At 46.3% G+C, this 61283-nt stretch overlaps 1 protein-coding gene across 1 annotated transcript; it reads left to right on the top strand.

Moving 5' to 3' along the window:
- The first annotated feature begins 2275 nt into the window (after nucleotides 1–2275).
- Nucleotides 2276–27705, top strand: LOC139397414 (protein Mis18-alpha-like). Its single transcript, XM_071144141.1, has 5 exons — nucleotides 2276–2542; nucleotides 15110–15179; nucleotides 23413–23535; nucleotides 24013–24115; nucleotides 26024–27705. Exons 1-5 carry the CDS (start codon nucleotides 2305–2307, stop codon nucleotides 26099–26101), a joined length of 612 nt encoding a protein of 203 aa, XP_071000242.1. The 5' UTR covers nucleotides 2276–2304; the 3' UTR covers nucleotides 26102–27705.
- Nucleotides 27706–61283: the final 33578 nt, after the last annotated feature.

The raw sequence follows: 61283 nt of genomic DNA, 5'->3' as shown, positions 1-61283 counted from the left end.
ACTGTGAATTCCTCATCAAGCAAAAATTTAGGTTTACGGAGGATCTGACCTCAGCAGACACAGCAGACAGCAGACACAGTGACAATAGACAAAGTGACAATAGACACAGCAGACACAGTGACAATAGACACAGCAGACACAGTGACAATAGACACAGCAGACACAGTGACAATAGACACAGCAGACACAGTGACAATAGACACAGCAGACACAGTGACAATAGACACAGCAGTCACAGTGACAATAGACAAACTGTGGCCGATGGTGGCTGAAAGACAGGGAAAACTGAATTTTTTTTTTCTGTGCAAGAGTGATCATCAATGGGAAAGAAATGCGGCCAAATCAGAACATTTGAGTGAGAGGCGGAGTCTATCTCGGACAGAACTATCAGGCCAAAAAAACTGATTACCAGGTCCAGGTATTATAAAATGTACACAAACACTTGAATGAGAAAAGGCTGACCTGAGAACTGGTAAACTCAACACTAACTATGGGTGAATAATGAGAAAAGGCTGACCTGAGAACTGGTAAACTCAACACTAACTATGGGTGAATAATGAGAAAAGGCTGACCTGAGAACTGGTAAACTCAACACTAACTATGGGTGAATAACTGCTTATTGTAAAGTCTACACAATGTCTCCCCCTTGTGGGAGTAACAATACTTTGGTAACTTTATGACCAATATTTTATTTATTTTTTGTTGGAGAGGATAATAATGGGATGGAAATCCTTTTGAGTTACATGTCCTTAGGAAAAGCTTATATTCGCATAACAAGGTTGTTGGTTGAAGTTTATGCCTTTATCTCATTGTTCAATCAATGTCGGGGGTATTCGTAATTTACTCAAACGTAAGGCTATTTTCCTATAATGCAGACTTTTACTTTCTACAAGAGACTCATGCTTGTCCTTCCGATCTATCTTTTTGGAAAAATCAATGGGGTAACGATATCTGGTTATCATATGGCAACAACCACTCTGCAGGTGTAGCAGTTTTAAGAGGTGCATTTAAAGGGAAGGTCATCAGTAGTAAGACTCCCCACTCTGCAGGTGTAGCAGTTTTAAGAGATGCATTTAAAGGGAAGGTCATCAGTAGTAAGACTCCCCACTCTGCAGGTGTAGCAGTTTTAAGAGATGCATTTAAAGGGAAGGTCATCAGTAGAATGAAATAAAAAAAATAAGGATAGTTTTATTTGTATTATTTCTCCTTTCTTATTTTTATTGGTCACACAAGTTATGGCACTTCATATAAATAAGGATAGTTTTAGGGGTATTCAGATACAAGACAAAGAGATAAAATGTTCACAATTGGCTGACGACACCACCATTTTATTGAAAGATCATGCCTTCTCACGTGTATCAGGTTTATCTCCGAATATTAGGTGCTGTTCTTCTCTTAGGAGAATATAACAATACTCCTGTGCAACTGTTGAGGATTTTGTAGCCTAAATACAATTAGAAGGAATTGACATTTTAAACTATAAATGTAATAACATGTATATAAGGAAACTATGTCAATATGTTACTATTCCCACTGCTAAAATGTACTGGAATGCAGCCCTAGGACAAGGTAACTGGAACAACGTTTCGTTGTTGTCTGGTAAATATTGTATATCTAATAAGGTGAAAGAAGTATCAAACTCATTAATAGAATCTACCCTGTAAAGACCTTTATCATACACACATTCTAATTAGCTGTTGATAACAAATGTGTTGTGATTGTGACCCAGAGACTCTTCACCATTTATTTAGGGACTGCTCTTATGTCAGAAGATTTTGGAGTTAGAAGATTATATTTTAAAAGAAACGACTATTAATGTTACTTTGAAAGACTGATATTATGTTTTATTTTGAACCAAATGATATGGACCCTGATTGAACTTTCATTGTTCATTTGTTTATTTTTCCTGGAAGATTCTTTGTCCATAAAATGAAGTGGGCAGAGAACAAACCCCTTTTCACATTATTTAAGCTTGATTTGAAAATAATATTTAAATTCTTCACTAAATGTAAAAACTAAAAAGCAAATGCACCATAAAAGTATTTGACAAATTGAAAATGAATCTCGATATGTAATACCCGTCTGTTATGTTTATGTACTCTTGTTTGTATATTTCTGAGGGGTTTTGTATTTGTTGTGTTCATAATAAAAAAATGTATAATTAAAACAAATAAATAATAATATATATTTTTTTTTATAAAAAAATGATGACATGAAACTTCCGCTTTTCTTTTTTATGACGTATTTCCTGTATTGTCTGCGACTGTCTGTCGCCGAACCCGCCCAAGTTCGAAAAAAAGAAACATGTCGGGGAGAAGAGCACTTTGCAAAGATTCAAACGTGACATATGAAGTCACCGTCAACGATGGAGTTTATGCTGACTCAACCATCATTAAGGACAACTCTAAACAAGGGAAGTTCGTAGAAGACGATGATAGCGACCCACCGGTCGTCTTTTTCTGCGGGAGTTGCAAGTTGCCTGTCGGTGACTCGCTGTCTTGGGCTGGGAGTGAGGACGAAAAAAATCAAATACTGCTGAAACGTAAGTGGATAGCGGACTACATTGTAGATTTGGTTAGTGTGATAGCCTTGGTTGTGTCAGCATACCATGCAATACTCATTGTCGTGTCTGTTTTGACACTGAACAATGGCATTGAAGTCCCCCGCTGCAGCGCCCGGCTTTCCCAGATGGCGAAACGAGGTTCAAATTGTATTTGTCATCTGCGCCGAATACAACAGATGTAGACTTGACGGTGAAGTATTTAACTTTACAGTGGGAGTCCTTTCCCAACAATGCAGAGTTAATTAAAGATGCAAAATGCAGACATCGCTCCGTCCGACATTTCCTGGTTACTACAATTTATAGAAGTTGGCCTAATTTCATTTCTGTGACAAAACGAACAAGAATAGTGTGTAGAGGAGAATCATTTGTACCTTCTTAACTACTGTGAAATATATTTTCCTTCGTCCAAAATAATGTATTTTCAGCTGTTTTGAAACGGGTGTACAAAACCAAAAAGTAAAAGATGCTAAAAACGGAAGCTAATCGCGGGAAGCATAGAAATAGTGCAGAACAGATCTACCGCTTCTTAGACTTGCTTTCAATGACACATCTGTAACTCACACTTTTATGTGCATTTGTTCTGGTCTCCATAAAGAAAAATGACTTTGCAGATTAGAAATAACATGATTCGTTAGAATCAGAGCGGTTTGTTTGTTCTACATAATACGTTTTTGGACCCCGAAGAAATGATGTCGGACGAGCCGGGCTGCGTTCAGAAGGGCTGTCTAACTTCCAGGTACAAATTTATTTATTAAGAATCCTCATTCGCTGCTGCCGCAGGAGGAACATTGTCCGATGTTGAGATGTGTCTGTTACTTGAACCCTGTGAAGCATTTATTTGGGTTGCAATTTCTGGGGCTGGTAACTCTAATGAACTGATCCTCTGCAGCAGAGGTAACTCTGGGTTTTCCTTTCCTGTGGCGGTCCTCACGAGAGACTGTTTCATCATAGAGCTTGATGGTTTTTTGTGACTGCACTTGTAGGATCTTTTCAAAGTTGTTTACATTTTCAGGATTGACTGACCGTGTCAAATTTGTCCTTCCTCCTGCTGAATGCAGCCCGGGTTGTCCGACGTCATCGGTCCCTACCCATATGAAAGTAGCCACAACAGTGGAATTTGCTGTTTCCTTCAAAATAAAAGTCCCTCCTCCACTTTGATTTGTCACATGTGCAGAATGCCACGGGTGTGGATTTAAGCATCAAATGCTTGCTTACGAGCCCATCCCAAGGATGCAACGTTAGAGAAATATTAACATAGAATACACTAGAATGGAGCTATGTACAGGGAGTACCAAATGAACTAGTGGAATTATGCCATATTTGGACTAAGTACGGCTAAACAAGGTTGCAATGTTGCATAATTTAAAATGACTATAATTCATTTGACAACAAACCAAACTGTTAATCCCACAGTGGATGTATTGGACTGTATTTGCATCGAGGGCGTACTTCGTGCCTTTTGAAAGTATTCAGACCCCTTCACTTTATTCCACATTTTGTTACTTTACAGCCTTAATTTAAAATAGATTTAAATTTAAAAAATACTCTGCAATCTACACACACTACCCCATAAGGACAAAGCGAAAACAAGTTTTTGGAAATGTTTGCAAATGTATTACAAATAAACAACAGATACCTTATTTATATACTCTAAATTGAGCTCAGGTGCATCCTGTTTCCATTGATCATCCTTGATGTTTCTATAACTTGGAGTCCACCTGTGGTAAATTCAATTGATTGGACATGATTTGGAAAGGCACACACCTGTCTATATAAGGTCCCACAGTTTGTAGCGGTATTTATTAGAGAGGGGTAAAGAAAGCTTTTGTTCGGGCGCCAGGCAGGTATTAACCATGCCGAAAGGAAAAGAGTAGAATAGAGAGAACCACTACCAGACCCACACACATCAGCAGAAGAGACTGCCTAGAGTGTAGCCTGTTTACCAGATAGCCAGTGGAGAGAAAAGAGAATACACACCATATAAAACCCACATCACAGCACCGGGGTAACCCAAACAAGAATACCTCATACAATAATACTAATACTAATAATGGCAGAGCAATTCAACAGCAACTTCATACAAGAACGAACCCAGTCATCAACATAGGATTTGCAATAATCTGTATTATTTTCTAGTAGATGAGTGCAGAGGGTATGAATGTGGGGGGTGTTCATCGACACAACAAAGGCCTTAAAAATGTCCGGTCTTCTCGGCCACATGTCATTAGTACACCTCAATACAGTTCACATAACAATACACAATTGGCAAGCAACCTCCCTTTTAACTAAAATGTCCAAATACTTCAGGCAGGGCAATAATAGTCCAGCTCTAATGCACTTCAATGGGAAGTGCATTGGAAAAATAGAGAGTCTGTTTCAGGGTAAAGCACTGGAACGATAGAGGGAAGAGAAAAAGAGAACGAGAACAAGAGAGATCTTAGCTGTGGTCTTCAGGCGTGCAGGTGTACTGTCTGACTGTCCGATGGTTTGTATGTTAAAGCTTCGCAACAATGTTGCTACTAATCCATGCGATCCATAACGGGCGTGGTCCCAAACGAAAACAACCACGACCTAGAGCAATTACACCGAGGATTGAGTTAAACACTCTATAAACTACACACGCTGAAACCAAACAAAACTACTGCAGCACAGCACACACAATCAAACTGTCGCGCCACCAAAGAGCCCCTCCCCAAAGAGCCCCTCCCCAAAGAGCCCCTCCCCAAAGAGCTCCTCCCCAAAGAGCCCCTCCCCAAAGAGCTCCTCCCCAAAGAGCCCCTCCCCAAAGAGCCCCTCCCCAAAGAGCCCCTCCCCAAAGAGCCCCTCCCCTAAGAGCTCCTCCCCAAAGAGCCCCTCCCCTAAGAGCCCCTCCCCTAAGAGCTCCTCCCCTAAGAGCTCCTCCCCAAAGAGCTCCTCCCCAAAGAGCTCCTCCCCAAAGAGCTCCTCCCCAAAGAGCTCCTCCCCAAAGAGCTCCTCCCCAAAGAGCTGAACGAGCTCTCTTTATTTTCTCCTTCCTTACTGCTCATGCGCTCTTAAAGTGGCAGTGCACGGTGAAGTCTGTGCAGATTTCGCCACAAGTTGACAGTACATGTCAGAGCAAAAACCTGGTTCCATCCTTACGGTGAAGCATGGTGGTGGCAGCATCATGCTGTGGGGATGTTTTTCAGCGACAGGGACTGGGAGACTAGTCGGGATGGAGACAACGATGAACGGAGCAAAGTACAGAGATAGCGTTGATGAAAACCTGCTCCAGAGTGCTCAGGACCTCAGACTGGGGTGAAGGTTCAACTTCCAACAAGACATCGACCCTAAGCACACAGCCAAGACAACACAGGAGTGGCTTCAGGACAAGTCTCTGAATGTCCTTGAGTGGCCCAGCAAGAGCCCGGACTTGAACCTGATCTAACATCTCTGGAGAGAACAGAAAATAGCTGTGCAGCGATGCTCCCCATCCAACCTGACAGAGCTTGAGAGGATCTGCAGAGAAGAACGGGAGAAACTCCCCAAATAAAGGTGTGCCAAGCTTGTAGCGTCGTACCCAAGAAGACTTCACGTAGTCGGTGTCAATACTTATGTACATGTGATATTTTAATAAATTAACACAATTCTAAACCTGTTTTTGCTTTGTCATTATTGGGTATTGTGTGTAGATTGAAGAGAAACCTATTTATTCACATTTTGGTACAAGGCTTTAACCTAAAACAAAATGTGGAAAAAGTCGAGAGGTCTGAGTCCTTTCCGAAGGCCGTGTTTATGAACCGTACAGCCTTAACCCATTTCATGGGTAAAATCCATAGGTATCAGCCTGCTCAGTAACACCCACAGTACACTACTATGTAGACTTCACACACATATTACTGTCTTAGTTCTATTGCAGGTCTCTGAAACTACTGTGACATTATCCTTATTAGCTCTGAATGATCAATACACGTAATAAATTGACTTGTGAGCTAATGCAGGGGGTTAGTTAATCTAGTTGGTGACCCCTGTCCTACTCGGGGGGGGGGGGGGGGGGTTAGTTAATCTAGTTGGTGATGCCTGCCCTACTCAGGGGGTTAGTTAATCTACTTGGTGACCCCTGTCCTACTCAGTGGGTTAGTTAATCTAGTTGGTGACCCCTGCCCTACTCAGTGGGTTAGTTAATCTAGTTGGTGATGCCTGCCCTACTCAGGGGGTTAGTTAATCTACTTGGTGACGCCTGCCCTACTCAGTGGGTTAGTTAATCTACTTGGTGACCCCTGTCCTACTCAGGGGGTTAGTTAATCTACTTGGTGACGTCTGCCCTACTCAGTGGGTTAGTTAATCTACTTGGTGACCCCTGTCCTACTCAGGGGGTTAGTTAATCTACTTGGTGACCCCTGCCCTACTCAGGGGGTTAGTTAATCTAGTTGGTGATGCCTGCCCTACTCAGGGGGTTAGTTAATCTACTTGGTGACGCCTGCCCTACTCAGGGGGTTAGTTAATCTACTTGGTGATGCCTGCCCTACTCAGGGGGTTAGTTAATCTAGTTGGTGACCCCTGCCCTACTCAGGGGGTTAGTTAATCTAGTTGGTGACGCCTGCCCTACTCAGTGGGTTAGTTAATCTACTTGGTGACGCCTGCCCTACTCAGTGGGTTAGTTAATCTAGTTGGTGACGCCTGTCCTACTCAGTGGGTTAGTTAATCTACTTGGTGACCCCTGTCCTACTCAGGGGGTTAGTTAATCTACTTGGTGACCCCTGTCCTACTCAGGGGGTTAGTTAATCTACTTGGTGACGCCTGCCCTACTCAGGGGGTTAGTTAATCTACTTGGTGATGCCTGCCCTACTCAGGGGGTTAGTTAATCTACTTGGTGACCCCTGCCCTACTCAGTGGGTTAGTTAATCTACTTGGTGACGCCTGCCCTACTCAGGGGGTTAGTTAATCTACTTGGTGACGCCTGCCCTACTCAGGGGGTTAGTTAATCTAGTTGGTGACCCCTGTCCTTCTCGGGGGGGGGGGGGGGGTTAGTTAATCTACTTGGTGACCCCTGTCCTACTCAGGGGGGGGGGGGGGGGGGTTAGTTAATCTACTTGGTGACGCCTGCCCTACTCAGTGGGTTAGTTAATCTACTTGGTGACGCCTGCCCTACTCAGGGGGTTAGTTAATCTACTTGGTGACCCCTGTCCTACTCAGGGGGTTAGTTAATCTACTTGGTGACGCCTGCCCTACTCAGGGGGTTAGTTAATCTACTTGGTGACGCCTGCCCTACTCAGTGGGTTAGTTAATCTACTTGGTGACGCCTGTCCTACTCAGGGGGTTAGTTAATCTACTTGGTGACCCCTGTCCTACTCAGTGGGTTAGTTAATCTAGTTGGTGACCCCTGTCCTTCTCGGGGGGGGGGGGGGGGTTAGTTAATCTACTTGGTGACCCCTGTCCTTCTCGGGGGGGGGGGGGGGGGGGGGTTAGTTAATCTACTTGGTGACCCCTGTCCTACTCAGTGGGTTAGTTAATCTAGTTGGTGACCCCTGCCCTACTCAGTGGGTTAGTTAATCTAGTTGGTGATGCCTGTCCTACTCAGGGGGTTAGTTAATCTACTTGGTGACCCCTGTCCTACTCAGTGGGTTAGTTAATCTACTTGGTGATGCCTGCCCTACTCAGGGGGTTAGTTAATCTACTTGGTGACGCCTGCCCTACTCAGGGGGTTAGTTAATCTACTTGGTGATGCCTGCCCTACTCAGGGGGTTAGTTAATCTAGTTGGTGACCCCTGCCCTACTCAGGGGGTTAGTTAATCTAGTTGGTGACGCCTGCCCTACTCAGTGGGTTAGTTAATCTACTTGGTGACGCCTGCCCTACTCAGTGGGTTAGTTAATCTAGTTGGTGACGCCTGTCCTACTCAGTGGGTTAGTTAATCTACTTGGTGACGCCTGCCCTACTCAGTGGGTTAGTTAATCTACTTGGTGACCCCTGTCCTACTCAGGGGGTTAGTTAATCTACTTGGTGACCCCTGCCCTACTCAGGGGGTTAGTTAATCTACTTGGTGACGCCTGCCCTACTCAGGGGGTTAGTTAATCTACTTGGTGATGCCTGCCCTACTCAGGGGGTTAGTTAATCTAGTTGGTGACCCCTGCCCTACTCAGGGGGTTAGTTAATCTAGTTGGTGACGCCTGCCCTACTCAGTGGGTTAGTTAATCTACTTGGTGACGCCTGCCCTACTCAGTGGGTTAGTTAATCTAGTTGGTGACGCCTGTCCTACTCAGTGGGTTAGTTAATCTACTTGGTGACCCCTGTCCTACTCAGGGGGTTAGTTAATCTACTTGGTGACCCCTGTCCTACTCAGGGGGTTAGTTAATCTACTTGGTGACGCCTGCCCTACTCAGGGGGTTAGTTAATCTAGTTGGTGATGCCTGCCCTACTCAGGGGGTTAGTTAATCTACTTGGTGACGCCTGCCCTACTCAGGGGGTTAGTTAATCTACTTGGTGATGCCTGCCCTACTCAGGGGGTTAGTTAATCTAGTTGGTGACCCCTGCCCTACTCAGTGGGTTAGTTAATCTAGTTGGTGACGCCTGCCCTACTCAGGGGGTTAGTTAATCTACTTGGTGACCCCTGTCCTACTCAGTGGGTTAGTTAATCTACTTGGTGACACCTGCCCTACTCAGGGGGTTAGTTAATCTACTTGGTGACGCCTGCCCTACTCAGTGGGTTAGTTAATCTACTTGGTGACGCCTGCCCTACTCAGTGGGTTAGTTAATCTAGTTGGTGACGCCTGTCCTACTCAGTGGGTTAGTTAATCTACTTGGTGACCCCTGTCCTACTCAGGGGGTTAGTTAATCTACTTGGTGACCCCTGTCCTACTCAGGGGGTTAGTTAATCTACTTGGTGACGCCTGCCCTACTCAGTGGGTTAGTTAATCTACTTGGTGACGCCTGCCCTACTCAGGGGGTTAGTTAATCTACTTGGTGACCCCTGTCCTACTCAGGGGGTTAGTTAATCTACTTGGTGACGCCTGCCCTACTCAGGGGGTTAGTTAATCTACTTGGTGACGCCTGCCCTACTCAGTGGGTTAGTTAATCTACTTGGTGACGCCTGTCCTACTCAGGGGGTTAGTTAATCTACTTGGTGACCCCTGTCCTACTCAGTGGGTTAGTTAATCTAGTTGGTGACCCCTGTCCTTCTCGGGGGGGGGGGGGGGGGGTTAGTTAATCTACTTGGTGACCCCTGTCCTACTCAGTGGGTTAGTTAATCTAGTTGGTGACCCCTGCCCTACTCAGTGGGTTAGTTAATCTAGTTGGTGATGCCTGTCCTACTCAGGGGGTTAGTTAATCTACTTGGTGACCCCTGTCCTACTCAGTGGGTTAGTTAATCTACTTGGTGATGCCTGCCCTACTCAGGGGGTTAGTTAATCTACTTGGTGACGCCTGCCCTACTCAGGGGGTTAGTTAATCTACTTGGTGATGCCTGCCCTACTCAGGGGGTTAGTTAATCTAGTTGGTGACCCCTGCCCTACTCAGGGGGTTAGTTAATCTAGTTGGTGACGCCTGCCCTACTCAGTGGGTTAGTTAATCTACTTGGTGACGCCTGCCCTACTCAGTGGGTTAGTTAATCTAGTTGGTGACGCCTGTCCTACTCAGTGGGTTAGTTAATCTACTTGGTGACGCCTGCCCTACTCAGTGGGTTAGTTAATCTACTTGGTGACCCCTGTCCTACTCAGGGGGTTAGTTAATCTACTTGGTGACCCCTGCCCTACTCAGGGGGTTAGTTAATCTAGTTGGTGATGCCTGCCCTACTCAGGGGGTTAGTTAATCTACTTGGTGACGCCTGCCCTACTCAGGGGGTTAGTTAATCTACTTGGTGATGCCTGCCCTACTCAGGGGGTTAGTTAATCTAGTTGGTGACCCCTGCCCTACTCAGGGGGTTAGTTAATCTAGTTGGTGACGCCTGCCCTACTCAGTGGGTTAGTTAATCTACTTGGTGACGCCTGCCCTACTCAGTGGGTTAGTTAATCTAGTTGGTGACGCCTGTCCTACTCAGTGGGTTAGTTAATCTACTTGGTGACCCCTGTCCTACTCAGGGGGTTAGTTAATCTACTTGGTGACCCCTGTCCTACTCAGGGGGTTAGTTAATCTACTTGGTGACGCCTGCCCTACTCAGGGGGTTAGTTAATCTAGTTGGTGATGCCTGCCCTACTCAGGGGGTTAGTTAATCTACTTGGTGACGCCTGCCCTACTCAGGGGGTTAGTTAATCTACTTGGTGATGCCTGCCCTACTCAGGGGGTTAGTTAATCTAGTTGGTGACCCCTGCCCTACTCAGTGGGTTAGTTAATCTAGTTGGTGACGCCTGCCCTACTCAGGGGGTTAGTTAATCTACTTGGTGACCCCTGTCCTACTCAGTGGGTTAGTTAATCTACTTGGTGACACCTGCCCTACTCAGGGGGTTAGTTAATCTACTTGGTGACGCCTGCCCTACTCAGGGGGTTAGTTAATCTAGTTGGTGACCCCTGTCCTTCTCGGGGGGGGGGGGGGGGGGGGTTAGTTAATCTACTTGGTGACCCCTGTCCTACTCAGGGGGTTAGTTAATCTACTTGGTGACCCCTGTCCTACTCAGTGGGTTAGTTAATCTAGTTGGTGACCCCTGTCCTTCTCGGGGGGGGGGGGTTAGTTAATCTACTTGGTGACGCCTGCCCTACTCAGTGGGTTAGTTAATCTACTTGGTGACGCCTGCCCTACTCAGGGGGTTAGTTAATCTAGTTGGTGACGCCTGCCCTACTCAGTGGGTTAGTTAATCTACTTGGTGACGCCTGCCCTACTCAGTGGGTTAGTTAATCTAGTTGGTGACGCCTGTCCTACTCAGTGGGTTAGTTAATCTAGTTGGTGACGCCTGTCCTACTCAGTGGGTTAGTTAATCTACTTGGTGACCCCTGTCCTACTCAGGGGGTTAGTTAATCTACTTGGTGACCCCTGTCCTACTCAGGGGGTTAGTTCATCTACTTGGTGACGCCTGCCCTACTCAGGGGGTTAGTTAATCTAGTTGGTGATGCCTGCCCTACTCAGGGGGTTAGTTAATCTACTTGGTGACGCCTGTCCTACTCAGTGGGTTAGTTAATCTAGTTGGTGACGCCTGTCCTACTCAGTGGGTTAGTTAATCTACTTGGTGACCCCTGTCCTACTCAGGGGGTTAGTTAATCTACTTGGTGACCCCTGTCCTACTCAGGGGGTTAGTTCATCTACTTGGTGACGCCTGCCCTACTCAGGGGGTTAGTTAATCTAGTTGGTGATGCCTGCCCTACTCAGGGGGTTAGTTAATCTACTTGGTGACGCCTGCCCTACTCAGGGGGTTAGTTAATCTACTTGGTGATGCCTGCCCTACTCAGGGGGTTAGTTAATCTAGTTGGTGACCCCTGCCCTACTCAGTGGGTTAGTTAATCTAGTTGGTGACGCCTGCCCTACTCAGGGGGTTAGTTAATCTACTTGGTGACCCCTGTCCTACTCAGTGGGTTAGTTAATCTACTTGGTGACGCCTGCCCTACTCAGGGGGTTAGTTAATCTACTTGGTGACGCCTGCCCTACTCAGGGGGTTAGTTAATCTAGTTGGTGACCCCTGTCCTTCTCGGGGGGGGGGGGGGGTTAGTTAATCTACTTGGTGACCCCTGTCCTACTCAGTGGGTTAGTTAATCTACTTGGTGACGCCTGCCCTACTCAGGGGGTTAGTTAATCTACTTGGTGATGCCTGCCCTACTCAGGGGGTTAGTTAATCTACTTGGTGACCCCTGTCCTACTCAGGGGGTTAGTTAATCTACTTGGTGACGCCTGCCCTACTCAGGGGGTTAGTTAATCTACTTGGTGACGCCTGCCCTACTCAGTGGGTTAGTTAATCTACTTGGTGACGCCTGTCCTACTCAGGGGGTTAGTTAATCTACTTGGTGACCCCTGTCCTACTCAGTGGGTTAGTTAATCTAGTTGGTGACCCCTGTCCTTCTCGGGGGGGGGGGGGGGGGGGTTAGTTAATCTACTTGGTGACGCCTGCCCTACTCAGTGGGTTAGTTAATCTACTTGGTGACGCCTGCCCTACTCAGGGGGTTATTTAATCTAGTTGGTGACGCCTGCCCTACTCAGTGGGTTAGTTAATCTACTTGGTGACGCCTGCCCTACTCAGTGGGTTAGTTAATCTAGTTGGTGACGCCTGTCCTACTCAGTGGGTTAGTTAATCTACTTGGTGACCCCTGTCCTACTCAGGGGGTTAGTTAATCTAGTTGGTGACGCCTGTCCTACTCAGTGGGTTAGTTAATCTACTTGGTGACCCCTGTCCTACTCAGGGGGTTAGTTAATCTACTTGGTGACCCCTGTCCTACTCAGGGGGTTAGTTAATCTACTTGGTGACGCCTGCCCTACTCAGGGGGTTAGTTAATCTAGTTGGTGATACCTGCCCTACTCAGGGGGTTAGTTAATCTACTTGGTGACGCCTGCCCTACTCAGGGGGTTAGTTAATCTACTTGGTGATGCCTGCCCTACTCAGGGGGTTAGTTAATCTAGTTGGTGACCCCTGCCCTACTCAGTGGGTTAGTTAATCTAGTTGGTGACGCCTGCCCTACTCAGGGGGTTAGTTAATCTACTTGGTGACCCCTGTCCTACTCAGTGGGTTAGTTAATCTACTTGGTGACGCCTGCCCTACTCAGGGGGTTAGTTAATCTAGTTGGTGACCCCTGTCCTTCTCGGGGGGGGGGGGGGGGGGGTTAGTTAATCTACTTGGTGACCCCTGTCCTACTCAGGGGGGGGGGGGGGGGTTAGTTAATCTACTTGGTGACGCCTGCCCTACTCAGTGGGTTAGTTAATCTACTTGGTGACGCCTGCCCTACTCAGGGGGTTAGTTAATCTACTTGGTGATGCCTGCCCTACTCAGGGGGTTAGTTAATCTACTTGGTGACCCCTGTCCTACTCAGGGGGTTAGTTAATCTACTTGGTGACGCCTGCCCTACTCAGGGGGTTAGTTAATCTACTTGGTGACGCCTGCCCTACTCAGTGGGTTAGTTAATCTACTTGGTGACGCCTGTCCTACTCAGGGGGTTAGTTAATCTACTTGGTGACCCCTGTCCTACTCAGTGGGTTAGTTAATCTAGTTGGTGACCCCTGTCCTTCTCGGGGGGGGGGGGGGGGGGTTAGTTAATCTACTTGGTGACGCCTGCCCTACTCAGTGGGTTAGTTAATCTACTTGGTGACGCCTGTCCTACTCAGGGGGTTAGTTAATCTACTTGGTGACGCCTGCCCTACTCAGTGGGTTAGTTAATCTACTTGGTGACGCCTGTCCTACTCAGGGGGTTAGTTAATCTACTTGGTGATGCCTGCCCTACTCAGGGGGTTAGTTAATCTACTTGGTGACCCCTGTCCTACTCGGGGTTAGTTAATCTACTTGGTGATGACTGCCCTACTCAGGGGGTTAGTTAATCTACTTGGTGACCCCTGTCCTACTCAGGGGGTTAGTTAATCTACTTGGTGACCCCTGTCCTACTCAGGGGGTTAGTTAATCTACTTGGTGACCCCTGTCCTACTCAGGGGGTTAGTTAATCTACTTGGTGATGCCTGCCCTACTCAGGGGGTTAGTTAATCTACTTGGTGACCCCTGTCCTACTCGGGGTTAGTTAATCTACTTGGTGATGACTGCCCTACTCAGGGGGTTAGTTAATCTACTTGGTGACGCCTGCCCTACTCAGTGGGTTAGTTAATCTACTTGGTGACGCCTGTCCTACTCGGGGTTAGTTAATCTACTTGGTGATGACTGCCCTACTCAGGGGGTTAGTTAATCTACTTGGTGACCCCTGTCCTACTCAGGGGGTTAGTTAATCTACTTGGTGACCCCTGTCCTTCTCGGGGGGGGGGGGGGGGGGGGTTAGTTAATCTACTTGGTGACGCCTGCCCTACTCAGGGGGTTAGTTAATCTAGTTGGTGACGCCTGCTCTACTCAGGGGGTTAGTTAATCTAGTTGGTGACCCCTGTCCTTCTCGGGGGGGGGGTTAGTTAGTCTACTTGGTGACGCCTGCCCTACTCAGGGGGTTAGTTAATCTACTTGGTGACCCCTGTCCTACTCAGGGGGTTAGTTAATCTACTTGGTGACGCCTGCCCTACTCAGGGGGTTAGTTAATCTAGTTGGTGACCCCTGCCCTACTCAGGGGGTTAGTTAATCTAGTTGGTGACCCCTGCCCTACTCAGGGGGTTAGTTAATCTACTTGGTGACGCCTGCCCTACTCAGCGTATGTGAATTGACACTAATCTCGCACGCAAAGTTCGACTCCCTTTTGGGATTTCAGTTTGAATCATTTATAGAAAAGATTTTACAGTGATACCCTGTTCCATGTGCCACCCGGTTCCATGTGCCACCCTGTTCCATGTGCCACCCGGTTCCATGTGCCACCCTGTTCCATGTGCCACCCGGTTCCATGTGCCACAGCGAGGGGTACATGATGGAATTGGCAAGACCACAAACACATCTTTGATCAGGCTTATGTCTAAGGACAAGACAGATTGATTTCCTAATTAGATATTGTTCTCCCAATTTCCCAAAGAGACTGAACAATTCCCTCTTTTTATATTGCAGGTGTCAGTGACAATGTTTTGGTTGGCAAAGAAACTCACTTCTCCGGTACCTGTAAGAAGGATCTAGGCTGGTAAGCGAGCGAATGTCTGTTAGCGTATGTTTGTTTGTCTAGCTAGCTGCTAATAACCTCTGTCAAATTCCTCACTGTTTACCTTCGTAAAGTACTAACTGTGTCACATTGTGATGGACTATAGGGTTAGAATTAGAGGTCGACCGATTAATCGGAATGGCCGATTTTCAAGTTTTCATAACAATCGGAAATCTGTATTTTTGGACACCGATTTGGCCGTAAAAAAAAAAAAGAAGCTCGGCAAGTCAGTTAAGAACACATTCTTATTTTCAATGACGGCCTAGGAACAGTGGGTTAACTGCCTCGTTCACGGGCAGAACGACAGATTGTCAGCTCGGGGATCCAATCTTGCAACCTTACAGTTAACTAGTCCAACGCTATAACCACCTGCCTCTCGTTGCACTCCACAAGGAGACTGACTGCCTGTTACGCGAATGCAGTAAGCCTAGGTAAGTTGCTATCTAGCATTAAACTTATCTTGTAAAAAACAATCAATCATAATCACTAGTTATTAACTACACATGGTTGATGATATTACTAGTTTATCTAGCGTGTCCTGCGTTGCATATAATCTGATTGAGCGGTGGTAGGCAGAAGCAGGCTCGTAAGCATTCATTCAAACAGCACTTTCGTGCGTTTTGCCAGCAGCTCTTCATTGTGCGTCAAGCATTGCGCTGTTTATGACTTCAAGCCTATCAACTCCCGTGATGAGGTTGGTGTAACCGATGTGAAATAGCTAGCTGTTAGCGGGGTGCGCGCTAATAGCGTTTCAAACGTCACTCCCTCTGAGACTAGGAGTGGTTGTTCCCCTTGCTCTGCATGGGTAACGCTGCTTCGAGGGTGGCTGTTGTCGATGTGTTCCTGGTTCGAGCCCAAGAAGGAGCGTGGAGAGGGACGGAAGCTATATTGTTACACAATACTAAAGTGTGTATATGTATATATGAACATCCAATAGTCAAAGGTTAATGAAATACAAATGGTATAGAGGGAAATAGTCCTATAATAACTACAACCTAAAACTTCCTACCTGGGAATATTGAAGATTCCTGTTAAAAGGAACCACCAGCTTTCATATGTTCTCATGTTCTGAGCAAGGAACTGAAACGTTAGCTTTCTTACATGGCACATATTGCACTTTTACTTTCTTCTCCAACACTTTGTTTTAGCATTATTTAAACCAAATTGAACATGTTTCATTATTTATTTGAGGCTAAATAGATTTTTATTGATGTATTATATTAAGTGTTCGTTCAGTATTGTTGTTAATTGTCATTATTACAAATGCATTTTAAAAATCGTCAGATCGGTATTGGCTTTTTTGGTCCTCCAATAATCGGTATCGGCGTTGAAAAATCATAATCGGTCGACCTCTAGTTAGAATGGTGGAACCCGGTCCTATAGGGTTAGAATGGTGGAACCCGGTCCCATAGGGTTAGAATGGTGGAACCCGGTCCTATAGGGTTAGAATGGTGGAACCCGGTCCCGCGGTGGTTAGAAGGGTGGAACCTGGTCCCGCGGTGGTTAGAATGGTGGAACCCGGTCCCGCGGTGGTTAGAAGGGTGGAACCTGGTCCCGCGGTGGTTAGAATGGTGGAACCCGGTCCCGCGGTGGTTAGAATAGTGGAACCCGGACCCGCGGGTGATAATCTGAAAACAAGACTCCCTAAATTCTATCAGCATATCGAATGTGCTACCAGGGCTGGTAAAACCCTGGATCATTGTTATTCTAACTTCTGCGACGCATATAAGGCCCTCCCCCGCCCTCCTTTTGGAAAAGCTGACTACGACTAAAACAGGAAGCTCCCGCGCCCAGGTCTGTTCAACGCTGCTCCGACCAATCTAATTCCGCGCTTCAAGATTGCTTCGATCATGTGGATTGGGATGTGTTCGGCATTGCGTCAAACAACAACATTGATGAATACGCTGATTCGGTGAGCGAGTTTATTAGCAAGTGCATCGGCGATGTCGTACCCACAGCAACTATTAAAACATTCCCAAACCAGAAACCGTGGGTTGATGGCAGCATTCGCGCAAAACTGAAAGCGCAAACCACTGCTTTTAACCAGGGCAAGGTGACCGGAAACATGACCGAATACAAACAGTGTAGCTATTCCATCCGCAAGGCAATCAAACAAGCTAAGCGTCAGTATAGAGACAAAGTAGTCGCAATTCAACGGCTTAGACACGAGGTATGTGCCAGGGTCGACAGTCAATCACGGATTACAAAAAGAAAACCAGCCCCGTTGCGGACCAGGATGTCTTGCTCCCAGACAGACTAAACAACTTCTTTGCTTGCTTTGAGGACAATACACTGCCACTGACACGGCCCGCAACCAAAACATGCGGGCTCTCCTTCACTGCAGCCGATGTGAGTAAAACTTTTAAACGTGTCAACCCTCGCAAGGCTGCCGGCCCAGACGGCATCCCCAGCCACGTCCTCAGAGCATGCGCAGACCAGCTGGCTGGTGTGTTTACGGACATATTCAATCAATCCTTATCCCAGTCTGCTGTTCCCACATGCTTCAAGAGGGCCACCATTGTTCCTGTTCCCAAGAAAGCTAAGGTAACTGAGCTAAACGAATACTGCCCCGTAGCACTCACTTCCGTCATCATGAAGTGCTTTGAGAGACTAGTCAAGGACCATATCACCTCCACCCTACCTGACACCCTAGACCCACTCCAATTTGCTTACCGCCCCAATAGGTCCACAGACGACGCAATCGCAACCACACTGCCCTAACCCATCTGGACAAGAGGAATACCTATGTGAGAATGCTGTTCATCGACTACAGGTCAGCATTTAACACCATCGTGCCCTCCAAACTCGTCATTAAGCTCGAGACCCACCCCGCCCTCTGCAACTGGATCCTGGACTTCCTGACATTCAAAACAACAGAAATCCCATAATTAAAATTCCTCAAACATACAAGTATTTTACACCATTTTAAAGATAAACTTCTCGTTAATCCAACCACAGTGTCCGATTTCAAAAAGGCTTTACTGCGAAAGCACACCAAACGATTGTTAGGTCAGAGCCAAGTCACAGAAAAACACAGCCATTTTTCCAGGCAAAGAGAGGAGTCACAAAAAGCAGAAATAGAGAAAATTAATCACTAACCTTTGATCTTCATCAGATAACACTCATAGGACTTCATGTTACACAATACATGTATGTTTTGTTCTGTAAAGTTCATATTTATATCCAAAAATCTGAGTATACATTAGCGCGTTATGTTCACTAGTTCCAAAAACATCCGGTGATTTTGCAGAGAGCCTCATCAATTTACAGAAATACTCATAATAAACATTGCTAAAAGATACAACTGTTATGCATGGAATTATAGATACACTTCTTCTTAATGCTCTGTGTCAGATTTCAAAAAAACTTTACGGAAAAAGCACACCATGCCTTTTCCGAGCTCAGAGACCAAAACAGCCAACAAGATATCCGCCATGTTGTGTAGTCAACAGAAGTCAGAAATGGCATTATAAATATTAACTTACCTTTGATCTTCATCAGAATGCACTCCCAGGAATCCCAGTTCCACAATAAATGTTTGATTTGTTCGATAAAATTCATCATTTATGTTCAAATATCTTCTTTTTGTTCGGCGTTTAGCCCAGTAATCCACATTCATGACTAGGTGCAGACAGTCAAAAGTTCCGTTACTGTCCGTAGAAACATGTCAAACGATGTATAGAATCAATCTTTTGGATGTTTTTATCATAAATCTTCAATAATGTTCCAACCGGAGAATTCCTTTTGTCTTTAGAATTGCAATGGAACGCAAGCTAACTCACGTGAACGTGCGTCACGAGCTTGTGGCTTTCTGGCAGTCCTCTGACTCATTCCCCTTTCATTCGCCCCTCCTTCACAGTAGAAGCATCAAACAAGGTTCTAAAGACTGTTGACATCTAGTGGAAGCCTTAGGAAGTGCAATATGACGCCATAGACACACTGTATTCGATAGGAAAAGAGTTGAAAAACTAACAACCTCAGATTTCCCACTTCCTGGTTGGATTTTTTTTCTCAGGCTTTTGCCTGCCATATGAGGTCTGTTATACTCAGACATCATTCAAACAAACTTCAGTGTTTTCTATCCAAATCTACTAATTATATGCATATCCTATGGGGAGGCAGGGTAGCCTAGTGGTTAGAGCGTTGGACTAGTAATCAAAAGCTTGCAAGTTCAAATCCCCGAGCTGACAAGGTAAAAATCTGTCGTTCTGCCCCTGAACAGGCAGTTAACCCACTGTTCCACTTGCCTCGTTAAATAAAGGTTAAAAAAATATATCCTATCTTCTGGGCCTTGAGTATCAGGCAGTTTAATTTGGGCACGCTTTTCATCCAAAATTCTCAATGCCCTCAATTCCCTACCCTAGAGAAGTTAAGCGCTCAACACATTTCTGTTCAATTGTATTCTTCACACTATAAAACGATGCCACGGAATTCTTACCAATTCTTACTTGTCAGCCAGATACATTTTCTACATATCATGTTTCTTTAGACCTGTCTAAAATAAAAAATGGATTTATTGTGAACATGGATTTATTATACTTTTTAAAATGTCGATGTTCAGGTCTGCATCAGTGGCTTGTGGGCTGTGTGGAAGAGGAGATGATAAATGTGTTTATTCACCGTCAATTTCCCGAGAGACAATGCTTGAAAATCACCGGCTGACAAAATTTGTGACGCCACAGCCCTACCCCGACCTACTGACCATTCTGTCATTCCCCTGTTACAGTCTGATATTCCCCCTGACCTGCCGTCTGATATTCCCCCTGACCTGCCGTCTGATATTCCCCCTGACCTGCCGTCTGATATTCCCCCTGACCTGCCGTGTGATATTCCCCCCCCCCCCTTGACCTGCCGTGTGATATTCCCCCCCTGACCTGCCGTGTGATATTCCCCCCCTGACCTGCCGTGTGATATTCCCCCCCTGATCTGTCGTGTGATATTCCCCCCCTGACCTGTCGTGTGATATTCCCCCTGACCTGCTGTGTGATATTCCCCCCCTGACCTGCCGTGTGATATTCCCCCCCTGACCTGCCGTGTGATATTCCCCCCCTGATCTGTCGTGTGATATTCCCCCCCTGACCTGCCGTGTGATATTCCCCCCCTGACCTGCCGTGTGATATTCCCCCCCTGATCTGTCGTGTGATATTCCCCCCCTGACTTGCCGTGTGATTTCCCCCCCCCCCCCTGACCTGCCGTGTGATATTCCCCCTGACCTGTCGTGTGATATTCCCCCCTGACCTGTCGTGTGATATTCCCCCCTGACCTGTCGTGTGATATTCCCCCCCTGACCTGTCGTGTGATATTCCCCCCTGACCTGTCGTGTGATATTCCCCCCTGACCTGTCGTGTGATATTCCCCCCCTGACCTGTCGTGTGATATTCCCCCCTGACCTGTCGTGTGATATTCCCCCCCTGACCTGCCGTGTGATATTCCCCCCCTGACCTGTCGTGTGATATTCCCCCCTGACCTGTCGTGTGATATTCCCCCCCTGACCTGTCGTGTGATATTCCCCCCCTTGACCTGCCGTGTGATATTCCCCCCCCCTGACCAGCCGTGTGATTTCCCCCCCCCTGACCTGCCGTGTGATATTCCCCCCCTGACTTGCCGTGTGATTCCCCCCCCCCCCCCCCCCTGACCTGCCGTGTGATATTCCCCCTGACCTGCCGTGTGATATTCCCCCCCTGACCTGCCGTGTGATATTCCCCCCCTGACCTGCCGTGTGATATTCCCCCCCTGATCTGTCGTGTGATATTCCCCCCCTGACCTGTCGTGTGATATTCCCCCTGACCTGCTGTGTGATATTCCCCCCCTGACCTGCCGTGTGATATTCCCCCCCTGACCTGCCGTGTGATATTCCCCCCCTGATCTGTCGTGTGATATTCCCCCCCTGACCTGCCGTGTGATATTCCCCCCTGACCTGCCGTGTGATATTCCCCCCCTGATCTGTCGTGTGATATTCCCCCCCTGACTTGCCGTGTGATTTCCCCCCCCCCCCCCCCCTGACCTGCCGTGTGATATTCCCCCTGACCTGTCGTGTGATATTCCCCCCTGACCTGTCGTGTGATATTCCCCCCCTGACCTGTCGTGTGATATTCCCCCCTGACCTGTCGTGTGATATTCCCCCCTGACCTGTCGTGTGATATTCCCCCCCTGACCTGTCGTGTGATATTCCCCCCTGACCTGTCGTGTGATATTCCCCCCCTGACCTGCCGTGTGATATTCCCCCCCTGACCTGTCGTGTGATATTCCCCCCTGACCTGTCGTGTGATATTCCCCCCCTGACCTGTCGTGTGATATTCCCCCCCTTGACCTGCCGTGTGATATTCCCCCCCCCTGACCAGCCGTGTGATTTCCCCCCCCCCTGACCTGCCGTGTGATATTCCCCCCCTGACTTGCCGTGTGATTCCCCCCCCCCCCCCCCCTGACCTGCCGTGTGATATTCCCCCTGACCTGTCGTGTGATATTCCCCCCCCTGACCTGTCGTGTGATATTCCCCCCCCTGACCTGTCGTGTGATATTCCCCCCCCTGACCTGTCGTGTGATATTCCCCCCCCTGACCTGTCGTGTGATATTCCCCCCCCTGACCTGTCGTGTGATATTCCTCCCCCCTGACCTGTCGTGTGATATTCCCCCTGACCTGCTGTGTGATATTCCCCCCCTGACTTGCCGTGTGATTCCCCCCCCCCCCCCCCCCTGACCTGCTGTGTGATATTCCCCCCCCTGACCTGTCGTGTGATATTCCTCCCCCCTGACCTGTCGTGTGATATTCCCCCCCCTGACCTGTCGTGTGATATTCCCCCCCCTGACCTGCCGTGTGATATTCCCCCCCCCTGACCTGTCGTGTGATATTCCCCCTGACCTGTCGTGTGATATTCCCCCCCCTGACCTGTCGTGTGATATTCCCCCCCCTGACCTGTCGTGTGATATTCCCCCCCCCTGACCTGTCGTGTGATATTCCTCCCCCTGACCTGTCGTGTGATATTCCCCCCCTGACCTGCCGTGTGATATTCCCCCTGACCTGCTGTGTGATATTCCCCCCCCCTGACCTGTTGCGTGATATACCCCCTGACCTGCCGTGTGATATTCCCCCCCCCTGACCTGTCGCGTGATATCCCCCCCCTGACCTGTCGTGTGATATTCCCCCCCCTGACCTGTCGTGTGATATTCCCCCCCCTGACCTGTCGTGTGATATTCCTCCCCCCTGACCTGTCGTGTGATATTCCCCCTGACCTGCTGTGTGATATTCCCCCCCTGACTTGCCGTGTGATTCCCCCCCCCCCCCCCCCCCTGACCTGCTGTGTGATATTCCCCCCCCTGACCTGTCGTGTGATATTCCTCCCCCCTGACCTGTCGTGTGATATTCCCCCCCCTGACCTGTCGTGTGATATTCCCCCCCCTGACCTGTCGTGTGATATTCCCCCCCCTGACCTGCCGTGTGATATTCCCCCCCCCTGACCTGTCGTGTGATATTCCCCCTGACCTGTCGTGTGATATTCCCCCCCCTGACCTGTCGTGTGATATTCCCCCCCCTGACCTGTCGTGTGATATTCCCCCCCCCTGACCTGTCGTGTGATATTCCTCCCCCTGACCTGTCGTGTGATATTCCCCCCCCTGACCTGCCGTGTGATATTCCCCCTGACCTGCTGTGTGATATTCCCCCCCCCCTGACCTGTTGCGTGATATACCCCCTGACCTGCCGTGTGATATTCCCCCCCCCCTGACCTGTCGCGTGATATCCCCCCCCTGACCTGTCGTGTGATATTCCCCCTGACCTGTCGTGTGATATTCCCCCCCCTGACCTGTCGTGTGATATTCCCCCCCCTGACCTGTCGTGTGATATTCCCCCCCCCCTGACCTGTCGTGTGATATTCCTCCCCCTGACCTGTCGTGTGATATTCCTCCCCCTGACCTGTCGTGTGATATTCCCCCCCCTGACCTGCTGTGTGATATTCCCCCCCCCCCTGACCTGTTGCGTGATATACCCCCTGACCTGCCGTGTGATATTTCCCCCCCCCTGACCTGTCGCGTGATATTCCCCCCCCCCGACCTGTCGCGTGATATCCCCCCCCTGACCTGCCGTGTGATATTCCCCCTGACCTGTCGCGTGATATTCCCCCCCCCCCTGACCTGTCGCGTGATATTCCCCCCCCCCCCTGACCTGTCGCGTGATATTCCCCCCCCCCTGACCTGTCGCGTGATATTCCCCCTGTTACAGCCTGAAAGTCCATCTGACCTGTCGTGGCTGCAGCTCTCTGCTTGGCATCGTCTACATCTCTACACCCAGGAAACTGGACCACATCAGGTCTCTGTTCTGCCTCAATGTGTCTGCCATAGAGAGGTGAGCCATGTAGCGATGTGGGGGGGGGGGGGGGAGTCTGAGCAGGACTTAAACCAGTGACTGATATAGTTGTAGTAAACATTGGCTGTTAAATATTGGTGATTTTCACACTGTTTATGCAGCACTGGTTGTCCTGTTTTCATGGCAACGGTCCGCAAATCTGGCTGCTGTGATTTGGTATTTCACCTAACAGAAATGGGAGTTTATCAATGTTTATTATTTTTATTTTTATTGTGCATATTCTTTGTAGATCTGTGTGGAAATATGTATCTCTTAGTGTGGTCTCTCTCACACCGGGACACCATCACACAGCATCTCTGACACTCAAGATGATAAATCATGTTGCCAGTAGTAACAGCCCCGCTATAATATTTTAGATGCATTTACGAGACAATAGTTTGTCTATTCTGTTGGCTTTAAAAAAAATAATTTAAAAGTAATTTGTATTGATGTAAAATCATTCTGTGGTCCGTGCAGCTATGTCCTGGGGTCTTCCAGTCAGCAGGTGGCAGCAGTGAGCCCCAAGCAGCAGCCGGTCACTCTGGAGTACAGACAGGCTGTAGAGCGACAACTGGATGAGGTAACCCTCTTTGAACTGTGATGCTTCCCATTAGTTCACTACTGTTGATCAGGGCTCTGTCATGTGTATTTGAAGAAGGTATTACTTGCAATGATCTCGTGGGAGTGGATTGGTTAAGACACACCCACATCAAACCACGCCTCCCTCACTACCCACCCACATTAAACCACGCCTCCCTCACTACCCACCCACATCAAACCACGCCTCCCTCACTACCCACCCACATCAAACCACGCCTCCCTCACTACCCACCCACATCAAACCACGCCTCCCTCACTACCCACCCACATCAAACCACGCCTCCCTCACTACCCACCCACATCAAACCACGCCTCCCTCACTACCCACCCACATTAAACTACCCCTCTTTACTAAAGTAATTTCATGCCATACATTTATATTGAAGTAAAAATTCAGAGTTGTGCCCATTGATGAGGACATGTTGTCCGGTGGACATCTGGTCTGGTGGAGAGACATGCCAAACTGGGTCTTCGTTAGCCAATAGAGAGAGACCCGGGACATTGGCCTTAATCTACGAACCAATCATCTCCCACAGCAACTTCCTCCTAACCGTCCCCGTGCCTCGCAGTCCCCGTGCCTCGCAGTCCCCATGCCTTGCAGTCGTGTGATTCGCCAAAAAATGAAATGACAAGTACTTTACTCAGTATGTCAGTCCTATAGAATTCTATGGTCACTGTGGAGATCCCAGGCTTATAGGCTGGAGACGAGGTTATTGACAAGCCAATCGTAGACACGAGGCATGAGGGCACACTGGTGGCACACTGGTACTCAGGCTTGTTCTTTGTCTGCTTAGTACCTGTGTTTGTCTTGGAGAGAAACACACACTAGATGGTGGTGTTGCTCAGGAACGGCATTCAGACACTCCTCGACACTGCACCAGCAGGAACAATAGAATGTCCTTCTCCATTTATTTGTGTGTGTGTGTGTGGGGGGGGGGGGGGGGGGTCTGACTTAAGGTGCCTCCCAGCTGAAACAGTTCGGCAGCGTTTGTGCATATATTATGATGACGTTTTGGACTCTGGCCGGGGCTACGGACTCTGGCCGGGGCTACGGACTCTGGCCGGGGCTACGGACTCTGGCCGGGGCTACGGACTCTGGCCGGGGCTACGGACTCTGGCCGGGGCTACGGACTCTGGCTGGGGCTACGGACTCGGGGCGGGGCTACGGACTCTGGCCGGGGCTACGGACTCTGGCCGGGGCTACGGACTCTGGCCGGGGCTACGGACTCTGGCCGGGGCTACGGACTCTGGCTGGGGCTACGGACTCGGGGCGGGGCTACGGACTCTGGCCGGGGCCACGGACTCTGGCTGGGGCTACGGACTCTGGGCGGGGCTACGGACTCTGGGCTAACTCTTTCATAGAAAAATACTTCACCAGTCGTCTTAGTTCGATGTCAAATTGTGTCGCCTAAGATCTCTTCAGCAAAAATGTCAATTAATGGCCGATTTTCTCGAGGTACAGGATCTTTGATTAATTCTATTTTGAAGAAGTGTATACCGACTACGCCGACTCAAAAATGGACAAACTACTATTGCCGCTTTTTCAAGCCAAGGTGTTTTAATGCGAACAAAGTCGTTAGACTCGACGCCAGCTGAACTGTGACATGCTCAGACACTTGTTTCTTAATGTATTCTGTCTGAGAGGCAGAGAGACCATGTTTGGGTTTCCTTTACTCAGACACTTGTTTCTTAATGTATTCTGTCTGAGAGGCAGAGACCATGTTTGGGTTTTCCACCTTGTAAATTTAATGACTTCTCATCCTCTCCTTCCCTCCCTCTCTCCCTCCGTTCTCTATCCCCATCTGTCTCTCCTCCCTCTCCTCTGTCCCTCCCTCCTTCCTTTCTTCCCCCTCCTCCCTTCCTTCTCTCATCTCCCTCCCCTCTCTAGATTAAGGCGGTGACTCTGTCTATGGGGCAGAGGTTGTTGGTGCTGGAGGGTGACCAGCAGAGTAAAAGTCAGATGTGATGATGCATCTTGACAGTGATGGACCACACTACGTCATGGGGGGGGGGCCCTGTGAGGTCTCACATACACACAGTACTAAGTAACTCAACCCTCCCTCCCCATTTCTACCTAAATCCCACTTTGCCCCCCCCCCCCCCCCCCCCCCCCCCGGCGCTTCACCCTCTACCCCCCCCTTTGTTAGTTCTGATGGGGAACAAACAGCCACAACCTGTTTGTTCCACAAGGTTTAAACACCTCAAGCACAATAAATGGCGCCCTATTCCCTATATAGTGCACTACTTTAGACCAGAGCCCTATGGCACCCTATTCCCTATATAGTGCACTACTATTGACCAGAGCCCTATGGAACCCTATTCCCTATATAGTGCACTACTATTGACCAGAGCCCTATGGAACCCTGTTCCCTACATAGTGCACTACTATTGACCAGAGCCCTATGGAACCCTATTCCCTACATAGTGCACTACTTTAGACCAGAGCCCTATAGAACCCTATTCCCTACATAGTGCACTACTTTAGACCAGAGCCCTATTGGGTTAATTATTGAAATAGGGTGCCATTTGTGATGAAGCCATTGTTCCCTCCAAGCGGTTTGTGGTTTATGTCAAGTTGAGACTGTTCTGTGTGTTAGAACTCATAGTTTGGATACTGTTAACTGCTCTCTGTGTGTTAGAACTCATAGTTTGGATACTGTTAACTGTTCTCTGTGTGTTAGAACTCATAGTTTGGATACTGTTAACTGCTCTCTGTGTGTTAGAACTCATAGTTTGGATACTGTTCTCTGTGTGTTAGAACTCATAGTTTGGATACTGTTAAGTGTTCTCTGTGTGTTAGAACTCATAGTTTGGATACTGTTAACTGTTCTCTGTGTGTTAGAACTCATAGTTTGGATACTGTTAAGTGTTCTCTGTGTGTTAGAACTCATAGTTTGGATACTGTTAACTGTTCTCTGTGTGTTAGAACTCATAGTTTGGATACTGTTAACTGTTCTCTGTGTGTTAGAACTCATAGTTTGGATACTGTTAAGTGTTCTCATAGATCAGGTGACTCTAAACAAACCATTCATAAATAGAAACATGTCCTGTTGTCTTAAAGATATGCTTCCATTCTCTTTGTCTATGATGGAATTGTATTCAACGTGGCAGTTTCCAGGACACAGATTTAACCTAGTCCTGGAATTAAAAGCATTTTCTGTTTAGTCTGTTTGAAAAACTGCCCCAAAATGTTGAACCTAATTCCATCATAAATAGCTGGCTAACTCCTTGATCCTGCTTTGTAGTTTCCCCTACTGGACTAGGCTTGTGTCTGGGGGAAACCAGGCCTTTATATCCCCTACTGGACTAGGCTTGTGTCTGTGGGGAACCAGGCCTTTATATCCCCTACTGGACTAGGCTTGTGTCTGGGGGAAACCAGGCCTTTATATCCCCTACTGGACTAGGCTTGTGTCTGGGGGAACCAGGCCTTTATATCCCCTACTGGACTAGGCTTGTGTCTGGGGGAAACCAGGCCTTCAATTCAGACATCATTCAAGCTATTATTTTTCACTTTTATCAGTTCTTTGTTGTTCAAAGTGATTTATATAAATAAAGTTATATAAAACATGATTCCTTTTTGTTTTTGGTATTTTTATTTGATTTTTATAGTTGACATTAGAAAGCAGTTTCTCAGGGACAGAAGCAAGGGGGAGGGGCCGGGGACGTCTGGTGTTTACATGTTTGCTGTCTATTTACCAACAACAGTCTAATGTGCCTCCCTACACAACAGCCCTTGGAGCTGACCTCCCCTCATGTTCCCTCCCCCACCACACGGTTTCAGTGTGCTGCCATAACAACCGCTAGGTTCTAGAGGATGACGTGGTGGTCCAACCAGCTGTATCCGCCCGTATCCAGGGGCAGGTTGCTATGGTAATAAAAAAGGAGCGCGTGCTGTGTTTTGCTGAGCGCCTGTTACCATCTCACCAGTGATTTCCAAGGTGAAAAAAAGCCAGCCAGCTTGCTGGCCTGCAAGATAACACACACTCAGGGTGTAGGGGAGGAGTCTGGTCCGTCTCACCAAGCCTGACGGGCCTAATCCCTGTGGGTGTGTGAGATGGTGTTTTTAACCCCTCCCTGACTCCCCTCTCCATTCCTCAGGCTCTCATCACTCTATCGGCGGGTAAAAACGCAACATTATCTGTCCGGACGCGTGGTCTTTGTTCCCAGCAGGAGATCTTTTTCTGCTCCCCCAGTAGAGGCTGAGCTGTCTGGGGAGAGGGCAGCCTGGGGAGAGGCCAGCCTGGGGAGAGGCCAGCCTGGGGAGAGGCCAGCCTGGGGAGAGGGCAGCCGGTGGAGAGGTGGTATTTTTTTACCTCCTGTTTCAGGAAGTGATGTCACTGAGTACTGCCCATATATACAGTGCCTTGCGAAAGTATTCAGCCCCCTTGGACTTTGCGACCTTTTGCCACATTTCAGGCTTCAAACATAAAGATATAAAACTGTATTTTTTTGTGAAGAATCAACAACAAGTGGGACACAATCATGAAGTGGAACGACATTTATTGAATATTTCAAACTTTTTTAACAAATCAAAAACTGAAAAATTGGGCGTGCAAAATTATTCAGCCCCTTTACTTTCAGTGCAGCAAACTCTCTCCAGAAGTTCAGTGAGGATCTCTGAATGATCCAATGTTGACCTAAATGACTAATGATGATAAATACAATCCACCTGTGTGTAATCAAGTCTCCGTATAAATGCACCTGCACTGTGATAGTCTCAGAGGTCCGTCAAAAGCGCAGAGAGCATCATGAAGAACAAGGAACACACCAGGCAGGTCCGAGATACAGTTGTGAAGAAGTTTAAAGCCGGATTTGGATACAAAAAGATTTCCCAAGCTTTAAACATCCCAAGGAGCACTGTGCAAGCGATAATATTGAAATGGAAGGAGTATCAGACCACTGCAAATCTACCAAGACCTGGCCGTCCCTCTAAACTTTCAGCTCATACAAGGAGAAGACTGATCAGAGATGCAGCCAAGAGGCCCATGATCACTCTGGATGAACTGCAGAGATCTACAGCTGAGGTGGGAGACTCTGTCCATAGGACAACAATCAGTCGTATATTGCACAAATCTGGCCTTTATGGAAGAGTGGCAAGAAGAAAGCCATTTCTTAAAGATATCCATAAAAAGTGTTGTTTAAAGTTTGCCACAAGCCACCTGGGAGACACACCAAACATGTGGAAGAAGGTGCTCTGGTCAGATGAAACCAAAATTGAACTTTTTGGCAACAATGCAAAACGTTATGTTTGGCGTAAAAGCAACACAGCTCATCACCCTGAACACACCATCCCCACTGTCAAACATGGTGGTGGCAGCATCATGGTTTGGGCCTGCTTTTCTTCAGCAGGGACAGGGAAGATGGTTAAAATTGATGGGAAGATGGATGGAGCCAAATACAGGACCATTCTGGAAGAAAACCTGATGGAGTCTGCAAAAGACCTGAGACTGGGACGGAGATTTGTCTTCCAACAAGACAATGATCCAAAACATAAAGCAAAATCTACAATGGAATGGTTCAAAAATAAACATATCCAGGTGTTAGAATGGCCAAGTCAAAGTCCAGACCTGAATCCAATCGAGAATCTGTGGAAAGAACTGAAAACTGCTGTTCACAAATGCTCTCCATCCAACCTCACTGAGCTCGAGCTGTTTTGCAAGGAGGAATGGGAAAAAATGTCAGTCTCTCGATATGAAAAACTGATAGAGACATACCCCAAGCGACTTACAGCTGTAATCGCAGCAAAAGGTGGCGCTACAAAGTATTAACTTAAGGGGGCTGAATAATTTTGCACGCCCAATTTTTCAGTTTTTGATTTGTTAAAAAAGTTTGAAATATCCAATAAATGTCGTTCCACTTCATGATTGTGTCCCACTTGTTGTTGATTCTTCACAAAAAAATACAGTTTTATATCTTTATGTTTGAAGCCTGAAATGTGGCAAAAGGTCGCAAAGTTCAAGGGGGCCGAATACTTTCGCAAGGCACTGTATATATGTGTGTATATATATATATATATATATATATATATATAGGCCCTTCCACGCCCACCTGGGATATGGATGCCTGGTGAAGACCATATATATACATACCCCCACCTGGGATATGGATGCCTGATGAAGACCATATATATACATACCCCCACCTGGGATATGGATGCCTGATGAAGACCATATATATACATACCCCCACCTGGGATATAGATGCCTGATGAAGACGTAAGGGTCAAAACATTGTTAATAAATATCACCTGGGAGCACGAACAGCAGTGTGGCGTTCTCCTTTCTGTTTTCCTGTTTTGTTTGTCATGATTTGAGGGCCCATTAATCTGTGTGTGAGAGAGATACGTCAACAGCAACCTAAAGGAAAATCCTCTGCATTATCATTAACAGCAGACTCATATATTTCCTCAGTGAAAACAATGTACTGAGCAAACATCAAATTGGGTTTTTACCAAACTGCTGTACGACAGACCACATATTCACCCTGCACACCCTAATTGAAAAACAAACCAAAACGAAGACAGTCTTCTCATGCTTGACTTCCAAAAAATATTTTGACTCAATTTGGAATGAGGGTTACCTATGCATCAATCTGTAATGTGGTGTTTGGGAGGAGAAACATGACATAAAATCCATGTACACAAACAAGTGCGGTTAAAATTGTCAAACACATTTCTTTCCAAGGGGTCGTGGGGTGAGACAGGGATGCAGCTTGAGTCCCACTCTCTTCAACATCGCTACACTCGCATTAACATCTGCTAACCATGTGTATGTGACAAATACATTTGATTTGATTTATATCAGTGAATTGGCGAGTCTCTCACTCACTCACTCAAAGTCTGCTGCACCCGGCCTCATCCTACTAGAATCTGAAGTCAAATGTCTACCTGTTAGGAATAAATGACTTAACAATATCCCCATTATAAATAGAACTGTAACTAAGTAAATGTATACTCTGCTTTATTATATCTGATTAATAAGGAAGGGATTGTGGAGCATGAGAAGGGGGGTAATTAAATGCAATTCCAGCCAGGTTAGAGAAGACTGGAATTGTGGGGTTTTAAGTAAGCAAAAGGGGTCGTTAACCTATGGTTGAACCGACTCAACTTAGCTCTGGGATGTTTAGATAGGGCAGAGTGTTTTCCTGGGTTTTCCATTATCTGGAACTGTCTTCTAAATAGTGATGGATGAAGGTGAAGATTCCAGAAGTTATGTGTCTGGAGTGAGCGAGCTAGTGGGTTGGAATGAACTTTTCAACTTGTTGGGTCTTGGTTGATAGGGGGAAAGACGTTTGTATATAAACTGTTGTTCGTGGTTACATGGCAGCGCGCTCCGAGAATAAATACTATTATCTAAATTTGATAAGACTGGTCTCTGTCTATTTTATGCAAATAAGAATCTTACAAATTCTCATAAAATAGACTAAGTGAATTAAATTAATGAAAACATATTGGAATTATGAAATTACATGAACACTACATTTTTCTGATGATCTGTTGTTTGTCACTAACCAAGGGGCCAACAGTAGCAACTAGTTCAACAACGGCTCAGCCGTGAAGTTAAAAAAATGTTTTTTTAATTGTCCTCGGTTGCAACTCACTACCGAGTTCCAAACTGCCTCTGGAAGCAACGTCAGCACAAGAACTGTTAGTCGGGAGGTTCATTAAATGGCCGAGCAGCCGCACACAAGCCTAAAATCACCATGCGCAATGCCAAGCGTCGGCTGGAGTGCTGTAAAGCTCGCCGCCATTGAACTCTGGAGCAGTGGAAACACGTTCTCTGGAGTGATGAATCACGCTTCACCATCTGGCTGTCCGACAGATGAATCTGGGTTTGGCAGATGCCAGGAGAACACTACCTGCCCCAATGCATAGTGCCAACTGTAAAGTTTGGTGGAGGAGGAATAATAGTCTGTGGCTGTTTTTCATGGTTCAGGCCCCTTTGTTCCAGTGAAGGGAAATCTTAATCCTGCAGCATACAATGACATTCTATATGATTCTGTACTTCCAACTTTGTGGCAAAAGTTTGGGGAAGGACCTTTCCTGTTTCAGCATGACAATGCCCCTATGCACAAAGCGAGGTCCATACAGAAGTGGTTTGTCGATCGGTGTGGAAGAACTTGACTGGTCTGCACAGAGCCCTAACCTCAACCCCATCGAACACCTTTGGATTTAATTGAAACCCTGACTGCGAGCCAGGACTAATCGCCCAACATCAGTGCCCAAAGTCACTAATGCTCTTATGGCTGAATGGAAGCAAGTCCCAGCAGCAATGTTCCAACATCTAGTGGAAAGCCTTCCCAGAAGAGTGGAGGCTGTTATAGCAGCAATGTTCCAACATCTAGTGGAGATCCTTCCCAGAAGAGTGGAGGCTGTTATAGCAGAAAAGGGGGGACCAACTCCATACTAAAGCCCGTGATTTTGGAATGAGATGTTCCATGAACAGGTGTCCACATACTCTAGGTAATGTGTATTTCCCTCAGATTACAAAAACCACACCATGTTGATAAACTCCCATATCTACTGGGTGAAATAACACAGTGTTCCATCACAGCAGCAAGATTTGTGACCTGTTGCCACAAGAAAAGGGCAACCAGTGAAGAACAAACACCATTGTAAATACAACTCATATTTATGCATATTTATTTTTGTAACTATTTGCACATCGTTACAACACTGTATATAGGACATAATATGACATTTTGAAATCTCTTTTATTTTGGAACTTCTGTGAGTGTAATGTTTACTGTTCATTTTTGTTTATTTCACTTTTTGTCTATCTACTTCACTTGCTTAGGCAATGTTAACACATGTTTCCCATGCCAACGAAGCCCTTTGAATTAGAAATGGAGAGAAAGAGCTGTTTGGCTGGTTGAATTGCACTGTGAGATGCAATTATTGCTGTTCCCTCACCCCAGCCTGCCAGTCAACACACTGACTCTCTCTCTCTCTCCAAGTCCTCAGGGACTCCGGTTGAATAATGCAGAGGTGGTGTCTGAGTGAAACGAGCAGCCTCTCTTTCCATCCATTCACCTTCTGAAGCTATGTTGCCATGGAGCTTCTGAAGCAACAGCTCCCAGGCAGCCAATCACAGCCTTTCCTGCCTGTAACACCTGGCCAATCACAACCAGGCCCGATGCTACAGTTACCACAGACGCTGAGCAGCCATTGGCTGAGAGAGCTGCCTTCTGATTGGTTTTCCTTCTGGCGTTCTTGAGGGATAGTGTCTGAGGGAGTGCCACCTGTGAGCTAACAGACCGGTTTGCTTCCCAAATGGCTCCCGTGTCACCATACGGCCCTGGTCAAAAGCAGGACTACATAGGGAATAGGGCTGTAGTCTAAAGTAGTGCCCTACATAGGGAATAGGGCTGTAGTATAAAGTAGTGCCCTACATAGGGAATAGGGCTGTAGTATAAAGTAGTGTGTTTTTAGGGAATAGGGCTGTAGTATAAAGTAGTGCCCTATATAGGGAATAGGGCTGTAGTATAAAGTAGTGCCCTATATAGGGAATAGGGCTGTAGTATAAAGTAGTGCCCTATATAGGGAATAGGGCTGTAGTATACAGTAGTATGTTTTTAGGGAATAGGGCTGTAGTATAAAGTAGTGCCCTATATAGGGAATAGGGCTGTAGTATACAGTAGTGTGTTTTTAGGGAATAGGGCTGTAGTATAAAGTAGTGCCCTATATAGGGAATAGGGCTGTAGTATAAAGTAATGCCCTATATAGGGCTGTAGTATAAAGTAGTGCCCTATATAGGGCTGTAGTATAAAGTAGTGCCCTATATAGGGAATAGGGCTGTAGTATAAAACCAAGTGCCATCTGGTTTTAACATTATCCACAACACTTATTATATACTGGATTCTTGACATATCTCACTATCTACTGCTGTACATATCGTTCTGCTATATCTACTGCTGAACATATCATTTTAGTATATCCACTGCTGAACATATCATTCTAGTATATCTACTGCTGAACATATCATTCTAGTATATCTACTGCTGAACATATCATTCTAGTATATCTACTGCTGAACATATCGTTCTGCTATATCTACTGCTGAACATATCATTCTAGTATATCTACTGCTGAACATATCGTTCTGCTATATCTACTGCTGAACATATCATTCTAGTATATCTACTGCTGAACATATCGTTCTGCTATATCTACTGCTGTACATTTCATTCTAGTATATCTACTCTGTACAGATCATTCCTAGTATATCTACTGCTGTACATATCATTCTAGTATATCTACTCTGTACATATCATTCCTAGTATATCTACTCTGCACATATCATTCTAGTATATCTACTCTGTACATATCATTCTAGTATATATACTCTGTACATATCATTCTAGTATATCTACTCTGTACATATCATTCTAGTATATCTACTGCTGAACATATCATTTTAGTATATCTACTGCTGAACATATCATTCTAGTATATCTACTGCTGAACATATCATTCTAGTATATCTACTGCTGAACATATCATTTTAGTATATCTACTGCTGAACATATCATTCTAGTATATCTACTGCTGAACATATCATTCTAGTATATCTACTGCTGTACATATCATTCTAGTATATCTACTGCTGAACATATCATTCTAGTATATCTACTGCTGTACATATCATTCCTAGTATATCTACTCTGTACATATCATTCCTAGTATATCTACTCTGTACATATCATTCTAGTATATATAATCTGTACATATCATTCTAGTATATATACTCTGTACATATTATTCTAGTATATCTACTCTGTACATATCATTCTAGTATATATATACTCTGTACATATCATTCTAGTATATCTACTGCTGAACATATCATTTTAGTATATCTACTGCTGAACATATCATTTTAGTATATCTACTGCTGAACATTAATTTTAGTATATCTACTGCTGAACATATCATTCTAGTATATCTACTGCTGTTCATATCATTCTAGTATATCTACTCTGTACAGATCATTCCTAGTATATCTACTGCTGTACATATCATTTTAGTATATCTACTGCTGAACATATCATTCTAGTATATCTACTCTGTACATATCATTCTAGTATATCTACTCTGTACAGATCATTCCTAGTATATCTACTGCTGTACATATCATGCTAGTATATCTACTCTGTACATATCATTCCTAGTATATCTACTCTGTACATATCATTCTAGTATATATACTCTGTACATATCATTCTAGTATATATATACTCTGTACATATCATTCTAGTATATCTACTCTGTACATATCATTCTAGTATATATACTCTGTACATATCATTCTAGTATATCTACTGCTGAACATATCATTCTAGTATATCTACTGCTGAACATATCGTTCTGCTATATCTACTGCTGTACATATAATTCTAGTATATCTACTGCTGTACATATCATTCTAGTATATCTACTGCTGAACATATCATTCTAGTATATCTACTGCTGTACATATCATTCTAGTATATCTACTCTGTACATATCATTCTAGTATATCTACTCTGTACATATCATTCTAGTATATCTACTCTGTACAGACCATTCCTAGTATATCTACTGCTGTACATATCATTCTAGTATATCTACTCTGTACATATCATTCCTAGTATATCTACTCTGTACATATCATTCTAGTATATATACTCTGTACATATCATTCTAGTATATATACTCTGTACATATCATTCTAGTATATCTACTCTGTACATATCATTCTAGTATATCTACTCTGTACATATCATTCTAGTATATCTACTGCTGTACATATCATTCCTAGTATATCTACTGCTGAACATATCATTTTAGTATATCTACTGCTGAACATATCATTCTAGTATATCTACTCTGTACATATCATTCTAGTATATCTACTCTGTACAGATCATTCCTAGTATATCTACTGCTGTACATATCATTTTAGTATATCTACTGCTGAACATATCATTTTAGTATATCTACTGCTGAACATATCATTCTAGTATATCTACTGCTGAACATATCATTCTAGTATATCTACTCTGTACAGATCATTCCTAGTATATCTACTGCTGTACATATCATTCTAGTATATCTACTCTGTACATATCATTCCTAGTATATCTACTCTGTACATATCATTCTAGTATATCTACTCTGTACATATCATTCTAGTATATATACTCTGTACATATCATTCTAGTATATCTACTCTGTACATATCATTCTAGTATATATACTCTGTACATATCATTCTAGTATATCTACTGCTGAACATATCATTCTAGTATATCTACTGCTGAACATATCGTTCTGCTATATCTACTGCTGTACATATCATTCTAGTATATCTACTGCTGTACATATCATTCTAGTATATCTACTCTGTACATATCATTCTAGTGTATATATACTGCTGTACATATCATTCCTGGTATATCTACTCTGTACATATCATTCTAGTATGTCTACTCTGTACATATCATTCTAGTGTATATATACTGCTGTACATATCATTCCTAGTATATCTACTCTGTACATATCATTCCTAGTATATCTACTCTGCACATATCATTCTAGTATATCTACTCTGTACATATCATTCCTAGTATATCTACTCTGTACATATCATTCCTGGTATATATACTCTGTACATATCATTCTAGTATATCTACTGCTGAACATATCATTCTAGTATATCTACTCTGTACAGATCATTCTAGTATATCTACTGCTGAACATATCATTCTAGTATATCTACTCTGTACATATCATTCCTGGTATTTCTAGTGTAAATTAATCTGGTGTAGATACTCGTAGATTGCATCTGTTTTGCTGTTTAGGTTGTTTATCGGTTTAATCATTTGTGTACTTTGTTTGACATTTTACTTGATTGTTACAGCTAGTAACAAACATTTTCGCTGCACTGTGTGTACGCTAAATGTTGATCATATTTTGATTTTATTGACTAGTTCATGAGTGTCTGCCCCTATCCTCTCTCTGCGTTTGCAAGAGTGTGCCAGCGTACAGTAGGTTGATCGTCTGTTTTTCTCAGACACAAAGGCAGTTCCAGACCCTATGCCACCACCCTGCGTTGTGTGTGTGTGTGTGTGTGTGTGTGAGAGAGAGAAAAACGGACGGAGAGGCAGACGGAGAGAGAGCAAGAGGCAGGCGGAAACATAGGGAGTGAGAGAAAGACCGAGCCAGGGAGGGGTAGAGGGAGAAGGAGACAGCCAAGGATGGGTAAAGGGAGAAGGAGACAGCCAGGGAGGGGTAGAGGGAGAAGGAGACAGCCAGGGAGGGGTAGAGGGAGAAGGAGACAGCCAGGGAGGGGTAAAGGGAGAAGGAGACAGCCAGGGAGGGGTAGAGGGAGAAGGAGACAGCCAGGGAGGGGTAGAGGGAGAAGGAGTAGGGGTAGAGGGAGAAAGAGACAGCCAGGGAGGTGTAGAGGGAGAAGGAGACAGCCAGGGAGGGTAGAGGGAGAAGGAGACAGCCAGGGAGGGTAGAGGGAGAAGGAGACAGCCAGGGAGGTGTAGAAGGAGAAAGAGACAGCCAGGGAGGTGGAGAAGGAGTAGGGGTAGAGGGAGAAAGAGACAGCCAGGGAGGTGTAGAGGGAGAAGGAGACAGCCAGGGAGGGGTATAGGGTGAAAGAGACAGCCAGGGAGGGGTAGAGGGAGAAGGAGACAGCCAGGGAGGGGTATAGGGTGAAAGAGACAGCCAGGGAGGGGTAGAGGGAGAAGGAGACAGCCAGGGAGGGGTAGGGGGAGAAGGAGACAGCCAGGGAGGGGTAGAGGGAGAAGGAGACAGCCAGGGAGGTGTAGAAGGAGACAGGGGGTAGAGAGAGAAGGAGACCGCCAGGGAGGGGTAGAGGGAGAAGGAGACAGCCAGGGAGGGGTAGAGGGAGAAGGAGACAGCCAGGGAGGGGTAGAGGGAGAAGGAGACAGCCAGGGAGGGGTTGAGGGAGAAAGAGACAGCCAGGGAGGTGTAGAAGGAGACAGGGGGTAGAGAGAGAAGGAGACCGCCAGGGAGGGGTAGAGGGAGAAGGAGACAGAGCCAGGGAGGGGTTGAGGGAGAAGGAGACAGCCAGGGAGGTGTAGAAGGAGAAAGAGACAGCGAGGGAGGTGTAGAAGGAGACAGCCAGGGAGGGGTAGAGGGAGAAGGAGACAGGGAGAGAAGGAGAAAGAGACAGCCAGGGAGGGGTAGAGGGAGAAAGAGACAGCCAGGGAGGGGTTTGAAGGAGAAAGAGACAGCCAGGGAGGGGTAGAGGGAGAAAGAGACAGGGGGTAGAAGGAGACAGCCAGGGAGGGGTAGAGGGAGATGGAGACATCCAGGGAGGGGTAGAAGGAGAAAGAGACAGCCAGGGAGGGGTAGAAGGAGAAAGAGACAGCCAGGGAGGGGTATAGGGAGAAAGAGACAGCCAGGGAGGGGTAGATAGAGAAAGAGACAGCCAGGGAGGGGTAGAGGGAGAAAGAGACAGCCAGGGAGTGGTAGAGGGGGGAGGAGACAGCCAGGGAGGGGTAGAGGGAGAAGGAGAGGCAGAGAGCAAGAGCGAGAGAAAGAGAGACCCGCAAAGGGAGCGAGGGAGAGACGGAGAGAGTGACAGAAATAGACGGGAGAGATGGAGGGAGAGACAGACAGACATAGAGATGGACAGATGACTGAAAACAGGATTAGTGTTTTCCGGGTCCGGTCTGGTACACAGTACGTTTGAAGTACGTGGTTAGTGACCAGTGTTTAACACTAATGATGACCGAAAGAAATTCTCCGTCCTTAGGAGGAGGCTTGAAGTGCTGGGCACCTTGCTATGACATCATTATCTGAATTGGACCAACGGAGGAGCGGCTTCTATGGAGGAACCTTGAATGTCCTTTGAGCTAGCTAGCTAACAAGCTATAGCTAGCTAACAAGCTTGTGTGTGCAGAGCGATACCAGGTTTAAAAACACGTCTTACCTTCTTGCAGTTAGTAAATCCAACTTGAATCGTGATATCTAGGCCTGATATCTAGTATCCTTAACTAGCATTGAAAAAGTTAATCCATTCTTCTCTAGCTAATTAAAAATCTCTCACTCTTCTGAATCACACATGTAACGTCAGTACAGTAGCCTATGGTAACATCAGTACAGTAGCCTATCGTAACGTCAGGTCAGTAGCCTATGGTAACATCAGTACAGTAGCCTATCGTAACGTCAGGTCAGTAGCCTATGGTAAGGTCAAGTCAGTACAGTAGCCTATCGTAACGTCAGGTCAGTACAGTAGCCTATAGTAACGTCAGGTCAGTACAGTAGCCTATGGTAACGTCAGGTCAGTACAGTAGCCTATGGTAACGTCAGGTCAGTACAGTAGCCTATCGTAACGTCAGGTCAGTACAGTAGCCTATGGTAACGTCAGTACAGTAGCCTATGGTAACGTCAGTACAGTAGCCTATCGTAACGTCAGTACAGTAGCCTATGGTAACGTCAGTACAGTAGCCTATCGTAACGTCAGGTCAGTACAGTAGCCTATGGTAACGTCAGGTCAGTAACCTATGGTAATGTCAGTACAGTAGTCTATCGTAACGTCAGTACAGTAGCTAATGGTAACGTCAGTACAGTAGCCTATCGTAACGTCAGTACAGTAGCTAATGGTGACGTCAGTACAGTAGCCTATGGTAACGTCAGTACAGTAGCCTATGGTAACGTCAGTACAGTAGCCTATGGTAACGTCAGTACAGTAGCCTATGGTAACGTCCGTACAGTAGCCTATGGTAACGTCCGTACAGTAGCCTATGGTAACGTCCGTACAGTAGCCTATGGTAACGTCAGTACAGTAGCCTATCGTAACGTCAGGTCAGTAACCTATGGTAACGTCAGGTCAGTAGCCTATCGTAACGTCAGTACAGTAGCTAATGGTGACGTCAGTACAGTAGCCTATCGTAACGTCAGTACAGTAGCCTATGGTAACGTCAGTACAGTAGCCTATGGTAACGTCCGTACAGTAGCCTATGGTAACGTCCGTACAGTAGCCTATGGTAACGTCAGTACAGTAGCCTATCGTAACGTCAGTACAGCAGCCTATGGTAACGTCAGTACAGTAGCCTATGGTAACGTCAGTACAGTAGCCTATCGTAACGTCAGTACAGCAGCCTATGGTAACGTCAGTACAGTAGCCTATCGTAACGTCAGTACAGCAGCCTATGGTAACGTCAGTACAGTAGCCTATGGTAACGTCAGGTCAGTAGCCTATGGTAACGTCAGGTCAGTAGCCTATGGTAACGTCAGGTCAGTAGCCTATCGTAACGTCAGTACAGTTGCTAATGGTAACGTCAGTACAGTAGCCTATGGTAACGTCAGTACAGTAGCCTATGGTAACGTCAGTACAGTAGCCTATGGTAACGTCAATACAGTAGCCTATGGTAACGTCAGTACAGTAGCCTATCGTAACATCAGGTCAGTAGCCTATCGTAACATCAGGTCAGTAACCTATCGTAACGTCAGGTCAGTAGCCTATCGTAACGTCAGGTCAGTAGCCTATCGTAACGTCAGGTCAGTAACCTATCGTAACGTCAGGTCAGTTGCCTATCGTAACGTCAGGTCAGTAAGCTATGGTAACATCAGGTCAGTAGCCTATCGTAACGTCAGGTCAGTAACCTATGGTAACGTCAGGTCAGTAACGTCAGGTCAGTAGCCTATGGTAACATCAGGTCAGTAGCCTATCGTAACGTCAGGTCAGTAACCTATCGTAACGTCAGGTCAGTAACCTATCGTAACGTCAGGTCAGTAACCTATCGTAACGTCAGGTCAGTACAGTAACCTATGGTAACGTCAGGTCAGTAACCTATCGTAACGTCAGGTCAGTAAGCTATGGTAACATCAGGTCAGTAGCCTATCGTAACGTCAGGTCAGTAACCTATGGTAACGTCAGGTCAGTAACGTCAGGTCAGTAGCCTATGGTAACGTCAGGTCAGTAGCCTATCGTAACGTCAGGTCAGTAACCTATCGTAACGTCAGGTCAGTAACCTATCGTAACGTCAGGTCAGTAACCTATCGTAACGTCAGGTCAGTACAGTAACCTATGGTAACGTCAGGTCAGTAACCTATGGTAACGTCAGGTCAGTAACCTATGGTAACGTCAGGTCAGTAACCTATGGTAACGTCAGGTCAGTAGTCTATCGTAACGTCTGGTCAGTAGCCTATCGTAACGTCAGTACAGTAGCTAATGGTAACGTCAGTACAGTAGCCTATGGTAACGTCAGTACAGTAGCCTATGGTAACGTCAGTACAGTAGCCTATCGTAACGTCAGGTCAGTAACCTATGGTAACGTCAGGTCAGTAGCCTATCGTAACGTCAGGTCAGTAGCCTATCGTAACGTCAGTACAGTAGCTAATGGTAACGTCAGTACAGTAGCCTATCGTAACGTCAGTACAGTAGCCTATGGTAACGTCAGTACAGTAGCCTATGGTAACGTCCGTACAGTAGCCTATGGTAACGTCAGTACAGTAGCCTATCGTAACGTCAGTACAGCAGCCTATGGTAACGTCAGTACAGCAGCCTATGGTAACGTCAGTACAGTAGCCTATGGTAACGTCAGTACAGTAGCCTATCGTAACGTCAGTACAGCAGCCTATGGTAACGTCAGTACAGTAGCCTATCGTAACGTCAGTACAGCAGCCTATGGTAACGTCAGTACAGTAGCCTATGGTAACGTCAGGTCAGTAGCCTATGGTAACGTCAGGTCAGTAGCCTATGGTAACGTCAGGTCAGTAGCCTATCGTAACGTCAGTACAGTTGCTAATGGTAACGTCAGTACAGTAGCCTATGGTAACGTCAGTACAGTAGCCTATGGTAACGTCAGTACAGTAGCCTATGGTAACGTCAGTACAGTAGCCTATGGTAACGTCAGTACAGTAGCCTATGGTAACGTCAGTACAGTAGCCTATCGTAACATCAGGTCAGTAACCTATGGTAACATCAGTACAGTAGCCTATCGTAACATAAGGTCAGTAACCTATCGTAACGTCAGGTCAGTAACCTATGGTAACGTCAGGTCAGTAGCTTATCGTAACGTCAGGTCAGTAACCTATCGTAACGTCAGGTCAGTAGCCTATCGTAACGTCAGGTCAGTAGCCTATCGTAACGTCAGGTCAGTAACCTATCGTAACGTCAGGTCAGTTGCCTATCGTAACGTCAGGTCAGTAAGCTATGGTAACATCAGGTCAGTAGCCTATCGTAACGTCAGGTCAGTAACCTATGGTAACGTCAGGTCAGTAACGTCAGGTCAGTAGCCTATGGTAACGTCAGGTCAGTAGCCTATCGTAACGTCAGGTCAGTAACCTATCGTAACGTCAGGTCAGTAACCTATCGTAACGTCAGGTCAGTAACCTATCGTAACGTCAGGTCAGTACAGTAACCTATGGTAACGTCAGGTCAGTAGCCTATGGTAACGTCAGGTCAGTAACCTATGGTAACGTCAGGTCAGTAACCTATGGTAACGTCAGGTCAGTAACCTATGGTAACGTCAGGTCAGTAGCCTATCGTAACGTCAGTACAGTAGCCTATCGTAACGTCAGTACAGTAGCCTATGGTAACGTCAGGTCAGTAGCCTATCGTAACGTCAGGTCAGTAACCTATCGTAACGTCAGTACAGTAGCTAATGGTAACGTCAGTACAGTAGCCTATCATAACGTCAGTACAGTAGCCTATGGTAACGTCCGTACAGTAGCCTATGGTAACGTCAGTACAGCAGCCTATGGTAACGTCAGTACAGTAGCCTATCGTAACGTCAGGTCAGTAGCCTATGGTAACGTCCGTACAGTAGCCTATGGTAACGTCCGTACAGTAGCCTATGGTAACGTCCGTACAGTAGCCTATGGTAACGTCAGTACAGTAGCCTATCGTAACGTCAGGTCAGTAACCTATGGTAACGTCAGGTCAGTAGCCTATCGTAACGTCAGTACAGTAGCTAATGGTGACGTCAGTACAGTAGCCTATCGTAACGTCAGTACAGTAGCCTATGGTAACGTCAGTACAGTAGCCTATGGTAACGTCCGTACAGTAGCCTATGGTAACGTCCGTACAGTAGCCTATGGTAACGTCAGTACAGTAGCCTATCGTAACGTCAGTACAGCAGCCTATGGTAACATCAGTACAGTAGCCTATGGTAACGTCAGTACAGTAGCCTATCGTAACGTCAGTACAGCAGCCTATGGTAACGTCAGTACAGTAGCCTATCGTAACGTCAGTACAGCAGCCTATGGTAACGTCAGTACAGTAGCCTATGGTAACGTCAGGTCAGTAGCCTATGGTAACGTCAGGTCAGTAGCCTATGGTAACGTCAGGTCAGTAGCCTATCGTAACGTCAGTACAGTTGCTAATGGTAACGTCAGTACAGTAGCCTATGGTAACGTCAGTACAGTAGCCTATGGTAACGTCAGTACAGTAGCCTATGGTAACGTCAATACAGTAGCCTATGGTAACGTCAGTACAGTAGCCTATCGTAACATCAGGTCAGTAGCCTATCGTAACATCAGGTCAGTAACCTATCGTAACGTCAGGTCAGTAGCCTATCGTAACGTCAGGTCAGTAGCCTATCGTAACGTCAGGTCAGTAACCTATCGTAACGTCAGGTCAGTTGCCTATCGTAACGTCAGTACAGTAGCTAATGGTAACGTCAGTACAGTAGCCTATCGTAACGTCAGTACAGTAGCTAATGGTGACGTCAGTACAGTAGCCTATGGTAACGTCAGTACAGTAGCCTATGGTAACGTCAGTACAGTAGCCTATGGTAACGTCAGTACAGTAGCCTATGGTAACGTCCGTACAGTAGCCTATGGTAACGTCCGTACAGTAGCCTATGGTAACGTCCGTACAGTAGCCTATGGTAACGTCAGTACAGTAGCCTATCGTAACGTCAGGTCAGTAACCTATGGTAACGTCAGGTCAGTAGCCTATCGTAACGTCAGTACAGTAGCTAATGGTGACGTCAGTACAGTAGCCTATCGTAACGTCAGTACAGTAGCCTATGGTAACGTCAGTACAGTAGCCTATGGTAACGTCCGTACAGTAGCCTATGGTAACGTCCGTACAGTAGCCTATGGTAACGTCAGTACAGTAGCCTATCGTAACGTCAGTACAGCAGCCTATGGTAACGTCAGTACAGTAGCCTATGGTAACGTCAGTACAGTAGCCTATCGTAACGTCAGTACAGCAGCCTATGGTAACGTCAGTACAGTAGCCTATCGTAACGTCAGTACAGTAGCCTATGGTAACGTCAGTACAGTAGCCTATGGTAACGTCAGGTCAGTAGCCTATGGTAACGTCAGGTCAGTAGCCTATGGTAACGTCAGGTCAGTAGCCTATCGTAACGTCAGTACAGTTGCTAATGGTAACGTCAGTACAGTAGCCTATGGTAACGTCAGTACAGTAGCCTATGGTAACGTCAGTACAGTAGCCTATGGTAACGTCAATACAGTAGCCTATGGTAACGTCAGTACAGTAGCCTATCGTAACATCAGGTCAGTAGCCTATCGTAACATCAGGTCAGTAACCTATCGTAACGTCAGGTCAGTAGCCTATCGTAACGTCAGGTCAGTAGCCTATCGTAACGTCAGGTCAGTAACCTATCGTAACGTCAGTACAGTAGCTAATGGTAACGTCAGTACAGTAGCCTATCATAACGTCAGTACAGTAGCCTATGGTAACGTCCGTACAGTAGCCTATGGTAACGTCAGTACAGCAGCCTATGGTAACGTCAGTACAGTAGCCTATCGTAACGTCAGGTCAGTAGCCTATGGTAACGTCCGTACAGTAGCCTATGGTAACGTCCGTACAGTAGCCTATGGTAACGTCCGTACAGTAGCCTATGGTAACGTCAGTACAGTAGCCTATGGTAACGTCAGTACAGTAGCCTATGGTAACGTCAATACAGTAGCCTATGGTAACGTCAGTTCAGTAGCCTATCGTAACATCAGGTCAGTAGCCTATCGTAACATCAGGTCAGTAACCTATCGTAACGTCAGGTCAGTAGCCTATCGTAACGTCAGGTCAGTAGCCTATCGTAACGTCAGGTCAGTAACCTATCGTAACGTCAGGTCAGTTGCCTATCGTAACGTCAGTACAGTAGCTAATGGTAACGTCAGTACAGTAGCCTATCGTAACGTCAGTACAGTAGCTAATGGTGACGTCAGTACAGTAGCCTATGGTAACGTCAGTACAGTAGCCTATGGTAACGTCAGTACAGTAGCCTATGGTAACGTCAGTACAGTAGCCTATGGTAACGTCCGTACAGTAGCCTATGGTAACGTCCGTACAGTAGCCTATGGTAACGTCCGTACAGTAGCCTATGGTAACGTCAGTACAGTAGCCTATCGTAACGTCAGGTCAGTAACCTATGGTAACGTCAGGTCAGTAGCCTATCGTAACGTCAGTACAGTAGCTAATGGTGACGTCAGTACAGTAGCCTATCGTAACGTCAGTACAGTAGCCTATGGTAACGTCAGTACAGTAGCCTATGGTAACGTCCGTACAGTAGCCTATGGTAACGTCCGTACAGTAGCCTATGGTAACGTCAGTACAGTAGCCTATCGTAACGTCAGTACAGCAGCCTATGGTAACGTCAGTACAGTAGCCTATGGTAACGTCAGTACAGTAGCCTATCGTAACGTCAGTACAGCAGCCTATGGTAACGTCAGTACAGTAGCCTATCGTAACGTCAGTACAGTAGCCTATGGTAACGTCAGTACAGTAGCCTATGGTAACGTCAGGTCAGTAGCCTATGGTAACGTCAGGTCAGTAGCCTATGGTAACGTCAGGTCAGTAGCCTATCGTAACGTCAGTACAGTTGCTAATGGTAACGTCAGTACAGTAGCCTATGGTAACGTCAGTACAGTAGCCTATGGTAACGTCAGTACAGTAGCCTATGGTAACGTCAATACAGTAGCCTATGGTAACGTCAGTACAGTAGCCTATCGTAACATCAGGTCAGTAGCCTATCGTAACATCAGGTCAGTAACCTATCGTAACGTCAGGTCAGTAGCCTATCGTAACGTCAGGTCAGTAGCCTATCGTAACGTCAGGTCAGTAACCTATCGTAACGTCAGTACAGTAGCTAATGGTAACGTCAGTACAGTAGCCTATCATAACGTCAGTACAGTAGCCTATGGTAACGTCCGTACAGTAGCCTATGGTAACGTCAGTACAGCAGCCTATGGTAACGTCAGTACAGTAGCCTATCGTAACGTCAGGTCAGTAGCCTATGGTAACGTCCGTACAGTAGCCTATGGTAACGTCCGTACAGTAGCCTATGGTAACGTCCGTACAGTAGCCTATGGTAACGTCAGTACAGTAGCCTATCGTAACGTCAGGTCAGTAACCTATGGTAACGTCAGGTCAGTAGCCTATCGTAACGTCAGTACAGTAGCTAATGGTGACGTCAGTACAGTAGCCTATCGTAACGTCAGTACAGTAGCCTATGGTAACGTCAGTACAGTAGCCTATGGTAACGTCAGTACAGTAGCCTATGGTAACGTCCGTACAGTAGCCTATGGTAACGTCAGTACAGTAGCCTATCGTAACGTCAGTACAGCAGCCTATGGTAACGTCAGTACAGTAGCCTATGGTAACGTCAGTACAGTAGCCTATCGTAACGTCAGTACAGCAGCCTATGGTAACGTCAGTACAGTAGCCTATCGTAACGTCAGTACAGCAGCCTATGGTAACGTCAGTACAGTAGCCTATGGTAACGTCAGGTCAGTAGCCTATGGTAACGTCAGGTCAGTAGCCTATGGTAACGTCAGGTCAGTAGCCTATCGTAACGTCAGTACAGTTGCTAATGGTAACGTCAGTACAGTAGCCTATGGTAACGTCAGTACAGTAGCCTATGGTAACGTCAGTACAGTAGCCTATGGTAACGTCAATACAGTAGCCTATGGTAACGTCAGTACAGTAGCCTATCGTAACATCAGGTCAGTAGCCTATCGTAACATCAGGTCAGTAACCTATCGTAACGTCAGGTCAGTAGCCTATCGTAACGTCAGGTCAGTAGCCTATCGTAACGTCAGGTCAGTAACCTATCGTAACGTCAGGTCAGTTGCCTATCGTAACGTCAGTACAGTAGCTAATGGTAACGTCAGTACAGTAGCCTATCGTAACGTCAGTACAGTAGCTAATGGTGACGTCAGTACAGTAGCCTATGGTAACGTCAGTACAGTAGCCTATGGTAACGTCAGTACAGTAGCCTATGGTAACGTCAGTACAGTAGCCTATGGTAACGTCCGTACAGTAGCCTATGGTAACGTCCGTACAGTAGCCTATGGTAACGTCCGTACAGTAGCCTATGGTAACGTCAGTACAGTAGCCTATCGTAACGTCAGGTCAGTAACCTATGGTAACGTCAGGTCAGTAGCCTATCGTAACGTCAGTACAGTAGCTAATGGTGACGTCAGTACAGTAGCCTATCGTAACGTCAGTACAGTAGCCTATGGTAACGTCAGTACAGTAGCCTATGGTAACGTCCGTACAGTAGCCTATGGTAACGTCCGTACAGTAGCCTATGGTAACGTCAGTACAGTAGCCTATCGTAACGTCAGTACAGCAGCCTATGGTAACGTCAGTACAGTAGCCTATGGTAACGTCAGTACAGTAGCCTATCGTAACGTCAGTACAGCAGCCTATGGTAACGTCAGTACAGTAGCCTATCGTAACGTCAGTACAGCAGCCTATGGTAACGTCAGTACAGTAGCCTATGGTAACGTCAGGTCAGTAGCCTATGGTAACGTCAGGTCAGTAGCCTATGGTAACGTCAGGTCAGTAGCCTATCGTAACGTCAGTACAGTTGCTAATGGTAACGTCAGTACAGTAGCCTATGGTAACGTCAGTACAGTAGCCTATGGTAACGTCAGTACAGTAGCCTATGGTAACGTCAATACAGTAGCCTATGGTAACGTCAGTACAGTAGCCTATCGTAACATCAGGTCAGTAGCCTATCGTAACATCAGGTCAGTAACCTATCGTAACGTCAGGTCAGTAGCCTATCGTAACGTCAGGTCAGTAGCCTATCGTAACGTCAGGTCAGTAACCTATCGTAACGTCAGGTCAGTTGCCTATCGTAACGTCAGGTCAGTAAGCTATGGTAACATCAGGTCAGTAGCCTATCGTAACGTCAGGTCAGTACAGTAACCTATGGTAACGTCAGGTCAGTAGCCTATGGTAACGTCAGGTCAGTAACCTATGGTAACGTCAGGTCAGTAACCTATGGTAACGTCAGGTCAGTAACCTATGGTAACGTCAGGTCAGTAGCCTATCGTAACGTCAGTACAGTAGCCTATCGTAACGTCAGTACAGTAGCCTATGGTAACGTCAGGTCAGTAGCCTATCGTAACGTCAGGTCAGTAACCTATCGTAACGTCAGTACAGTAGCTAATGGTAACGTCAGTACAGTAGCCTATCATAACGTCAGTACAGTAGCCTATGGTAACGTCCGTACAGTAGCCTATGGTAACGTCAGTACAGCAGCCTATGGTAACGTCAGTACAGTAGCCTATCGTAACGTCAGGTCAGTAGCCTATGGTAACGTCCGTACAGTAGCCTATGGTAACGTCCGTACAGTAGCCTATGGTAACGTCCGTACAGTAGCCTATGGTAACGTCAGTACAGTAGCCTATCGTAACGTCAGGTCAGTAACCTATGGTAACGTCAGGTCAGTAGCCTATCGTAACGTCAGTACAGTAGCTAATGGTGACGTCAGTACAGTAGCCTATCGTAACGTCAGTACAGTAGCCTATGGTAACGTCAGTACAGTAGCCTATGGTAACGTCCGTACAGTAGCCTATGGTAACGTCCGTACAGTAGCCTATGGTAACGTCAGTACAGTAGCCTATCGTAACGTCAGTACAGCAGCCTATGGTAACGTCAGTACAGTAGCCTATGGTAACGTCAGTACAGTAGCCTATCGTAACGTCAGTACAGCAGCCTATGGTAACGTCAGTACAGTAGCCTATCGTAACGTCAGTACAGCAGCCTATGGTAACGTCAGGTCAGTAGCCTATGGTAACGTCAGGTCAGTAGCCTATGGTAACGTCAGGTCAGTAGCCTATCGTAACGTCAGTACAGTTGCTAATGGTAACGTCAGTACAGTAGCCTATGGTAACGTCAGTACAGTAGCCTATGGTAACGTCAGTACAGTAGCCTATGGTAACGTCAATACAGTAGCCTATGGTAACGTCAGTACAGTAGCCTATCGTAACATCAGGTCAGTAGCCTATCGTAACATCAGGTCAGTAACCTATCGTAACGTCAGGTCAGTAGCCTATCGTAACGTCAGGTCAGTAGCCTATCGTAACGTCAGGTCAGTAACCTATCGTAACGTCAGGTCAGTTGCCTATCGTAACGTCAGTACAGTAGCTAATGGTAACGTCAGTACAGTAGCCTATCGTAACGTCAGTACAGTAGCTAATGGTGACGTCAGTACAGTAGCCTATGGTAACGTCAGTACAGTAGCCTATGGTAACGTCAGTACAGTAGCCTATGGTAACGTCAGTACAGTAGCCTATGGTAACGTCCGTACAGTAGCCTATGGTAACGTCCGTACAGTAGCCTATGGTAACGTCCGTACAGTAGCCTATGGTAACGTCAGTACAGTAGCCTATCGTAACGTCAGGTCAGTAACCTATGGTAACGTCAGGTCAGTAGCCTATCGTAACGTCAGTACAGTAGCTAATGGTGACGTCAGTACAGTAGCCTATCGTAACGTCAGTACAGTAGCCTATGGTAACGTCAGTACAGTAGCCTATGGTAACGTCCGTACAGTAGCCTATGGTAACGTCCGTACAGTAGCCTATGGTAACGTCAGTACAGTAGCCTATCGTAACGTCAGTACAGCAGCCTATGGTAACGTCAGTACAGTAGCCTATGGTAACGTCAGTACAGTAGCCTATCGTAACGTCAGTACAGCAGCCTATGGTAACGTCAGTACAGTAGCCTATCGTAACGTCAGTACAGCAGCCTATGGTAACGTCAGTACAGTAGCCTATGGTAACGTCAGGTCAGTAGCCTATGGTAACGTCAGGTCAGTAGCCTATGGTAACGTCAGGTCAGTAGCCTATCGTAACGTCAGTACAGTTGCTAATGGTAACGTCAGTACAGTAGCCTATGGTAACGTCAGTACAGTAGCCTATGGTAACGTCAGTACAGTAGCCTATGGTAACGTCAATACAGTAGCCTATGGTAACGTCAGTACAGTAGCCTATCGTAACATCAGGTCAGTAGCCTATCGTAACATCAGGTCAGTAACCTATCGTAACGTCAGGTCAGTAGCCTATCGTAACGTCAGGTCAGTAGCCTATCGTAACGTCAGGTCAGTAACCTATCGTAACGTCAGGTCAGTTGCCTATCGTAACGTCAGGTCAGTAAGCTATGGTAACATCAGGTCAGTAGCCTATCGTAACGTCAGGTCAGTAACCTATGGTAACGTCAGGTCAGTAACGTCAGGTCAGTAGCCTATGGTAACGTCAGGTCAGTAGCCTATCGTAACGTCAGGTCAGTAACCTATCGTAACGTCAGGTCAGTAACCTATCGTAACGTCAGGTCAGTAACCTATCGTAACGTCAGGTCAGTACAGTAACCTATGGTAACGTCAGGTCAGTAACCTATCGTAACGTCAGGTCAGTAAGCTATGGTAACATCAGGTCAGTAGCCTATCGTAACGTCAGGTCAGTAACCTATGGTAACGTCAGGTCAGTAACGTCAGGTCAGTAGCCTATGGTAACGTCAGGTCAGTAGCCTATCGTAACGTCAGGTCAGTAACCTATCGTAACGTCAGGTCAGTAACCTATCGTAACGTCAGGTCAGTAACCTATCGTAACGTCAGGTCAGTACAGTAACCTATGGTAACGTCAGGTCAGTAACCTATCGTAACGTCAGGTCAGTACAGTAACCTATGGTAACGTCAGGTCAGTAGCCTATGGTAACGTCAGGTCAGTAACCTATGGTAACGTCAGGTCAGTAACCTATGGTAACGTCAGGTCAGTAACCTATGGTAACGTCAGGTCAGTAACCTATGGTAACGTCAGGTCAGTAGCCTATCGTAACGTCTGGTCAGTAGCCTATCGTAACGTCAGTACAGTAGCTAATGGTAACGTCAGTACAGTAGCCTATGGTAACGTCAGTACAGTAGCCTATGGTAACGTCAGTACAGTAGCCTATTGTAACGTCAGGTCAGTAACCTATGGTAACGTCAGGTCAGTAGCCTATCGTAACGTCAGGTCAGTAGCCTATCGTAACGTCAGTACAGTAGCTAATGGTAACGTCAGTACAGTAGCCTATCGTAACGTCAGTACAGTAGCCTATGGTAACGTCAGTACAGTAGCCTATGGTAACGTCCGTACAGTAGCCTATGGTAACGTCAGTACAGTAGCCTATCGTAACGTCAGTACAGCAGCCTATGGTAACGTCAGTACAGCAGCCTATGGTAACGTCAGTACAGTAGCCTATGGTAACGTCAGTACAGTAGCCTATCGTAACGTCAGTACAGCAGCCTATGGTAACGTCAGTACAGTAGCCTATCGTAACGTCAGTACAGCAGCCTATGGTAACGTCAGTACAGTAGCCTATGGTAACGTCAGGTCAGTAGCCTATGGTAACGTCAGGTCAGTAGCCTATGGTAACGTCAGGTCAGTAGCCTATCGTAACGTCAGTACAGTTGCTAATGGTAACGTCAGTACAGTAGCCTATGGTAACGTCAGTACAGTAGCCTATGGTAACGTCAGTACAGTAGCCTATGGTAACGTCAGTACAGTAGCCTATGGTAACGTCAGTACAGTAGCCTATGGTAACGTCAGTACAGTAGCCTATCGTAACATCAGGTCAGTAACCTATGGTAACATCAGTACAGTAGCCTATCGTAACATAAGGTCAGTAACCTATCGTAACGTCAGGTCAGTAACCTATGGTAACGTCAGGTCAGTAGCTTATCGTAACGTCAGGTCAGTAACCTATCGTAACGTCAGGTCAGTAGCCTATCGTAACGTCAGGTCAGTTGCCTATCGTAACGTCAGGTCAGTAAGCTATGGTAACATCAGGTCAGTAGCCTATCGTAACGTCAGGTCAGTAACCTATGGTAACGTCAGGTCAGTAACGTCAGGTCAGTAGCCTATGGTAACGTCAGGTCAGTAGCCTATCGTAACGTCAGGTCAGTAACCTATCGTAACGTCAGGTCAGTAACCTATCGTAACGTCAGGTCAGTAACCTATCGTAACGTCAGGTCAGTACAGTAACCTATGGTAACGTCAGGTCAGTAGCCTATGGTAACGTCAGGTCAGTAACCTATGGTAACGTCAGGTCAGTAACCTATGGTAACGTCAGGTCAGTAACCTATGGTAACGTCAGGTCAGTAGCCTATCGTAACGTCAGTACAGTAGCCTATCGTAACGTCAGTACAGTAGCCTATGGTAACGTCAGGTCAGTAGCCTATCGTAACGTCAGGTCAGTAACCTATCGTAACGTCAGTACAGTAGCTAATGGTAACGTCAGTACAGTAGCCTATCATAACGTCAGTACAGTAGCCTATGGTAACGTCCGTACAGTAGCCTATGGTAACGTCAGTACAGCAGCCTATGGTAACGTCAGTACAGTAGCCTATCGTAACGTCAGGTCAGTAGCCTATGGTAACGTCAGGTCAGTAGCCTATGGTAACGTCAGGTCAGTAGCCTATCGTAACGTCAGTACAGTAGCTAATGGTAACGTCAGGTCAGTAGCCTATGGTAACGTCAGGTCAGTAGCCTATGGTAACGTCAGGTCAGTAGCCTATCGTAACGTCAGTACAGTAGCTAATGGTAACGTCAGTACAGTAGCTAATGGTAACGTCAGTACAGTAGCCTATGGTAACGTCAGTACAGTAGCCTATCGTAACGTCAGTACAGTAGCCTATGGTAACGTCAGTACAGTAGCCTATGGTAACGTCAGGTCAGTAGCCTATCGTAACGTCAGGTCAGTAACCTATCGTAACGTCAGGTCAGTAACCTATCGTAACGTCAGGTCAGTAACCTATCGTAACGTCAGGTCAGTACAGTAACCTATGGTAACGTCAGGTCAGTAGCCTATGGTAACGTCAGGTCAGTAACCTATGGTAACGTCAGGTCAGTAACCTATGGTAACGTCAGGTCAGTAACCTATGGTAACGTCAGGTCAGTAGCCTATCGTAACGTCAGTACAGTAGCCTATCGTAACGTCAGTACAGTAGCCTATGGTAACGTCAGGTCAGTAGCCTATCGTAACGTCAGGTCAGTAACCTATCGTAACGTCAGTACAGTAGCTAATGGTAACGTCAGTACAGTAGCCTATCATAACGTCAGTACAGTAGCCTATGGTAACGTCCGTACAGTAGCCTATGGTAACGTCAGTACAGCAGCCTATGGTAACGTCAGTACAGTAGCCTATCGTAACGTCAGGTCAGTAGCCTATGGTAACGTCCGTACAGTAGCCTATGGTAACGTCCGTACAGTAGCCTATGGTAACGTCCGTACAGTAGCCTATGGTAACGTCAGTACAGTAGCCTATCGTAACGTCAGGTCAGTAACCTATGGTAACGTCAGGTCAGTAGCCTATCGTAACGTCAGTACAGTAGCTAATGGTGACGTCAGTACAGTAGCCTATCGTAACGTCAGTACAGTAGCCTATGGTAACGTCAGTACAGTAGCCTATGGTAACGTCCGTACAGTAGCCTATGGTAACGTCCGTACAGTAGCCTATGGTAACGTCAGTACAGTAGCCTATCGTAACGTCAGTACAGCAGCCTATGGTAACGTCAGTACAGTAGCCTATGGTAACGTCAGTACAGTAGCCTATCGTAACGTCAGTACAGCAGCCTATGGTAACGTCAGTACAGTAGCCTATCGTAACGTCAGTACAGCAGCCTATGGTAACGTCAGTACAGTAGCCTATGGTAACGTCAGGTCAGTAGCCTATGGTAACGTCAGGTCAGTAGCCTATGGTAACGTCAGGTCAGTAGCCTATCGTAACGTCAGTACAGTTGCTAATGGTAACGTCAGTACAGTAGCCTATGGTAACGTCAGTACAGTAGCCTATGGTAACGTCAGTACAGTAGCCTATGGTAACGTCAATACAGTAGCCTATGGTAACGTCAGTACAGTAGCCTATCGTAACATCAGGTCAGTAGCCTATCGTAACATCAGGTCAGTAACCTATCGTAACGTCAGGTCAGTAGCCTATCGTAACGTCAGGTCAGTAGCCTATCGTAACGTCAGGTCAGTAACCTATCGTAACGTCAGGTCAGTTGCCTATCGTAACGTCAGGTCAGTAAGCTATGGTAACATCAGGTCAGTAGCCTATCGTAACGTCAGGTCAGTAACCTATGGTAACGTCAGGTCAGTAACGTCAGGTCAGTAGCCTATGGTAACGTCAGGTCAGTAGCCTATCGTAACGTCAGGTCAGTAACCTATCGTAACGTCAGGTCAGTAACCTATCGTAACGTCAGGTCAGTAACCTATCGTAACGTCAGGTCAGTACAGTAACCTATGGTAACGTCAGGTCAGTAACCTATCGTAACGTCAGGTCAGTAAGCTATGGTAACATCAGGTCAGTAGCCTATCGTAACGTCAGGTCAGTAACCTATGGTAACGTCAGGTCAGTAACGTCAGGTCAGTAGCCTATGGTAACGTCAGGTCAGTAGCCTATCGTAACGTCAGGTCAGTAACCTATCGTAACGTCAGGTCAGTAACCTATCGTAACGTCAGGTCAGTAACCTATCGTAACGTCAGGTCAGTACAGTAACCTATGGTAACGTCAGGTCAGTAACCTATCGTAACGTCAGGTCAGTACAGTAACCTATGGTAACGTCAGGTCAGTAGCCTATGGTAACGTCAGGTCAGTAACCTATGGTAACGTCAGGTCAGTAACCTATGGTAACGTCAGGTCAGTAACCTATGGTAACGTCAGGTCAGTAACCTATGGTAACGTCAGGTCAGTAGCCTATCGTAACGTCTGGTCAGTAGCCTATCGTAACGTCAGTACAGTAGCTAATGGTAACGTCAGTACAGTAGCCTATGGTAACGTCAGTACAGTAGCCTATGGTAACGTCAGTACAGTAGCCTATCGTAACGTCAGGTCAGTAACCTATGGTAACGTCAGGTCAGTAGCCTATCGTAACGTCAGGTCAGTAGCCTATCGTAACGTCAGTACAGTAGCTAATGGTAACGTCAGTACAGTAGCCTATCGTAACGTCAGTACAGTAGCCTATGGTAACGTCAGTACAGTAGCCTATGGTAACGTCCGTACAGTAGCCTATGGTAACGTCAGTACAGTAGCCTATCGTAACGTCAGTACAGCAGCCTATGGTAACGTCAGTACAGCAGCCTATGGTAACGTCAGTACAGTAGCCTATGGTAACGTCAGTACAGTAGCCTATCGTAACGTCAGTACAGCAGCCTATGGTAACGTCAGTACAGTAGCCTATCGTAACGTCAGTACAGCAGCCTATGGTAACGTCAGTACAGTAGCCTATGGTAACGTCAGGTCAGTAGCCTATGGTAACGTCAGGTCAGTAGCCTATGGTAACGTCAGGTCAGTAGCCTATCGTAACGTCAGTACAGTTGCTAATGGTAACGTCAGTACAGTAGCCTATGGTAACGTCAGTACAGTAGCCTATGGTAACGTCAGTACAGTAGCCTATGGTAACGTCAGTACAGTAGCCTATGGTAACGTCAGTACAGTAGCCTATGGTAACGTCAGTACAGTAGCCTATCGTAACATCAGGTCAGTAACCTATGGTAACATCAGTACAGTAGCCTATCGTAACATAAGGTCAGTAACCTATCGTAACGTCAGGTCAGTAACCTATGGTAACGTCAGGTCAGTAGCTTATCGTAACGTCAGGTCAGTAACCTATCGTAACGTCAGGTCAGTAGCCTATCGTAACGTCAGGTCAGTAGCCTATCGTAACGTCAGGTCAGTAACCTATCGTAACGTCAGGTCAGTTGCCTATCGTAACGTCAGGTCAGTAAGCTATGGTAACATCAGGTCAGTAGCCTATCGTAACGTCAGGTCAGTAACCTATGGTAACGTCAGGTCAGTAACGTCAGGTCAGTAGCCTATGGTAACGTCAGGTCAGTAGCCTATCGTAACGTCAGGTCAGTAACCTATCGTAACGTCAGGTCAGTAACCTATCGTAACGTCAGGTCAGTAACCTATCGTAACGTCAGGTCAGTACAGTAACCTATGGTAACGTCAGGTCAGTAGCCTATGGTAACGTCAGGTCAGTAACCTATGGTAACGTCAGGTCAGTAACCTATGGTAACGTCAGGTCAGTAACCTATGGTAACGTCAGGTCAGTAGCCTATCGTAACGTCAGTACAGTAGCCTATCGTAACGTCAGTACAGTAGCCTATGGTAACGTCAGGTCAGTAGCCTATCGTAACGTCAGGTCAGTAACCTATCGTAACGTCAGTACAGTAGCTAATGGTAACGTCAGTACAGTAGCCTATCATAACGTCAGTACAGTAGCCTATGGTAACGTCCGTACAGTAGCCTATGGTAACGTCAGTACAGCAGCCTATGGTAACGTCAGTACAGTAGCCTATCGTAACGTCAGGTCAGTAGCCTATGGTAACGTCAGGTCAGTAGCCTATGGTAACGTCAGGTCAGTAGCCTATCGTAACGTCAGTACAGTAGCTAATGGTAACGTCAGGTCAGTAGCCTATGGTAACGTCAGGTCAGTAGCCTATGGTAACGTCAGGTCAGTAGCCTATCGTAACGTCAGTACAGTAGCTAATGGTAACGTCAGTACAGTAGCTAATGGTAACGTCAGTACAGTAGCCTATGGTAACGTCAGTACAGTAGCCTATCGTAACGTCAGTACAGTAGCCTATGGTAACGTCAGTACAGTAGCCTATGGTAACGTCAGTACAGTAGCCTATGGTAACGTCAGTACAGTAGCCTATGGTAACGTCAGTACAGTAGCCTATGGTAACGTCAGTACAGTAGCCTATGGTAACGTCAGTACAGTAGCCTATCGTAACATCAGGTCAGTAACCTATGGTAACATCAGTACAGTAACCTATCGTAACGTCAGGTCAGTAGCCTGTCTTAACGTCAAGTCAGTAGCCTATCGTAACGTCAGGTCAGTAGCCTATCGTAACATCAGGTCAGTAGCCTATCGTAACGTCAGTACAGTAGCCTATCGTAACGTCAGGTCAGTAGCCTATCGTAACGTCAGGTCAGTAGCCTATCGTAACGTCAGGTCAGTACAGTAGCCTATCGTAACGTCAGGTCAGTAGCCTATGGTAATGTCAGTACAGTAGCCTCCTCAGAAGGAGGGGGAGGGGCAGGCAGACACTGGAGTACGTTTCTGAGTGACAGCATAGTCACTTTTTTGTGAGACTGGAAAAAAATGCCTGGATTGTGAAGTATTGTTATTAACCATTTCCCATGCTTTTAAAATAGAGGTTCTGTTCCGGAACATTATGGATCACTTTCCTTTCTGTTCCTTGAAAAATTCTGTTATTTTCCGGTTTTTGGTTCTGTTCCATGAACCAGTTCCAACCCCTGATTTACAATGGTGTTTGTTCTTCACTGGTTCCCCTTTTCACGTGGCAACAGGTCACACATCTTGCTGCTGCACACTGGTATTTCATGCAGTAGATATGGGAGTTTATCAAAATTGGATTTGTTTTCGAATTCTTTGTGGATCGGTGTAATCTGAGGGAAATATGTCTCTCTAATATGGTCATACATTGGGAAGGAGGTTAGGAAGTGCAGCTCAGTTTCCACCTCATTTTGTGGGCAGTGAGCACATAGCCTGTCTTCTCTTGAGAGCCATGTCTGCCTACGGCGGCCTTTCTCAATAGCAAGACTATGCTCACTGAGTCTGTACATAGTCAAAGCTTTCCTTAATTTTGGGTCATTCACAGTGGTCAGGTATTCTGCCGCTGTGTACTCTCTGTTTAGGGCCAAATAACTTTCTAGTTTGCTCTGTTTTTTTGTTAATTATTTTCAATGTGTCAAGTAATAATCTTTTTGTTTTCTCATGATTTGGTTGGGTCTAATTGTGCTGCTGTCCTGGGGCTCTGTGGGGTGTGTTTGTGTTTGTGAACAGAGCCCCAGGACCAGCTTGCTTAGGGGACTCTTCTCCAGGTTCATCTCTCTTTAGGTGATGGCTTTGTTATGGAAGGTTTGGGAATCGCTTCCTTTTAGGTGGTTGTAGAATTTAACGGCTCTTTTCTGGATTTTGATCATTAGCTGGTATCGGCCTAATTCTGCTCTGCATGCATTATTTGGTGTTCTACGTTGTACACAGAGAATATTTTTGCAGAATTCTGCATGCAGAGTCTCGATTTGGTGTTTGTCCCATTTAGTGAAGTCTTGGTTTGTGAGCGGACCCCAGACCTCACAACCATGAAGGGCAATGGGTTCTATAAATGATTCATGTATTTTTAGCCAGATCCTAATCGGTATGTTGAATTCGATGTTGTTTTTGATGGCATGGAAGTTAACCCAGAGTGTTTTCAGGCTCGTAGACTGTAGTTAACCCAGAGTGTTTTCAGGCTCGTAGACTGTAGTTAACCCAGAGTGTTTTCAGGCTCGAAGACTGTAGTTAACCCAGAGTGTTTTCAGGCTCGTAGACTGTAGTTAACCCAGAGTGTTTTCAGGCTCGTAGACTGTAGTTAGCCCAGAGTGTTTTCAGGCTCGTAGACTGTAGTTAACCCAGAGTGTTTTCAGGCTCGTAGACTGTAGTTAACCCAGAGTGTTTTCAGGCTAGTAGACTGTAGTTAACCCAGAGTGTTTTCAGGCTCGTAGACTGTAGTTAACCCAGAGTGTTTTCAGGCTCGTAGACTGTAGTTAACCCAGAGTGGTCCTGGTGTGTAGTGTGTTATCACCCTTTCTGGCCAGTCTGTGGCTAAGCTATAGGGGTCTGTGTCAGCGTCTGTTTCTGGTGCTACGGGGGTGATTTGGCTCTCACTGTCCCCTTTGGTAAACAAAGGGCTTAGACCCTAATACACCCCCCCCCCCCCACGGCTCTCAGCGGCTCAGCCACACCGATTTAACCAGGGAGTCCTGTTTTTTGCTGCGTGCATGTCTTACAGAGCTTTGGGGACCCCCCCCCCCCCCCCCCTTTTTGTCTGGTCGTGACAGAGAACGGTTTATGGACCGCGGCGCCGTACTTGAGTGGATTAACATGGGGGGGGGGGGGTTTGGTCAGTACCAAGAGGTCGTTCAGCTGTGGTGTTGGTTGGTTTCATGACCATGGGAAATGGATACAGCGTTGGGAGAAGCCACAGAAGGCTGTTTCCTCAGCACCCTACTGGGAGGAGTTCCACATTCTTCTTTACCAAGTCTGCCTGTCCAGAGGTGAGACACGGGGAGTTTCTAGGATTTCATACAAATTCAACTTAACATTTGATTTGACCAATGTTTTGTTTGGTTAGTGACATAAACATTGGATTTATTTGGTTTCTATTTATAAAACTGGATTATATTGGCAAATGTACAGTATGAATAGCATTTCAGGAATGTTCATTGAAAGGTTGAGCACACACACACACACACACAGTGTCTACTGACAAGCCCCCAGACAAGGAGCACGTGGCGTAGAAGGAGCAGACAGAGACATCATGGATTTAGTATAAATGTTTAAAATATTTCATAAGGCATCATAAAAATCTCTCAACACACACAATGAAAAATACACAATAGAAAAGCTTACTAAAGAACGTGACTCAAATCCACATGAATATTGACAACAACAAAAAACATTTACAATGACATTTCTTGTTTAAAAAAAAAATTCTAAGATTTTTCACATTTACATATTAAAACGGTTTTGCATGCAGATTTGGCCAGGTATGAAAGACCCATCTCAACAGTGAGAAGCCTGGTGTATGAAAGACCCATCTCAACAGCGAGAAGCCTGGTGTATGAAAGACCCATCTCAACAGCGAGAAGCCTGGTGTATGAAAGACCCATCTCAACAGCGAGAAGCCTGGTGTATGAAAGACCCATCTCAACAGCGAGAAGCCTGGTGTATGAAAGACCCATCTCAACAGCGAGAAGCCTGGTGTATGAAAGACCCATCTCAACAGCGAGAAGCCTGGTGTATGAAAGACCCATCTCAACAGTGAGAAGCCTGGTGTATGAAAGACCCATCTCAACAGTGAGAAGCCTGGTGTATGAAAGACCCATCTCAACAGTGAGAAGCCTGGTGTATGAAAGACCCATCTCAACAGTGAGAAGCCTGGTGTATGAAAGACCCATCTCAACAGTGAGAAGCCTGGTGTATGAAAGACCCATCTCAACAGTGAGAAGCCTGGTGTATGAAAGACCCATCTCAACAGTGAGAAGCCTGGTGTATGAAAGACCCATCTCAACAGCGAGAAGCCTGGTGTATGAAAGACCCATCTCAACAGTGAGAAGCCTGGGGTATGAAAGACCCATCTCAACAGCGAGAAGCCTGGTGTATGAAAGACCCATCTCAACAGCGAGAAGCCTGGTGTATGAAAGACCCATCTCAACAGTGAGAAGCCTGGTGTATGAAAGACCCATCTCAACAGCGAGAAGCCTGGTGTATGAAAGACCCATCTCAACAGTGAGAAGCCTGGTGTATGAAAGACCCATCTCAACAGTGAGAAGCCTGGTGTATGAAAGACCCATCTCAACAGCGAGAAGCCTGGTGTATGAAAGACCCATCTCAACAGCGAGAAGCCTGGTGTATGAAAGACCCATCTCAACAGTGAGAAGCCTGGTGTATGAAAGACCCATCTCAACAGCGAGAAGCCTGGTGTATGAAAGACCCATCTCAACAGCGAGAAGCCTGGTGTATGAAAGACCCATCTCAACAGTGAGAAGCCTGGTGTATGAAAGACCCATCTCAACAGTGAGAAGCCTGGTGTATGAAAGACCCATCTCAACAGTGAGAAGCCTGGTGTATGAAAGACCCATCTCAACAGTGAGAAGCCTGGTGTATGAAAGACCCATCTCAACAGCGAGAAGCCTGGTGTATGAAAGACCCATCTCAACAGCGAGAAGCCTGGTGTATGAAAGACCCATCTCAACAGCGAGAAGCCTGGTGTATGAAAGACCCATCTCAACAGCGAGAAGCCTGGTGTATGAAAGACCCATCTCAACAGTGAGAAGCCTGGGGTATGAAAGACCCATCTCAACAGCGAGAAG

This window comes from Oncorhynchus clarkii, unplaced genomic scaffold, assembly GCF_045791955.1.
Source record: "Oncorhynchus clarkii lewisi isolate Uvic-CL-2024 unplaced genomic scaffold, UVic_Ocla_1.0 unplaced_contig_6698_pilon_pilon, whole genome shotgun sequence".
Lineage (NCBI taxonomy): Eukaryota > Metazoa > Chordata > Actinopteri > Salmoniformes > Salmonidae > Oncorhynchus > Oncorhynchus clarkii.
Note: the sequence above shows the minus strand (reverse complement) of the source record. Positions and strands in the feature narration are given on the sequence as shown.

What these genes read in the sequence shown, in the direction of transcription:
- LOC139397414 (XM_071144141.1), top strand. Translation starts at nt 2,305, where the DNA reads ATGTCGGGGAGAAGAGCACTTTGCAAAGATTCAAACGTGACATATGAA. An exon ending in TGTAAGAAGGATCTAGGCTG is followed by an intron (nt 15,180 to 23,412) that starts GTAAGCGAGCGA and finishes CCCCTGTTACAG; the next exon opens with CCTGAAAGTCCATCTGACCT. An exon ending in AATGTGTCTGCCATAGAGAG is followed by an intron (nt 23,536 to 24,012) that starts GTGAGCCATGTA and finishes TGGTCCGTGCAG; the next exon opens with CTATGTCCTGGGGTCTTCCA.